The sequence below is a fragment of the Puma concolor genome, chromosome D2, assembly GCF_028749965.1.
Source record: "Puma concolor isolate L17-30 chromosome D2, mPumCon1.1.hap2, whole genome shotgun sequence".
Taxonomy (NCBI): Eukaryota; Metazoa; Chordata; class Mammalia; order Carnivora; family Felidae; genus Puma; species Puma concolor.
The window spans coordinates 8,418,668-8,480,000 of NC_141677.1; the positions used below are offsets into that span (position 1 = coordinate 8,418,668).

The 61,333-nt window shown below is 43.5% G+C and overlaps 2 long non-coding RNA genes across 2 annotated transcripts; one reads left to right on the forward strand and one right to left on the reverse strand.

The window, feature by feature from the left end:
• Positions 1-13,673: 13,673 nt before the first annotated feature.
• LOC147575758 (uncharacterized) lies at positions 13,674-16,251 on the reverse strand. Its single transcript, XR_015241960.1, has 3 exons — positions 16,036-16,251; positions 14,829-14,925; positions 13,674-14,471 (listed from the first exon to the last, which is right to left on the reverse strand). It is a non-coding gene; the product is annotated as an uncharacterized LOC147575758 (long non-coding RNA).
• Positions 16,252-27,440: 11,189 nt separating this feature from the next.
• Positions 27,441-60,385, forward strand: LOC147575759 (uncharacterized). Its single transcript, XR_015241961.1, has 3 exons — positions 27,441-27,546; positions 37,174-37,251; positions 60,234-60,385. It is a non-coding gene; the product is annotated as an uncharacterized LOC147575759 (long non-coding RNA).
• The last annotated feature ends 948 nt before the right edge of the window (positions 60,386-61,333 follow it).

A 61,333-nucleotide genomic window follows, 5' to 3' on the forward strand; every position in this document is an offset into this window, starting at 1 on the left:
GTTTGAGGCATTGAACACTGTTGCTGGTTCTGCTTTTTATGTATAGCTGGCTTCCTCCTATAGAAAGGGAACCGAGACACCAGGAGTCCCTATTATGCACTGATGTATTTCGGGTGCCTGTCATGAATGTTCTCGCATGAGAATCTTAACAATAGTGTAAGATAAAGGGACACCCGGGTGGCTCGGCCGGTTAAACATCTGATTGCAGCTCAGGTCATGATCTCGGTTTGTGAGTTCAAACCCCGCGTGGGGCTGTAGGCTGACAGCTCAGAGCCTGGAGCTGCTTGGGATTCTGTGTCTCCCTCTCTCTCTGTCCCTCCCCTGCTCACACTCTGTGTCTCTCAAAAATAAATAAACATTTAAAAAAACACTGTGAAATAAGCATTATTATCCTATTTTTCTGTTTGGCAGGAATAAAATACACTCAGTTATAGACGACATCCCATCCTTCCGTCTGCCTCCTCTGAAAAGCTCAGTATCTGGTCATTAATATTTCTCCTTCTTTTGCCTTCTAAGAGACATGCTAAGACCACACACTTCCTCCTGGCTTTCTAAGAGGAATATGGGGTACTAGGTCGGAAGTTCTTTTTTTTCACTTGATGATGAAAAAACTGTATTCTGCATCAAGGTATCTGGAAAACGAAGCTGCATTTGGGGACACATTATGGAGAAGAAATGATCCATATGCGGGGGTACAAAACTCAATCACAGAATTATTTCCAGCGATTACCAGATACTCCATTACCAATGCTTAATTGAAAGTAAAATCTGATTTGCCATGCTAAAAGGCTAGGTTTCATTCTTTTTGATGACTGAGTAGTATTCCATTGTGTGTGTGTGTGTGTGTGTGTGTGTGTGTGTGTGTGTGTGTATGTATATATATATATACCACATCTTTATCCATTCATCAGTCAATGGACATGTGGGCTCTCTCTATTCTTTGGCTATTGTAGATAATGCTGCTATAAACATTGGGGTGGGTGTACCCCTTTGAATCTGGATTTTTATATCCTTTAGGTAAATACCTAATAGGCAAGTAGTTCTATTTTTAGCTTTTTGAGGAACCTCCACACTGTTTTCCATGGTGACTGCACCAGTTTGCATTCCCACCAGCAGTGCATGAGGGTTCCCCTTTCTCGCATCCTCACCAACATCGGTTGTTTCTTGTGTTGTTGATTTTAGCCATTCTGACAGGTATGAAGTGATATCTCATCGTGGTTTTGATTTGTATTTCCAAAGTGAAATAAGACAGAATTTAAACCAACAAATATAAACACCTATCTGTATATTTTTAAAACACAAATATTGGAAAAATCAAATACTGAGGAAGAGCTCTAGCCTTAAGCACATCTCACCTGAAGTCCAACCAGAAAGTCAGTGCATGACTTTTGTTTTTCCAATCTGTTGAATGAGAAAAAAAAATTACCAATGCTAGATGAATTCTGTGACCAAAAAAAAAGAGACACTTTTTGGCTACAACTCCAAAATAACCTGGTCTTCAGAAAACATTTAGGAAAACACTTCAAGGCATTTTTAAGCGACTTCCAAGCATTCTAGCAGTCAAAGAATGGGTTAAGTATTTTTGCATTTGAAAGGAGGAGGGAAGAGAATTCTTCCAGAAAGAGAAACATCAAAAAGAAGAGATTTAAATAGGATACAGAGGAATTGAGGGAAGGCAGAAGCAATGCAGGGAAAGGTTTAGAGGGAACATCTGGGGCCCAGAGTTTACAGTGAGAGAAAGAATAGGGATTTCAGAGCAATTTAGCGATTCAGAAAATTTTTAGGGAAAAGAATGTAAAAAAAAAAAAAAAAAAAGGATTACAAAATTTTTTTCAGTTTATTTATTTATTTTAAGAAAGAGAGAGAGGGACTAGGGAAGGGTCAGAGAGAGAGGGAGAGAGAGAATCCCAAGCAGGCTCCGTGCTGTCAGCACAGAGCCCGACGTGGGGCTCGAACTCATGAACTGTGAGATCATAACCTGAGCCGAAACCAAGAGTCAGACACTTAACCCACTGAGCCACCCAGGTGCCCCCCACCGAGAGGGTTTTTAAGAAGTGTTGGTCCAGGTTACAAACCACGTCATCCTTTGCACTGCTTTGAGGGAGTCGTCGATTTACTATAGACAACCTATCATGTTTCTCTGTCTAGAGACCAGACTTTGGATGGGGAAGCTCGGTGGCATTTGGATTTCACTTATATGAAGAAGCCAAGAATCAGAAAGTTTAATAACATGTCCAGGGCTTAGATCTAGGGAGAAACAGAGCTGGGATGGGATACCAGAGTTACCAAATTCAAGTCTGGTTTTTTTTTCCCCCACTGTACAGTTCAAATTATTGCTCCATCACTCAACCCAGAATAAAAAATTGATGGCCAGCAAGTGGAAAGTTGTCCGACTTTTACTGGATCGCTGAAGTGGGAGAAAATCAGGATCTGTCTCACTGCTTCTGGAAAGCAGAGTATGATGTGGACAGGGTTGAGAGACTCTGTAGCAAAACGTCCCACGGCCTCTGGAACCCAAACGCCTCGATTCAAACCTTGGCTCCTCTAACACTGTGACCTAGTGCAAGCCACTTAATTTCCCTGTGCCTCTGTTTCCTCATCTATAAAGTAAAAATGTTGAGTTGATCTATTTTCAAATGCTTAAAACAGTGCTTTATGCTGTCCTACACATTCAGTCCTATTTAAATGTTAGCTATTATTTTCCTGCCTTCACTATGTCAGATTGAAGATGTATCAGTTCTTTTCTCTGTGATATGATGCAAATATCTCAAGGACGGTAGGATGCAGAATCACAAACTTGGTCTTCAAGGAAACTGTAAAATTCTCTGACCCAAACCCAAGTGGAAATTCTGCCAAAGGTAGGGAATAAGCCAAGCTTTGGGATGTCTCAGAGAAAGGACACCCGAAGCTGGCGGAGCAAGGACTCCCAGGAGGTGGCCCCCTTGGGAGGTGTGGTCAACATCCTTTGCAAGTGGGCACGAGGGCCAGAGCTGGGGCTTCCTTGGCCTTCTTTGGCCACGGAAGAGCAGAGAAGAGATAACTAGAAGAGGAAACACACAGACCCAGGATCTTTGCAGGAAGCAGTTCATCAGAGGGGCAAGGAGGAGAGACTGACCTCTGAGGAACCCCGAAGCTCCCCCTGGCCCTGTTTTGGGGAGAAGAAGCATCAGCTACAAAAATCTCCTTTTAATAGTCCCTATCACATATGTGTTCCTTGTAATAATTTCACTGGTTTGTGTTTGGCTTTTTGTTCCCTTCCTTGACGAATAAAGCCCAGACACATATAGACAAAGATTAAAAAGGAGAACAGGAAGGAGAAATCAGAAAATATTAGGACGAAAGTAAGACCTCGCATATCCATGGTATGAAATCCACACACGTGAGCTAAACTTACCTATTGCGAGGAATATTGTCTCCATGTCAGAACAGTTGATTTCTGGGGAGAAAGGGGCATCCAAAGAGACAAAGAGGGTGACCTGGGTGGTCAGCTGGTTCAGCGTTCGACTTCAGTTCGGGTCATGATCTCAGGGTCTGTCAGTTCAAGCCCCGCATAAGGCTCTTGGCTCAGAGTCGGCTTGAGATTCTCTCTCCACAACCCCTCTCTGTCTCTCTCTCTTTCAAAAATAAACATTTAAAAAAAAGAGACAAAGAAGTGCTACATATAATGGTAAAAGTACCCAACCCACCATGTAGATAGATAGTAACATCAGAGCTCACAGAGCAAGTGTGTATAAGCATGTTAAAAATTTCCCTGCGTAAGACAGGTCAAGTTCACAAAATGTGACAAAGAGAAGAACAGAATAATTTGATAAAGAGAGATTATGTGCTCACACACATTCACATACGCTCTATAAATCACATTCTTTCCAATTGCTTATAGAACCGTGACAATAATAGACCATACGTTAAGCTGTAAATGACATCAATGAATTCCAGAAGGTAGAAATAGGACAGAAAGCATGCTATGCTCGTAATAAAATAAAACTAAAACATAATAACAAAGCTAGGGGGGAAAAAGCAGATCACCCCAAAATAGAAAAAGAAATCCTCTACTTTCTGACACAGGATATCTAGAATATAAAGCTAATGAAAATATGACAGCACCTATGGGTTGTAACTATAGCTGTTGTACAGAGAGAGGAAAGAGTGCTGGGGAATTCAGATACTTGGAGGGGAGGGGAATGTTATCTCTTACCCCCACAACAAAAGAAATTCCAGGTGTTCTAAAGAGTTCAATGTATGTCAATAAAATGGGGATGGCTACAAAAGAAAGGCAAATGAGGGATGACAGAAGATCTTACAGCTGACCAACACTCTCACTGAGGACAGACAGAAAAGAGATGAAGCAGTAGAAACCGTTTGCTTGAAGGCACCTGATAACCGTCGAGCAGCCACAACCTATGAAGACAAAATCACATAGAAAGAGGCAACACTAAGAGACGAGCCACCTAGCGGCATCCACGTTTCCCTCTCCGTTTGCTACGGAGAGGGGTCCGGGAGGCAGGCAGAAGCCTCGGGCCACCGACAGGACACCAAGGAAGCCCCAAAGCTTTTGGCTGACGCCTTAGGTTGGCTGGACAAGAATCAGAGACCTTGGGTGCCACGGGATCCTCTGAGAAGGAAAGGCTGGAGAGCTGAGCCCAGGGCTGTACTGCCTTCCTCCTCAAGACATTGGCCAATCTTCAAGACAATCTGGATGTCACCTGTGGGAAGGTTAAGAAGTGAAGGAGAAACCCTCTGAAAAACAGAGAGGTGGTTGGGCTGTGTTGATGTTTTGACAAGACACCTGGAATGTGGGATCCATCAGCGGGAAGTGACGTCAGGGACTTTGTGTTAGGATACTGGAGGCTCACAGTGTGGGAGCAGGGTCCCCAAGTCATGAGGAATGAGCCCCCCTGCCTGCCTGGTGCTTAAAATCAGGGGTTGAGATGTAGCCACAGTGTCCTGATTATTTAGGGTCTTAGTCCTAGTGGCCAGTTGTGGTGGTTAATTTTATTTATCAACTGGGTGAAGTTACGTTGCCCAGTTGTTCGGCCAAACACCAGTCTCGATGGTGCTGTGAAGGTATTTTGTGGATGTGACTAATATTTGTAATCAGTTGACTCAGTGGAGGAGATTGCCCTCGATAATGGTGATGCCGTTTATCCAGTGAGCTGAATACCCAGAGCAAAAGTCTGAGGTTTCCTGGGGAAGGAATTTCGCCTCAAGACTGAGTTTCTATCTGAGTTTCCAGCCTGCTAATCTCATCTATGGATTTCAAACTCAAAACTACAACCTCAACTCTTGTCTGAGTTTTAATCTGCCCCCCTCTGAAGATTTCAGACTTGCCAGGCCACACAAGGGCGTAAGCCAATTCCTCGAAATCTCTCTCTCTCTCTCTCTCCACACACACACACACACACACACACACACACACACACACACAGGGTTCTGTTTCTCTGAAGAATCCTGGCTCATAAACCCAGTCATCAATCCTAACAGGGCCCAAATACGTCTAAATTCTTAGGGTGCACCGACAACAGGACGTCACTGTGTGAAACCCAATATTTCACCTGTCATTTGGGAGCGCGCTGGAGGTAAGTTTGCTGAATGGAAATCGAAAATGCCACAATTTCGGTACGAGGCTCTTCTCAGCTGTGGTTAGATAAATTTAGTAAATTTAAAATTGAGTTCTTTACCCAATCCATTGCTTCCAGCCATTAAAAGACCAGCTGTGGACCCCAGTGCGCAGTCGCTTCAGCAGCTGTAATACCATAATGGTTATTTTCGGACCGGATTGCTTATATTCTAGTCTCATTTATAAACCGTTTTCTAACATCTCAGTTTGTATTAAGGACGACGTTCATTTTTGTTAGTGCTGTAGCCCACAGAACATATCGCAGGGAGAGATTTGATTTATGCTGAAAAGTCTTTAATTACTACGTAAGGCCTGACCACGGAGTGTAGAAATTAAGCTTGAACTTGACAGCCGAATTCCCATGTAAATCACGAATAATATTAAAGCTGCAAATGGGTCGATGTTTCTTTACTGAGTCAATATGTAAAACGTGTTTGGAAGGCATCCATGTTTTGTTTTCGGCACCCCTTCATCTGTCTTTGTCCCGACTATACAAGAATGTAATTCACCGCAAGACCCCTTTGGACCTCTGCTCCTTCTGTCATTCCTCTCCTTTCCTGTCCTTCCTCCCACTGTCCCCCCACCACCAGCCTCTCTCAGCCTCTTTCATCTTCAATATGTGAGATGCATCCTCCTTAATAGCACTTTCAAAACAATTAAAATGGAAGCCATCTGTATTTCAAACAACATACTACATTATGAGCAGAAAGACTATGTCCGAAAGACTGTTTAGGAAATGAAAGTTAGCTAAGATATGTTCTAATTAATATGCTACTTTCACAGTTAGGATGAGAGCTAGGGCTCTGGCTAGAATGCAAGCACCCACGAGAGTTATTGCTTACTATTTAATGTATATTTGAATTTACCCTGTCATTCAAATACAACCTGATCATGAACTTTAATGACTGGATAACAAATGTCTTTACATTGATCAACATTAACATATCATTCTAGAACATTCTATATGCCAGGCAATGCACATTACATTTGTAATATGACAATTATAATCCCTTTATGAATGAGGAGACAGCCCCAATATGAGGTAGGGGGAGCCGGTACCTATGGAAAGACAACAAGGCTTGAGGAAATATTGTGGTCTTTTAATTGGGTAAATATTTCCAAATTCATGCAAGAGAAAGGGAACAGCCTTGAAGGGATGATGCAAATAGGAACTATTTGAACTCATAAGAGAGGCACATAATGTTGCTCCGAGAAGACGGCAGCTCTAAGCCTGGACAGGTAGGACAGGTTCTGAGGTTGAGGGTTGTAGTTTGAGCACTGGGTGTTGGATGGAAACCAATTTGACAACAAATTTCATAAAAAAAAAAAAAAAAAAAAAGCACCAGTAAAGCTGTAGTGGAAAACCAAGGAATAGGAAATGAAGGAGACAGGAGCCCATTCTCCCAGACGACTCTTTCTAAAAGCCTTCCCCTCGCTGGCTGGATCTGACCCTTCAGGTGTCTGGATGTCACTGACCTTCCAATCCAAATGACCCGCCTTCCCTTTGCCCCCACCGATCTTTGTCCTGCAACAACATGTATGTGAGCCATAGTGCTCACCATAGCATGAAATTATTATTTCCATATCTTTGCTGAGCTGGAAGCTTGGGGAGGGCAGTAATCTTGTTAATCTTACTCCTCAGAGCACTACCTAGCACGTCATTGTTGAGCGGATAAATGATTAATGAATGTTGGAATGGGGCGCCTGGGTGGCGCAGTCGGTTAAGCGTCCGACTTCAGCCAGGTCACGATCTCGCGGTCCGTGAGTTCGAGCCCCGCGTCGGGCTCTGGGCTGATGGCTCGGAGCCTGGAGCCTGTTTCCGATTCTGTGTCTCCCTCTCTCTCTGCCCCTCCCCCGTTCATGCTCTGTCTCTCTCTGTCCCAAAAATAAACAAAAACGTTGAAAAAAAAATTAAAAAAAAAAAATGAATGTTGGAATGATGAATCCATGAATGATGGGTTAATTGGTTGACTGAATGAATGAAAAACTGAAAGAACCGATGTGCTTCCCAGAAGAAGCAATAGACCCTAAAGGATGAGCTTGGCAGGTGGGAAGATTTGTATTCAAATTTGGGCTCCACCCCATACCCCTGTGTGTGGCCGAGGGACTTAGCATCTCTGATCCTCCACTGCTTCATTTATAAATTGGGTAACATGTCCTACCTTTGGAGCTCCTGGGTGGCTCAGCTGGTTGAGCATCCAACTCCTGATTTCGACTCGGGTCATGATCGCGTGGTTCGGGGGATCGGGCCCCCCCATCAGGCTCTGCACTGACAGCATGGAGCCTGGTTGGGATCCTCTCTCTGTCCCTCTCTGCCCCTCCCCACCCTCTCATGTCCTACCTTTTTCAGTGGCTGTGAAGATAAAGAAGATATCATATGTGAAGTGAGTACCATAGCACCTGTGTTAGTTACCTAGGGCTGGGTAACAAATTACCCTGGAACATATCAGCTGGAAACAAGAGCATTTATTATCTCACCAGTTCTGTGGGTCAGGAGTCTGGGAGCAGCTACACTGGGTCTGTCACAATCCTGCAACCAAAGTGTCAGCTCAGCTACAGTCATCTCCAGGATTTGCTCCCATGCTCTCATAGGAGCCTCTCTGGGTGCTGTCTCCTAGTATGGCAGCTGGCTTCCCCCAGAATGAGCAATCCAAGAGGCATCTAGAAAGAAAGTTGAAAACAAGTGACAGTCTTCTCATAACACAATCTCAGAAGTGACATCTCATTGCTCTAACCATACTCTGTTTGTTGGAAGTAAGTTATTGGTTCCTGCTTACACTCAAGAAGAAGAGATTACAGAGGAGGCAGGGGTCAATGGGGCCATCTTAGAAGTCTGTCACCACAGAACCCGAGCGTGGTAAGAGTAACATAGCTAACATTTAACATGGTTTCCTATTGTGTATTTGATCTTAGTTCTCACACAGTACTGTGAGGGAGGTAGAATAGTCAGCCTCATTGAGTGGATGAGGAAACTGAGGTAAGGAGAGGTCAAGTAAGTCTAGGAAAGCCCCACAGTTAGCATGTAGCATCCTTAGTCTTCAAACAAGTTCATCTGAACCCATGGCCTTTTTTTAAAAACTTTTTAATGTATATTTATTTTTGAGAGAGACAGAGACAGAGACCGAGCAGGGGAGGAGCAGAGAGAGGGAGACCCAGAATCCGAAGCAGGCTTCCAGCCCCGAGCTGTCAGCACAGAGCCCAACACAGGTCTCGAACTCACGAACTGCGAGATCATGACCCGAGCTGAAGTCGGATGCTCAGCCAACTGCCCCTGAACCTATGGTCTTAACCTCAGTGCTAAACTTCCTCTGACAGACGAGTTCAATAAACGCTAGGTGTTGTCATTAAACGCAAGGACAACAAGTGGTAGACAATACTCAAAGAGCGGAATTGGAGGAAGAACTCAGGAGATGGGTAGCTTGATTCACGAAATGGAGACAGGAGCTGAGTTTCACATCCAGGAAAAAACACAGCAGTTTCCCGTGAGTGGAGCCCAGTGAGGATGGCCATCGAGAGAGCATGCGGGAGGTTAAAAGTCACGGGTCAGGCTCAGAAAAGGAAAAGTCTTGCTCAAGTATCAGAGCCTTACAACGAGGGACAGCAGCTGAGGCAAGGACGCCTGGGCCGGAGCCATAGAGCCTTCAACATTTGCCACAATACAAAACATATGCTGTGATTTTTTTTTTTTTCTAACACGGAGGCTTTCAAGGGTAAAAAATTTTGGCCTGGAACTCCCAGACTAAGTTATTGGTTTTGGCCTGAGAAAAAAAAAAAAAGAGCATTTACTGAAATGACATGCACCCTTTCATCTATCTCCCTATATTTTAAAATATTGGTTTAAACATGATCCACGACTCGAGGGCCGAGCTTGCATCACATCCCTGGAAATGAAGTAATGACTCTCCATGTGACATCTGGCAAACTGTCCCGGCACTCCAGGCCTTGGGAACACGTGTTATGCTTCCAGCAAAAACAAGTTGTTAAAGGATGAAGGAGCAGTCTCTCTCTTCTAAACTAAACATGTGGTCAGAACATGTGGTCAGAGGACAGGAAACGGCAGAGAAAGGTAATTTGATTTGGACTCATGCTTGCTCGTTACGTCCAAATAGAGAGTCACAAAGGAAGCCACAGCTGGGGTTCAGATAGTCAGCCGATAGTACTGACAGAGCCATAACAGTGTGTCGTTGAATTCTCCAAGGAAAGAAAGAGAGAGAGAGAAAGACAGAGAGAGAGAGAGAAAGAGAGGAGTTCTTGATCGCTCTCTAACTCTGGGCCAGAATATGGAGTGCCGAAGTACGAATAACACGTAATAAGCTCTTTTATTCACAATGTGTGACTCACTTTAAGAAATGCAGTGTGAGGTTTTTAAACTGGAGAATGAACTATTTGGATCATGACTTTGTCGCATTCATAAGTGTTGTTTAATTTAGGAAAGGATTCTGTTAAGCCATCAGAGTTTTTATTCCTCAGAAGTTGGCTAAGAATCATGGCATTGTAAGGTTCAGGAGGCCAGAGTTGATCTGGGAAGGGCTGACTGGGGACAGGACCAGGGAAAGAGCTCACCTTGCCTCTAGGAAGTGAAGTTTGACTTGATCACACTTGATCACGGTCAGAAATAAGGTTGGGACAAGGACCAGGCTGGCTGCAAAATGGAATTTGCTTATAATGGTTGTGGTTTGGAAGAGAGTAGGACAAACATATCCTCTTTCAGGAGTCCTTACGTTATATTTACCGCATTTCCCTCACCCTAGAGAAATCTGAATGAAGCTCTTTCTACCTGAAGAGAATCTGAGGCAAAGTTCTTGTAAGGGGGTGGGATCTCTGAGGTGTTGAAAACCATGGAATTCTATTATTTTCTTTGAGTACTAGGACATCACAAGTTCACACTTCACCAGCTCAGTCCGCATACAACATCCAAATACACACTCCTCGAGGGGAGAGTCCAGTCTACGCCATATTTGCACTTCCTGCTCTGCCCAAGGTGCTGGGTGAGCTGCCGTGAACGTTGGATGGGAACCCCTAGCATATCAACCGCAAGGGCTTAGATCCACAGCCTGATACCTCCCCGCTCCACTTCTCACCACCCGAGTATATCATCCCCAAAAACAGCAGTCAAAAGCACGCAAGGAAGGCTTCTTTGGAGTCCTAACTGATTCATGGAAGCATATATCCATTAATTAACTGATGGACTTGCTTATGGAGCACCTTCATGTTGGGCACTGTCTTAGGTTCTAAGGATCAAAAGATAAACAAGACACAATACCTTTCCCAAAATGGCTTGTTTTTTTGGTACACTAAAAGCATGATTCAATTTAGAAAACTTCTGTTTATAATGCGCTTACCGGAAACACACATGTTGACTACAGCTGTGCACATCTAGAGTCAAAGGAGCAAACCGACAAGAAAGCATTCAAAGTGTATCACGTATCCATATAGGATGGATTTGCCATCTTGGCAAATGAAGTATAACACACATACATGAACAGCCATGGCACAGCCAAAACTACAAATACAGACACTGCTTAACAAAGTCTCTGACACTGAAGACTGGGGTTCTGGATCTATTTTCTGACTTGCCGTTGAGCAAGTCATCTGTAAAATGGACGAATAAAAATTGCCCCACATTATTGTAGTCTCCACACTTAGCCTATAGTAAAATGATAAATCCTTCTTTTTGTTGCAGTTGTGGGTTGTGTTGTTGTTGTTGTTGTTGTTGTTGTTTTGAGAGAGAGAGAGAAGGAGAATGAGCAGGAGAGGGCCTGAGAGGGGTGGGGGGACAGAGGACCCAAAGTGGGCTCTGTGCTGACAGCAGAGAGCCCGATGTGGGGCTCGAACCCACAAACTGCAAGATCACGACCTGAGCCAAAGTCGACATTTAACCAAGTGAACCGCCCAGGTGCCCCCAATACTTCTCAAATAGATTAACTGAGTAAATACGGATCTCATCTGTGTTATTAAATGTGTTCTCATTCTCTCAGAATACAAAGAGCCCTAAGAGATCATCCTTCGTAAGGATGCATGTGAAATCACTCATGTACTCAACAAATAGGTGACAGGCACGAGACCGTACCCTGTCCTGGGCACTACAGAGCCAGTGGTGAACAGACTGACTCCCTCTGGAGTGAGGCCAGTTATAAGTTTATTCCAGGAATCTAGGTAAGATTTTTTTAAAAAGATTTTATTTTCAAGTAATCGCCACACCTAACGTGGGGCTCGAACTCACAACCCAGAACTCGAACTCACACTACTCCACCGACTGAGCCAACCAGATGCCCCTCTAGGTAATATTTTTAAGAGACTTCAAATAATATATGGTCGAGCCTTGGGCCTGTTTCATCATCTTACCTCACGAGTGGGGAATGATCCTATTTTCATCTATAATAATCTTGCTTCTCCCTTCCTTCCAATCCTCTTGGTATCTTCTACATTATTTTTTGGTCAAGCCATCGGCATTAGAGTAATCCTTTTCAGGAATGATATTTCAATATATTTTACAAACAGTACAGCTTTAGCAACAAGCTGATATGGGCCACAGGACTAAAGCCCAGTCCTGGACATAATCTCTTGAGACCTGGACTGTGAGGAGAGGCTGGGAAGGGTCATGGGTGGGGGCTGCAAATAGCAGAGTGATGGAAGGGGTTGAGGCTCAGGACAGTGTCTATGCACCAAAGCTGTCAGCTGGGATTTCAACAAGGCCACAGATGCTAAATAAAGCACTTGCATACCCAGTGTCTGGCTACCCACAGAGCTCCAAGCAATGCTAAGCTTTAGGAACGTTTCCTCTGCTTCCACAATACTCTGCGAAATTAAACCGGTTATCTGTATAACCCATATTTCAAAGTGGCCATGTGTAGACTTGTACATAAGCTCTTGATTTTTGTTAAAATGGCAACTTCTGGTTTGCGTCATACCTAAAACTGGGTAGAAATTAAAGACCTTTGCTGTTTCCCATTCTCCATTGGAAAGAGTGGTTTCAGCCTCTGACGTCCGCTTTCATAGTGGTTACACCCAAGGACCTAGTCATGAGGATTGCCCAAAATGGCAAGAAGCTGCCATTTCAGTCACTGTTGTATCTTGTTTACATAGACTGTTATTTGTTTAATAGAATAGCCTGGATTGCTTCTGGTTGTTTGGGGTTAGAACAGAGACTTAAGGAGAGCAAATCAGCTTGTTTATCTTTAGTTCAAAACAAGAGAAGAGGCTAACCTTACTATAAAGCACTGGGGGATCCTGGATTGCCTCAAGGGTTCAGGTGAAGGACGCTGCGGAAGGTGGCTGTTCCTGAGACTGAGTGAAAAGACAGGGTCAAAGGCAGGAAGGCCTCTTGGTGAGGATATATAGCCCAGTGGGCGTGCCTGCTCTTTCGATAGTTTGAGGCAAAGTCCCCTGAGCACTCAACTGAGAAAGACCAGGAGGACAAGAAATCATTCCAAAGAAAAATAATGTAGAAAACAATCCTGTTTCATTTGGACCTCTGGTTTTTGCTCTGGATTAAGGGCCAATTATAGTATTAATTCATTAAACACAATGAAAAGGGATTCTTTTAATTTTTAATTGTAAAAATTTTTAATTAAGTTTATTTATGTATTTATTTATTTAGAGAGAGAGTGTGTGAGAGCTAGAGCAAGAGAAGGGAGGGGGAGGGGCAGAGAGAGAGGGAGAGAGGAAGGATCCCAAGCAGGCTCTGCTCCAACAGCACATACCCCAACGTGGGGCTCAGACTCATGAACCGTGAGATCATGACCTGAGCCGAAATCACAAGTCAGATGCTTAACCGACTGAGCCACCCCGGTGGCTTAGAATGTAACAGACCATCTTAGAATGTAACAGACCATCAGTGGCCTCAGCACTGTCTCCCCACTTTCTAGCATCATACCTATCACGAAGGAAGCACCCAGAGGAAAAAGGAATTCTTGAACGAATTATGACAAATTCATAAATACAGCCTAAAAATAGAGAGTCTAAATGTCGACTTCCTACACTATGACATTCCCATGGAGTGGCTTCAATTTCCTGGGCAGTTTCACAACAAAAGTTAATTGGCTTTGTCAAGTGTGCTCTCTCACCCCATGGCCACTTTCACAACACACCATTTATTAGCAGATGAGAGTTATATAGCGATAAGTAAGCAAAACACTCAGATTCATTCATTTCTCTTCCGGCAAGCATGCATCATGTCAAACGCGGTGTTGGGGGCCCAGCGTACAACTGAACAAGAAAGAATCGGCTCGTGGCCTGGAAGAGCATACCTTCTGTTGCTCAGATTGTGGAAAGGGCCAGACTGCAAGGCGGAGTGATTCTCTCTAGCTTACTATTGTCTCTGATTACTACGTGCCGTGGATAGTCGCTGCCTCCGGCTGAAAACTACAGAGGTTAAGGTCTCCTGCGTGCACGTGGCAGTTAGCACATCTGAAACCTCTAGGAAGCCCGTCTTCTCTTCTTCCTAGAACCAGCATCACTTCCTTATATCGGGAGGCGCTTTTATAGACATCTTCCATTTTTGGCCCATAGCAAAAGAGTTGAGAACTTATCATTTGCTCCGGTTTTTCACAGAACAACAGTGAAAAGACCTGAAGCTCTGGCAACCGGCCTATTCAGTAGAGTGCATGCTAGAACTTATTTTTTCCAAAACCAGACATAAATCCGTGTTGTCTGTACAACATGCATAGGCCCAGTTTTCTCTGGAAAACAATAGCTAACATGCGAAGGTCAGCTCATCGGTGTGGTTCAGGGCCAGGAACATGGCCAAGTAGCTGCCCGCGCAGGGCTGGCAATGATCTGTGGTGTGTCTGGACCCACTGTGCTGTCCGCCGTTGTAACCACTGTAGGGCCTCGCCCTTGTCCATGGGGCTGCCTGTGTAACAAGCAAACAAAAGTCATTATTGACAGGGTTGTTCACAAAATTATTGAACCAAGAGAGGAAGGACATCCAAGATCAAGAAGCTGGGGCATTGAGACCAAAAAGGGAAACTAAGATGGGGTGAGGGAAAGGCTGAAAGTGGACAATCCAATATCAGGGCCAAGAGCCAATCCGCTGCATAAAGGGATACAGAGATGCCCAATGCTCAGGTGCAGAGCCAGAAGGATGAACATCTGAGAACGGGCTTGGGAACACCCAGCACGGGTTCAGATTCTTACGCCCTGACACAAAATGGCAGATTTTGGCAGTATGTAGAAAGCGTGGAAACAGGTAGAAAACCCCTTCACTTACTTGCGTGGATAACATGACTTGCTATGGGAAGAATTCTGCATTCAGTTCGCTTTCCCAATTGATGAACCTCCGAGCTCCTGTCTTCTCCCCTTCCTCCCTAGGGCACACTAGACACCCTGTAATCATTAAGAGAAGGCTCTTCGTCAGCTTGTGTCCCTTTTTGTCAGTTCCCGACTGTAATTTGAAATACAGGCATACCTCAGAAATACTGCAGGGTTGGTTCCAGACCGCTTCAGCAAGGCGAGTATCTCAGTAAAGCGAGTCACATGAATCTTTTGGCTTCCCAGTGCACATAAAAGTTGTGGTTACACTATACTTTAGTCTGTTAAGTGTAGAATATCAGTATGTCTAAAAAACAATCTATGTATCTTAATTTAAAAATACTTTATTAGGGCACATGCGTGGCTCTTGATTTTGTGGGTTCAAGCCCCACGTCCGGCTCCACACTGACAGTGCAGAGCCTGCTTGGGATTCTCTCTCTCTCTCCCTCTCTCTGTGCTCCTCCCCTTTTCGTGCTCTCCGTCTCTCAAAATAAATAAATAAATAACCCTTAAAAATAAACAAATAAATAAAATAAAAATATTGATGCAGAGACATGAAATGAGCAAATGCTGTTGCAAATATGGAACCAATAGGCTTGCTTCCCACAGGTTTGCCACAAACCTTCAATTTGAAAAAAAAAAAAAGGCAATATCTGCAAAGAACAATTAAGTGAAACACAGTAAAACAAGGTATGCCTATAGTGGCAAAAGGGACAGAACAATCAACAATTGTGACTATCAGGGCACCTGGGTGTCTCAGTAGGTTAAGCATCCGACTTCTGCTCAGGTCATGGTCTCGAAGTTTGTGAGTTCAAGCCCCGCGTCAGGCTCTGTGCCGACAGCTCAGAGCCTGGAGCCTGCTTCAGATTCTGTGTCTCCCTCTCTCTCTGCCCCTCCCTCAGTCACACTCTCTCTCTGTCTCAAAAATGAATAAACTTTAAAAAAATTAAAAAAATAATTGTGACTATCAATGGGATGGGGATCAATAGTGCGCTCAATCATCCAGATGCTTAAACAAACCTAGACTTTACTTTCCCCACCAAGAAAACATTGAGAATCGCACAAGCATTTGAGCACATTGAGTTGCAATTCTTGTTCAGTCATGTGACTGTACAAGTTACTGAGTCTATGTCCTATCCTTGGGTATTTGGCTGTTTCCAACTTACTGTGATTGTAAAAGAATGCTGATATGAATGCTCATGAATTCTTGGAAGCATCTTTCGGGGCTCCCTGATAAGAGAAATGGATTTCTGCCACACTGCTTTCTATCACCCCATTGAGATGCAACGTTTCAGATCGCTCCTTTTGATAAATGATCACCAACTCCTGCTTCCATAAAATCACATCCCAGCCAGAGTTCATGGCCCCATCGGGCCTCTGTTTGTCTGAGAAGAGAGAAGAGATTCACAGCAGACACTCCTTTAGATTTATATTTTCACATAAGTCTTTTTGTGGCCAAAGATGCTGCCTATCCACTCACAACAGCAAGTTCATAGTGAGACACAGTGAGAAAAAAAGCTTGTATAAAACTTCGTGCCTAGGACCTAGCGAGGTGTGAACGTTGCCACTTCAGCTTCAGTGATTGTGCACCTGATATGAACACCATGGCTAAATATCACGACTTTGCGATCATTTGAAGCATTTGGAACCCACATTTTTAAAATCTGGGTACAACTGTCAGTGTTTCCTAATGCCTTGTCTATCCATAGTTAAAATGTGGGCTAAGCATTATCCAGAAATTAAGGAGACACTAGACACGCCTTTTCGCTCTTCCAATGGCATGATACGAGGCTTGAACTGCTTGCGTACCGGACCTCGAACTTCAGATTTTCCCATTTGGGGTCAGAATCGGGGACCAATTAGTAGGCAGAGGCCTGTCACTGCCCACTTCAGCTGTCTCCCGCATCACACCATGAAGGCTCTGTTGTCTCTATTAAGGAAAATCTGGGAATCTAACATGCAGAACAGTAGCGATAATTTCCATTTGTCAAGCCCTTCAGCTGCATTTCGGACAAGCCATCTCCTTCAACCTTGCCAAAATCCCCGGGCACCTGTGAGGTGAATAGTATCATTTCCTTCATTTTCCCAGTCAGGAGGGCAGTCTCATACAAGACTCTAACTCAAAATGCCACCGAGGCCTAACGCCAAGATTAAAACAGAGCCGCAGCCACAGATGGATGATATCGGCTACCATGGATGCCCAAGACAACGAACAAAGTAAAGGTGGAGAGAATTAAAAACACTGCTTTGGCTGCTGGTGGGAATGCAAATTGGTGCAGCCACTCTGGAAAACAGTGTGGAGGTTCCTCAAAAAATTAAAAATAGACCTACCCTATGACCCAGCAATAGTACTGCTAGGAATTTCCCCAAGGGATACAGGAGTGCTGATGCATAGGGGCACTTGCACCCCAATGTTTATAGCAGCACTCTCAACAATAGCCAAATTATGGAAAGAGCCGAAATGTCCATCAACTGATGAATGGATAAAGAAATTGTGGTTTATATACACAATGGAGTACTACGTGGCAATGAGAAAGAATGAAATATGGCCCTTTGTAGCAACATGGATGGAACTGGAGAGTGTGATGCTAAGTGAAATAAGCCATACAGAGAGAGACAGATACCATATGTTTTCACTCTTATGTGGATCCTGAAAAACTTAACAGAAGACCATGGGGGATGGGAAGAAAAAAAAAAAAAGAGGTTAGAGAGGGAGGGAGCCAAAGCATAAAAGACTCTTAAAAACTGAGAACAAACTGAGGGTTGATGGGGGGTGGGAAGGAGGGGAGGGTGGGTCATGGGTATTGAGGAAGGCACCTTTTGGGATGACCACTGGGTGTTGTATGGAAACCAATTTGACAATAAAGTTCATATATTGAAAATAAATAAATAAAAAATAAAAATAAAAACAGTGCTTTGGGAGATATTTAAGTTACAGGAGGAGAAAGACAAGACCGTGAAGCTACGAGCATGGGTTATGGGAGAATCTGAAGGCAATGACAAAGGAGACGTGATTCTCAAATAAATGCCATCAAATTCCAGAGTAGTAATAGAATGCCTAGCATACAGCTATTGCTCATATAAAAGGATTAAAGTAAGTGGTGTTGAATATCCAGCTCAGATCAGGTATAAGTAATGGTGTGTGTGTGTGTGTATGTGTGTGCACTTCAATAAGAGGCTATAAGAGAAGGAGGCGGCTGGATGATGCTGAGGTTTGACACCTGCAGGTGCTTAGGTGGGGAAAGAGCGTGGCAGGGTGGCCACTCTGACATGAGGGTCCGGTGGGGGAAATGACACGGCATGGGGATGGCCTGTGACCCAGAGAAGTCAACCAGGAGAGGGGTAACAGCTGCGGAGAAGAGACAGTTCGAGTGATGTGGTGTGAGTCAGGGAGCTGGAGGGAGAGGAGGCTGTGATCAGAGCGGCAGACTAGTTCCTGCCATTGCAACATGTCCCCGTTGGCACGAGGGTCAGCAACGGCCACAGGTTCGTGGAACAAACTGGGAACAGAGGCCACTACCGTTGAGAGTATCAAGGAATCGCTGCGGAGTGGGTGAGGGGCCGCTTGAGAAATCCCACGGCCGACGCGTCACGTCCCCACCGCAGACAGGCCTCTGCCCCACGGCACCTGCTGGCACCAGGAGGCACGACGGACTTGACCCAGAGAGAGGCCGCCTCACCCAGGAGCCGCCGGCGTGACGCGCTGTGCGGAGCGCGGAGTGCGGGCGGCTCCGGGAACCCTTCCAAAGTCGTTGGGGGAAAGCTGGTGATGCAAACAGGGATGCGGGCGGGGACAGCCAGGGCACGGCCGTGAGTCATGCGAGCCCTTGACAGCAGCCGTCCCCCAGCCGCAGCTGGCGGAAGCCCTAAAAAGGCCGGGGGAGCCCATCGCAGAGACACCTACTTGGGACGGCATGCCTCCTCTCTCCCGCAGTGTTTCTGTAAACACGGGCCCAGACATCTCCTTTGGCCTCCAGAGGAACATTCTAGGGCTCCGTTGCTTTCCGTTGCGAGATGCTGATGTCAGAGGCTCTTGTTTTCTCCAGTCGTTGACATTCAAATCAGTGCCAGCTCCTCACTAAGCGTTTCCAGCTTCCTCAAACGTAGGAGATCAAATCTCTCCCGGTCTCCACCCAGCTACCCAGCCTCGCAGATGCTGTGGGTTGTGCTGGTGTTAACTCAGGATCTGATAACCCCGGTCTCTTAAACACACAGACTGAGGCCGCAGGGCACACACACTCTACAGCCGGAGGAGCTCCAGGGAGGGGAGGGACCGGCTTCCCCAGTTCTGGGCGATGCCCAGCGTGCGCATCTCAGACCCGGATCTCAACTGGAATCCTGGCTCTCCCGCTGGTCGTCTTATGACCTGGGGAAATGAAACTTTCTGCGCCTCCATTTCTTCATGCGGCGAACGGAAACGATAATACCTACTTTCCAGAGCGGATGGCAAGATGAATCATGAGAATGTGCGGAGGATGCCTGAGGAGTGACAGCAGTTGACCGGGTACTAGGTCCACCTGTCACCCTCCCACGACTCTCTTCTTTTTTTTTTTTTTGCTTCTATAAGTACCATGGCCTGGGGTTTCTGCGACAGTGCAAAACATAACCTGTCACCTTATATTCTACTATTAAATTCCTAATTTAGTTAGGAATTAATTTAATTAATTAGTTAAAACGCATAATTTTTCTCCTACGAGTTGATTTTTATGGTCTTTCAACTGGTGACCTTTTTCTAGGTGGATTTCCACTTCCTTGCATCATTCTGGACCTCACCTCCCGTGGTTAGATGGGGTTTGCCATGGGCAGATAACCTCTTTGGATTCCTAGCCTCTGGAACCCCTCGTAAGAATGGCAGGTGTCATGTCATGGTCAAATGCATACTGTGCACCCAGTGGCCTTTGAATCTGTCACTTGTTAGGAATTACCCTTCACACCTATAAAATCAACTCAGTACAAATACAGAGAGAGATAGGACTGGTTCCTTAAAGTGCGTGCATGAACTTTAGAAATCCTTTAGAAATCCAAGCACTGTATTTATAGTCTATGTGACAAAGATACCGACTTCTTATCCTCTGGGTACTCATTAATCGTGCTTAACATCTACTAGAACAGTAGTCCTCAAAATTTTGCTGCACAGTGGCATCACTTGGGAATCTTTAAAAAATGCAAATTTTTCTTTGCCATTCCCAGACGTTGTTGCCTTAATGGATACAGGGCTTGACTTGGGCGTTTCCAGATGAAGACGATTCTAAAGGCACAGAAAAGTTTGGCAACTGCTGTTTGAAACTAGTACCTACCCAAGAGCCATCATAGATAAGATGCTTACGTCTGTGTATGTGTGTTTATGGTAATGTTACTCCAGTTGAGTCCACGGATTCATTCGGTAAACATTTGTAGACGTGTGAATCATCTTACTGCTCTCACCTCCTTACGCCGTGCAGACACTTGCATTTTCTACACATTGAGAGCTTGTGGCAACCTTGCGTCGAAGGAGTCTATCAGCATGTTTCCAACAGTATTTGCTCACTCCGTGTCTCTGTGACTCATTTTGGTGATTTGCACACTATTTCAAGCTTTTTCATTACATTATATTTGTTATGATGATCTGTGATCAGTGATCTTCGGTGTTCCTGTTGTAATTGTTTGGGGGCACCAGGAAACACACCCACATAAGAGGGTGAACTTAATCGATAACTGTTGTGTGTGTCCTGATGTTTTCATTACTGAAGTTTTCCCATCTCTCTCCCTCTCCTCGGGCTTCCCTATTCCCTGAGACAAACAATATTGAAATCAGGCCAGTTCATACCCCTACAATGGCCTCCGAGTGTTCAAGGAAAAGGAAGGGTCGCGTGTCTGTCACTTTAAGTCAAAAGCTAGAAAAGATTCATCCTAGTGGGGAAGGCATGATGAAAGCCAAGACAGGGCCAAAATCTAGACCTCTTGCACCAAACAGTGAGCCACATTGTGAATGCAAAGAGAAGTTCTGGAAGGAAATTAAAAGTGCTACTCCATGAACACACTGATGATAAGAAAGCGGAACAGCTTTATTGCCGATGGAGGGAAAGTGTCAGTAGTCTGCATAGAAGATCAAACCAGCCACAGCATTGCCTTCAGTCAAAGCCTAACCCAGAGCAAGGCCCTAACTCTCTTCAATTCCATGAAGGTGGAAAGAGGTGAGGAAGCTAACAGAGGTTGGTTAGTGAGGTTTAAAGGAAGAAGCCGTCTCCATAACATCAAAGTGCCAGATGGAGGGGCCCCTGGGTGGCTCAGTGGGTTGAGTGTCTGACTTTGGTTCGGGTCATGATCTCACGGTTCATGAGTCCGAGCCCCACGTTGGGCTCTGTGCTGACAGCTCGGACCCTGGAGCCTGCTTCGGATTCTGTGTCTCTGTGTCTTTCTGCCCCTCCCCTGCTCATGCTCTGTCTCTGTCTCTCTGAAAAACAGATGAACAATAAAAAAATTAATAGAAAATAACATGGGCATCCTCCCTCAGACAACTTTAATGGCTAAAGCATGTGCTGAAGCAGAAGCTGTCTGTGAGTGGTCAAGGGGGGGAAGGGTCAACACAGGACTGTGGGGTTGAAGAAGAAGACTTTGTGTGGGGAATGAAACCAAAATGGGGTCTGGAAGTCATGGCAGAGGTTGAAGGGCGAGGCGAGGAGCAGGCATTCTGTAAAGTGAGGAGTAAACATGGACATGTGGACAGGAAACTGATGGGGGCAACATGGGGGCATCTGAATAAGGAATGTGTTGTCTAGGGAACTGGCGATAGTCACAGAGCTTTAAAGAATTCACATGACAACCAACTCTGGATGAGCTGGACTGGCTCCACTCTACTCCTCGTTTCTAGAAGGAGTGGGGCTTATAGTAGGTTATTAATAAAGACTTGTTGAGTATGTGACTAAATGACAAAATGGGAAGAGATTAAAAAAAAAAAAAACCCAACTCAAGTGTCCATCATCTGATGAACGGATAAAGAAGATGTGGTATATGGACAATGGAATTTACTCCGCCATCAAAAAGAACGACATCTTGTCATTTGCAGCGATGTGGATGGATCTAGAGAGTATAAGGTTAAGTGAAATGAATCAAACAGAGAAAGACAAACACCAGAAGACTTCACATATTCATGGAATTTAAGAGACAGAACAAATCAACGAACAAACAAAAAAGAACAAACAAACAAAAAAATCCAGACTCTTAAATACAAGAAACAAGTGGTTGCCAGAAGGCAGGTGGGTGGGGGGTTGGCTGCGATAGATAAACACCATCAGGAGTATGCTTACCATGTTGAGCACTGAGAAATGTACAGAGTTGTAAAATCACTATATTGTGTACCTGAAACCAACGTAACCACTTTTTTAAAAATACATGAGATTAAAAAGAGAAAAAATTTCTGAAAGAGAAACCATGGCCAGGTGAAAATGATTCCATTTATAAAAGTCTAACACTCCGGGGCGCCTGGGTGGCGCAGTCGGTTAAGCGTCCGACTTCAGCCAGGTCACGATCTCGCGGTCCGTGAGTTCGAGCCCCGCGTCGGGCTCTGGGCTGATGGCTCAGAGCCTGGAGCCTGTTTCCGATTCTGTGTCTCCCTCTCTCTCTGCCCCTCCCCCGTTCATGCTCTGTCTCTCTCTGTCCCAAAAATAAATAAAAACGTTGAAAAAAAAATTAAAAAAAAAAAAAAAAAAAAAGTCTAACACTCCATTTGGTGCCTTGATTTGGGTTCATGTATTTGTACAGTTAGTTTGATATTTAGTTTCCTGGTTACAGGACCTTTAAGTCTCCAGTTCTAGGAAAAAATAGACTAGAAAAAGTGGAACAAAACACTTTCTTAGTACCAATTTCCTCTGTACTGAGAATTTTCTTTGTTGTTTAATCAAGAAAACATGAACTTTCACCTTAATTATCAAGAACGGAACATGGGGCTTCTGGGTGGTGCAGTCGGTTAAGCGTCCAACTCTTGATCTCGGCTCAGGTCGTGACCTCACAGTTTGTGAGTTTGAACCCCACATCAGGCTCTGTGTTGATGGCGTGGAGCCTGCTTGGGATTCTGTTTCTCCTTCTCTCTGCCCCTCACCTGCTTGTGTTCTGTCTGTCTCTCTCTCTCTGTCTCCAAATAAATAAATACACTTAAAAATTAAAAAAAAAGAACGGAACAAATGATTTTCCAACCAAATACAGATCATTTGGATACATTTCTCCCAAGGAATTGGGGCTGTTTATAGAAGCATTTGCCCACATCTGGAGACACCTTTCATCACTCACACAAAGCTGGAGACCAATCTCTAACTTCCTGTCTGGAAAGAAGAACACACAGGAAATAATACCAACAATATCCAACGGATTCTTTATATGGATCTTTCTGACTCACGTTTGTGTGTGAAACCTACGGAGGTGAATTTTCTGAGAGATCCAAGGGAAAGAGCCAGGTTGGCAGAAAACTTCCTCTCAGCCTGAAAGTATTCTACCCTCACCCTCTTGTGTAATTCAGGTATTTGAGATCCAACAGGCTTGGTGATGCCTCAGACATGAGACACGCTTGGAAGGAAAACTGCCAACCATAAATCTGGGGAATCCTACAGACGTAAGCTCCCAATCTACCCATCTCTGAAAGCAATTACTAATTTAAAACAGAAATACTCTGGGGCTTCTGTGCCTGCAAAGACTTTGGAGGGGTTTTCTTACTCAGCCTGGTAGCTTGGATGTGGGGACAGTATCTTCTCTGCCCCCTAGACTGGACTGTCACCGTTCTAACCTAGCCACACAAAGGGTGGGGGCTTCGCCTGGGTGGCTCAGTCAGTGAAACGTCCGACTTCAGCTCAGGTCATGATCTCACGGTCTGGCAAGTTCGAGCCCCGTGTGGGGCTCTGTGCTGACAGCTCGGAGCCTGGAGCCTGATTCAGATTCTGTGTCTCCCTCTCTCCCTGCGCCTCCCCTGCTCATGCTCTGTCTCTCTCTGTCTCTGTCTCTGTCTCTCTCTTTCTCTCTCTCTCTCCCCAAAATAAATAAACATTAAAAAAATTTAAAACAAAACAAGAGGCGGGGGCTTGAGGGGAGCATAGGCATCTGTTGTGGAAGAATCAGTTTCCAAGTGATCTAAAAAGAAAGACAGGTTGAATTTCTTCTGACACGTTTCTGGTACCCTCAAAGCCAAGGCTCTGCCCCGGGTCACTGACCTCCTGTCTGGGAAGAAGCAACATTTACTGGGGGGTCCTTCCACCCCGGCTCCTCTTGTGGGGCTGCCACGGCCTGCCCCTCCAGCGCCTAGAGCATTTCATAATCATCTTTTGGTGAGGGACAAAAGAGTTTCCTCCACATATACAACCTGCTTCAAAAGCTAGTCCCTTTAACAACCAGAAGAGATGGGTAAGTGTTTCTGCCTCACGGAGTGCTTTTTATTTGTCCTTCTAAAAAAAAAAAAAAAAAAAAAATATATATATATATATATATATATATATATATATTTATTTTGAGAGAGAGAGAGAATGTGCATGCAAGCAGGGAAGGGGCAGAGAGAGAGAGGGGGAGAGAGAGAGAGAGAGAGAGAGAGAGAGAGAATCCCAAGCAGGCTCCACACTGTCAGCACAGAGCCCGACATGGGGCTTGATCCCATGAACTGTGAGACCATGACCTGAGCCAAAATCAAGAGTCTGATGCTTAACCTACCGAGCCACCCAGGCACCTGTTGTCCTTTTTGTTTTTAAAACCTGTGTCCTATGTCCCCACAAAACATACGGGCTGTACTGTATGCTCCTGTTCCTCTGTCTCTCCGGCCACATTTAATTTAAATTACATTTGGAAGCAAATTAAAAGACACTAGCTCCCGCTTGTTCGAGAAAGTCCATGACCAGAAGTGGGGTGATCATCTCGTATGTCTACCACCTGTTGGTGGGGTCCTCTAACTCGAGGAGCTGAGTCATACCTACACGAGCTTCAGATCTTGGATTGGATCGACATCTCCGGACCTCACTTCCCTCTTTGGTCTTGTCCTCTGATATTGCTTCCTTTCGCTTCTCTTTTCCCCCTTGAATTATTTTTATTCACAGTGAAATCCATGGGAACACGGAGGATGAAATGCTCACTTGATCCTTTCAAGGCCCATCGGGTCTCATCTTCCAAACTGCACACCACAATCCCTTGTGGTACATTTCTTGGTGCAAGTCTTGAGAATTGTATAAAAGGCTTTCCCTCTCCTGTGGATGTGTGGCTGGCCACCGGACACGCAAATCCCGGTGGCTGTATACATCACTGACAACCTCTGAAGTGCTACCAGCTTTTTTCCGGAAAGTCACAGCCATTGACGCCTTCAGGACGATTTGTAATTCCTCCGACCCGACTCTACAAGGCATGGAGTAATTGACCGCCTTTGTTCTTCCATCTTTGAGGCCAGGTGCTCTGGAGAAGACGCCGTCCTAACATTGCTCACCATGATGACACCTGCAGACGGTTGCAGCTCTTCATCCACGAGCCCGTGTACCTTATACTCGGCCTGTGCCTGGGAAAAGCAGCAAGTGCGGGGAGTAAGGTCTCAGCAATGATAGTCGACTGTTGAGGGAGAAGAGGTTTCTTGCCTCTCTTCGGACAACTCCGAAGTGTGTTTCTCAAAGGGTACTTTCTCAAAGTACAGTTTCTCAAAGGGTCCCCAGTGGGAAGGAACCCCAGGTACCCTTAGCAGTCACCTGCTTTTAAGTCTCCCTATATTGGCTTTTCTCCCTCCCCTGTCTCACTTTCCATTCCGTTGGCATGCTTTCTGGAATCACCTCCAAAGGATATTTACACCCAAGTCCTTATCTCTGAGCCTGCCCTAAGGACTGTTCAAGCAAACTGAGACATATCCCTGGCAAGTCTGGGACCTGTCTTAAACACAACCCCAAATCATTCCCTTTGGGATCAGGAGGTACAATGCCCCAAGTGTCTATGATTTCTGACGACATGTAGTTTTGATGAGGAATTCCAAAGCATCATTGATCATTCTCTCCTTATCATTCACCAGCTGCCAGTATTTTCTACTTTGGCAGGCAAAGCATAAAGGCCATGGATCAACACAAGTGTATCTGCCCCCAATCAAGAAAGATCCCAGGTCCTGAATAATAGGTTTGTACGTGAAGGTCATGATGAATGTCAACGTCTACCCCCTCTCTCTTATGAATTGCTAAGACATTCTTATTACCCTCATGTGAAGCTGCATACACCTCAGTCTCTATCGAGAACCTCAACTCTTGAATGGTGCTTCCCCCCAAGGGCTGTACTGCCTAATGCAGAGGAGTTTCTATAACTTCTGTCCAACACCGTTGTAGTATTAGGGGAGTCCAGCTATGGGCAAAAGTCCCACGTGGGATCCTTCAGGCCAAACCATGGGTGACTACAAGGTTTTGGAGAGCAGGACTCCCCACCCCAAACCAGACTAGTGCGCTGCAGTTTTCTGAAGGGAATTGCACTGAAGGATTCAGGCTGTGCCCCTCACCCTCAGGACATCCACGCTTATGCTCACACCTGCATCCCAGCCTAGGACCTCCTCACGGGGGCCTCAGTTGAGGCACTGCTTAAGTGTTACCAAAACCTCCTTGGCCTGGGATCCTGACTAAGGTGCTTTTTTCCACTCTGACTCGGTATTTTCTTGCTCATAGCCCTTCCTCCTTTTCCCACTTCTGATTCCTCAGTCTGTAAAGAGACAGGAGCCCTTAGTTTGGGGTATGTCAGCACTGAAATGACTTTTCCCACCTACACTGGGTGTCCTGTCATCTGATCCCCACCCAAGGCTGTTCCACGGGGAAAAAACGTGGAACACAGGGGAGGGAGCTGGTGCTTGTCTTTGGGGGCTCTTGCTGGTGCTGTTACAGAAAGAGATGGGAGGCTTGACTGTCACTTTCAGTTTGGCTCATTGTCCTAATTGGCCCCCTGGAAGCTCCACACCATTCTGAAGACCATCATGGCCGCACAGGTACTAACGTCCAACAGTTTCCTTGTCAACATGGACGTGTACTGCTGGCTGAGTTCCAGGTGATGAGCTGCTGCCATCAGAGGTGTGGCAAGCAAGTGCACCTCCATTTAAATATCAGTTGTGATTCCAAAATATAACCGAGGTTACCATGTGAGACCCCCCCCCCAGCTTTGACTCCAACCCGCAATGTCTTAACCCATGTTCACCCGGCACCCTCCTAATGACATCTATACATTTTTGCATCTAATTTACTCATCGCCCTTTGTTTCTGTGTTGACATGAGGCCTGGGCACTTCTGATCTGGACATAAATTGTCATTTTGCCATTTTCTATCAGAAATCCAATCTCACCAAGCATATTATGATTTTCTGATTTCACGAATGTTCATGGGGGCCGCATTTCTTTTGGGAAGACCCTCCCGCTACGCAGAGCCTGGGGTGTGTTTCCAGTATCCCACTCCAGAGGTTTCTCTCCTAGGGAGCAGTGGTTGCTGGCCCATCTGTTCTCTCCAGCTTCCACAGGAACTCTAGTGGATATAAATGACCTTCAAATACCCTGATGATGATTCTCACTTCCTCCCACATCCAGCTCCCCCTCATACCACAGACCTCCTGTGTCCCTTCCTCTAAACTCTTAGAACTCTTTCTCCCAAATCCAAGTAAGGATGTGCTTCTCTTCACTCTGCATGTCTCTGGACCTGAGGGGAAGGAACTGAAGAGGCAAAACCCTTTAGCGGGTAAGTTGGAGGAGGGTATGGTGATATCTTGGAATGTTTGTCAGTTAATAATTTTTGTGCTCTCATAACAAAATGGTAACCCGATGCTGAGCAAATAAATGGTCAACTGACAGAATAGCATTGGTGTTAGGACTACCATGTGGGTTCGTATAAGTTGTGTAATTTTCTGGGTGTTCCATATGGAAAATTTACTTCACCTCCCTAAGCTCTGATCTTCTGTAGAATGGGATAATAATACCCACTTATGCTTACTTTATGGAAAAAGTGAATAAAATATTTAGTATTTATGCCTGGCACACAATGAGCACTTAATAATATATAACTGTCCTTATCTCTGGAATAAGCTTAGTTTTTAGCTGGAAACTCTAATTTCATGTTCTTGGCTTGCATCCACATGACTCATATAAACACAGTCTCCCCCAAGGTCAGTAATGGTTGAAGTCAGGCTGCCCTCCTATTCTTCTCCATTCCATGAAATGCAAGGGCACATCAGGAATTTGGCACGATGGCTTCCCTGCCAGCTGGCTTGGGAGCTCATGGCCATCTCCCTGGCAGGCCTGAAACCATGCACTCAGTCTTTGGGTCCAAAGACTTTTCTTTATATGGAACTTCCTTCTGTTCTCCAAAGAGACACTTTTCTCCCCAGAGCTGCTGGTCTCTTCCTTATATGAATTATTGGGACACTGGGGTCAGTTATCTTTGCCTGATGTTCTCGTCTCGATCATAAGAGGAAACAGTGGCCACTGTGTGATGAGAAAGCTCTCTGAGCTCTGTTCTCCCCAGCCTCTCCCCACCCCACCCCACACCAATGCCTCAAATGATGCCACTGGAATTACTCCTTAGAATTAACTTCCACCCGTCTCTACCTGACCTCAGAGGGTCAACTCAAGAAGTTTGACCTTATTTCTTCTACGCAGTGTGATGGGAAACTCAGAATAGGTCAGGTTATGGCTGGAGCACAGGGGTCACCGCATTTATTCTCATAGAGCCGGCATGCTGCCCGGGGCATGGTGAAGGCTCAGGAAGAGTGCTGTGAAATAAAAATAAATGAAACGAGAATATCTGCTGAGAGAATGCTAGAGCAGGAGAAAATGTTTGGAAGGTAGAGACCAGGAATTCACCGTCTATACCTCTTTGCTAAAACTGCTCTTTTAGGTTCAAACTCATTTGCCAGATGCCTCCATTCACTTTCTGGTAACATGTTTTCAAGAGCAAACTGCCCTGTTTCCTAGGCACCCCTCCTCTGTTCTCTCCAGGAACTGGGTCTGCAAACATTCGTGTGAGTAGAAAGTAAATTCTAAGTGTCTTGGGAGCAAGAGGAAAAGAGCTCAGTCAGCAGGGCATTAGAAAGGCAAAGGCAGGTGGCTTGGTCTGTTAAGCATCTGAGTTCGGCTCAGGTCGTGCTCTCACAGTTTGTGAGTTCAAGTTCCATGTCAGGTTCTGTGCTGGCAGCTCAGCTTCCAATTCTGTGTGTGTTTCTCCCCCCCCCCCTCTCTCTGCCCCTCCCCTGCTTGCTCTCTCTCTCTCTCTCAAAAATAGGCATTAAAAATATTTAAGAAAGGCAAAAGGCAAGGAGTCAGAAGTGTGGATGGCAGAGCAACTGTGTACCTCTGGGGGCACTTGCGCTTTTGCAAAGAGTGGGGAGGACCAATGTCCAGATTCTGGCAAGCTTCCACCAACTTTTAATTTTAAAAAAATTCAAAAATGGGATAAACTCCCATATGCACTTTACCTAGATTCAACAAGCATTAACATTTTGCCACATTTCCTCTCTCTCTCTCAATCTCTCCCTCTCTATACACACGCATGTACACACACACTTCTCTGTTGTTCAACAGCTTGGAAGTTTTGGATACCAACTTTGGATACATTTACCATTAAAATGTTTACATATGCCTCCTTAAGAAGAAGGACATTGTCCTATATAACCACAGCATCATTATCTCACCCAGGAAAATTAATATTAATTTAATATCACCTAATATTCTATTTAAATTTTTTTTTAATATATATTAAGGAGAGAGCATGACTGGGGAAGAGAGGCAGAGGGAGAGAGAGAGAGAGAGAGAGAGAGAGAGAGAGAGAGAGAGAGAATCCCAAGCAGGCTCTACGCTCAGCACAGAGCCCAATGCAGGGCTCGATCCCACAACCCTGGGATCGTGAGATGAGTTGAAATCAAGAGTCAGATGCTGAAGTAAATAAGCCACCCAGGGGCCCCTAATATTCTAATTTTAAACCCAGAATTGCCTCTTCCCAAATGTATAACTTTATTGCTTTGAATTTTAAGTTTAAGATCCAGTCAGAGTTCATGCTTCTTATTTATTATGTCTCTTTAATCTAATAATTTGCCCCAGCTATTTTTTTCATGATATGGATTTTTGTTGTTTTTAAGAACCCATACCAACTTACATACAGAATGTCCCACATCCTGTGTTTCTCTGGCTGTTCCTCATGATTATATTTGAGTTAAACTTTTCTGGCAGAAATATTAGGTATTTCAGAAGGCACTTTATGGCAGATGGTCTCACCTTTGGGAATGCTAAGTTTGAACACTCAGCTAAGGTCGGGTCCCCAGAGCTCTCCCTTGTAAAGATACATGTTTACCTTTGTAATTAATAAACAATCTTTTGGGTCATTCTTGAAGACCGTGGAAACGTCTGTTCCCCGTCAACCTACAGAAATCCCATTTTATAGATCCTAGACCTTCCCAACAACAGTTAGCTTGTAACAAAATTCCATTTCATCTTTTAGCTTAATAATTCCTGGGAAGTCTACATTTTTTGTGCAACTCCTACTCGACAAAAACGAATCTGCATTTTGTTTCGATTCTGAAACTAGGAGATGAATGTTTAATTAAACTAAGAAGTAACTCCAACCCTTGCAAAGAATTAACTGTGCTATAGATCAGCGTGGTGTGCAGTCAGCTCTCAATTACCAGAACTTAGTTCCAAGCTGTTAACTCTTCTAAGGACCACCACATGTGGTGAATGCTCTGCTTCACCTAATCCGTACAGCCTGGGCTGCTTCTGTGGAAATTTTTTGTTGTCTCCAGAATGTAGAACACAATCCAAATTCCTACCTTAACTGTAAATTTTTTTCTTGCTTATTTCACAGTTTAAGATGACTTATTGTTGGCTGAGGTCATAACTTTACAACAGAACAGAAAGGCAAGTAGCAGCAAAATCGTGGCACAAACGCCAGCCAAGAGCTTGGAGGCTCTTGACGGAAGAAGTCAGATGAATTCAGAAGCTTAAAGTAAGAATGGAATTTCCCACGGAAACAGCAACAACTGTAGTATTTCGGGTACCGCTAAGCAACTTTAACGAAAGACCCAATAAGATTGCCAGAAGGTGGACTTTATCTCTCTCACACAGAAAAGTCTGGCTCTGCCCCAACTTGTCATTCGAAGACCAGGTTCCTTTCATCCCCTAGACAGACATTACCATCATGTTCATGGTCAAGGTGCAGTTGTAATGGGTTTCTGTCAGTGGAAAGTGGAAAACGGTGTAGGGGAGGTAAGGTGTAGCCCCTCAATTCTGTCCCCATTCCCTTGGCAGGAATTTAATGACATGGCCACACTCCTTTGCAAAGGCTGGGAAATTTACTGTTACCCGGCAGGGATAGGTTCACCTTCAATCCTACTGCTGGGGAAGGGGTGAGAATGATTATGGGGAGCAGATATATGCCCCATCATACTAATAAAACCGTGTCGTTGCTGTTCTTCCTTGGGTATGGAAAGTCGAAGAGGAGGCTGTGGGAAACTACCCTCATGGGCACTTCATACCTCCCCGGCCAGGGAGAGGGATTCCATTCAATGGGCTTCATGTTTCTATGGCTGACCAGACCTTCTGCACAACTCTGGAAGTTAGCCAAAGCAGGAAGGTGAGGATAGAGGTTGACGGGGGGGGAGAGGGGGCAGGACTGTGATGATGATGGCGTAGGAATGTATTTATAAATCTATCTCGATAATTTACAACATTTAGACTCTAGGATCTGTACATGTAGCTATTTGAGAGGGACATAGAACTGACCTCAGTGGATTGAAAAATAACTACAGGAGACCACAGAAGTGTAACCCTTACATCCCGGTGGGGGGACCTGCTTGTTAAAATAAATGAGAAGACATTTACATCATGACCCCAAATAGTTACTCTCCCGGCCATTCCTGGCTTGGCTTGTAGCAAATCCACATCTTTACAGTTGGCCCATCCCCTCAAATACTCTGGGTGTCTTAAAAGCTGCCTATATATGTTGAGGTATCATCTGAAGTTAATATGTGCTACGCTCTGGATAAGGTCAGAGGTATCCCTTGGTGCCCGAGGCTGGAGACCTTGGAAGCCAAGGCAGCCAATGAAGCGTAGGCTGTGGTAGGGTCAGCCACTTGGAGTGGCCGTTGTTGTATCCCACAGCTATTGATGTAGCCAGAAAGCTGCCTTCACCACTGCCAGCAGCTCCCAGCTCAGGTGCCAAGATAAAGAGAGGCGTACACAAGTCTGATCAAGCTTCATGCTGATTCTGGCTTCGTTATAGGTCTTTGCTGATTCCTTTAGGCAGCCATGCCCTTTAGATGGCTCTCACTTCCCTTCCGCTCCACACCTCCACTTTAGTACTCATTCATGTGGAATCCCACAGCAAAGCAGTCTTGAGCCCGGAGCGCTCCAGAACTTGGCAGGAGAGCTCTTTCAGTTCACATTTACATACACCATTTTCTCCAACACATACTCGTGCTTCTGAGGTGGGTCCAGTCTTGGCTGGATGCAGTGCATAGAATCTAAAGCCCCTTCAGTCCTTAGACCTTGACCAGCCCAGGCTCCTGAAGGCTTCCTGTCCCAAATGCACACGGACGTGTAGCAAGAGGGAGGCTGTGCATCTTCTCTCAGCAGCTTAAGCTCAGAGAACACACCAAGGACCAGTTGCTATAAAAATGTACACAGAACCATGATCTGCGGACTTTCCAATTCTTCTTCCTTACTGCGGAAGTTGACATTTGTTAGATTTTAACCTCCACTTAGAAACACATAACACAGAATCATTTAGCATAATTGCTTGTCTCACGGCCATAGGAACTCGCATCCAGAGACAGGAAATGACTTGTTGATGTTGACATGACTTGTAAATATCAGAACAGGTGCCTTCCTGGGCCCAGCCTGGTGTCCTTTCTGCCATATCATTCTCCCTTCTCACAAAGACTTAATTGGAAATTTTGTTTTGACATTTCGCTAAGTGGGGAGCAGGGGGGACTGTTTGTGTCTAAAACAAATCATTCCATTTATGAATGTTCATGAGTCAGTCTCATCAGAGTTGGAGAAAATAAAGAAAACATGAGACAGAACACTGTAACAAGTGTTTTAGGTAAATGACTCAATGCAGCAAGGACACAATGTGGTTTATAAATTAATTTAAATACCTACATAAATAAGCACTCCGACCCCAATGTTTTGAAATGCTGTCCTCATGCTTGAGGAAGTGAGTCAAGATACTTGCAAGGCCACTTTCATTTTGAGAGGACCTAATAAATGTGATCCATGACTTCAATACCATCCAAACTATCTATCGTAGAGTGAAGGAAAGCTATAGACATTCTCAAAGACTGAGTTTATCACTCACATACACTTGCTAAAAGAGCAATGAATGAATATGTTTGGAAAGAAGAAAGATTTGAACTCAGAGAGTGCATATTATATTATGTTCTGTTTATAGTTAAACGTTTCAGAGTTAAAAATAAGAATGGGGCACCTGGGTGGCTCCGTCGGTTAAGCGTCCGACTCTTAATTTCGGCTCAGGTCATGATCTCATGGTTTGTGAGCTCAGGCCCTGCATTGGGCTCTGCGCTGACAGCATGGAGCCTACCTGGGATCCTCTCTCTCCCTCTCCCTCTGCCCCTCCCCGCTCGCATGCGCGCACTCTCTCTCTCTCAAAATAAATAAATAAACTTAAAAAAAAATAAGGTTAAAAATAAGAAATCAAAGAGTAAAGTAATTAATAAGAAATTAAAAAGTAAAATCTTATTGGAACTGGAAACAAAGCTAAACTAAAGGTGGTCAAAAGTTGTCAACTTCCAGCTGTAAAATAAATAAGTTTCGGGGATGGAATATTCAGTGTGGCAGCTCTACCCAATCATACTGTATTGTATATTTTAAAGTCACCAGGACAGTAGATTTTACAAGTTCTCATCACAAGAGAAAAAAATTGTATCTATGTGTTGTGATGGATATTAACTGGATCTACCGTGTGACCATTTCACAATGTATGCAAACATCAAATCATTATGTCACAGAGCTGTGGGACACCTGAAACTAATGCAATGTTACTTTCAATTAGATCTCAATTTTTAAAAACCTAAATTGAACTCTACTTGAACTGTTCATGTATACATGCACTCTGAGGCAACAAGAGCGTTGATTCTAATATAAGGTCTGTAATGGTTCAGTGGTAGTTGGAGTCAGGAAGGAGAGTAAATTAAGTTTGTAGGAGTGGGAGGTGATGGAAAGCCTGATCTTAATAACCATTTTATTCCCTTCTCTGGGACCCATTTTCCTATTCTTTGATTGTTATAAAAGATTTTGTTTTTAAGTAATCTTTGCACCCAACATGGGGCTCGAACTCACAACCCTGAGATCAAGAGTCGCACACACCATCAGCTGAGCCAGATGGGCACCCCTCCTATTCTTTAAAATAGAGCTGAAAACATGTATTCACAGAGCTGTGGACAAGATGGTTATCAAGCGATTAATACAGTCGCACTTTTATTCAATTTTGCTGACAAGGACCAATGGGGAAGAGGGCCAAGTGGAAGGACCCACCCACATCTTACTTTAATCTTAAACTTTAGCACCTAAACCTCTAACTTGCCCTTCTTCACTCCCAAAGTCCACTTTAGTCCAAGGACCATTTTGCAGGCATTCGTCAATAGGAGATACAAAGATGAATAGCACACCTTTTTCTGTCATTGGGGAGTTTCAAATCCTTCCCTAAAAGATTTCCCTGTAGTCATGGAGCATTTTGCATGTATCTTTAGGATATAAATTTTTCTGTATATTTTATGAAAATGATTATCCCTCTATCCCTGGGAGAACAGGACCCTCATACCCCCCAGACTGCAAGCTTTCATGGAGTAATGCTTATGTCTTATTCAACTTTGTACCCTCAACCTTGTATAACACCTGCCACAAAATCATGCCCGTTTTTGTTGATGCTTCTTTGTCTGTTTTTCTGAATTGAAAATAATTAGAAAACCGCTATCAATAACAAAGTCATTGAATTTAAGTCATTGTGGTTTTCCCGAAAGAAAAGTTGTGTTTTATTTCTAACACGTGCATACACACACACACACACACACACACACACACACACACACAAGTTGGTTAATGTAGGCTAGTTACCCTCATGAAAGTATCCTGTGCTGTGGTTTGCACTTGTTACGTTGATGAGGGGGGTTGTTTGTCAGAACAGGATAGTGCCCTCCTATTTCCCTTCTGTTTTCCACACCGAACTGCTTGGAACAATTAGCAGCCTCACTACTCCTCTTTCTTTCCTGTACAAAAGAGTCACACTTTGTTTCTTTTGGTTCCTTTTTCCTGCCGTACACTCATCTCTAGTATAGTAGGGCTTCTGCTGGTGCCGGACAAAGTCTGTCAAGTTGTTTTTTTTTTTTTAATTTTTTTTTTTTAATTTTTTTTTTTTTAACGTTTATTTATTTTTGGGACAGAGAGAGACAGAGCATGAACGGGGGAGGGGCAGAGAGAGAGGGAGACACAGAATCGGAAACAGGCTCCAGGCTCTGAGCCATCAGCCCAGAGCGTGACGCGGGGCTCGAACTCACGGACCGCGAGATCGTGACCTGGCTGAAGTCGGACGCTTAACCCACTGCGCCACCCAGGCGCCCCAGTCTGTCAAGTTTTTAAATCCCCCAAGCTGTAAAACTTTGAAACTTTTAAGGAAAAATATTTCTAAATACAAGTGAATACATACCATACACGTGAGAACTGATCTTGAAATTCGAAAGGGAAACTGGTATGAGTCATGTGCCTTTGTCCTAAGAGAGAATTCTCCTTTGTGTATTGCAGTTACAGAAAGGGAAAGAAATCTTTTGATGTCGGTGCCAACATATTCTGATTTAAATTTGTTTTCATTGAAAATATTATTTCTCAAGCAGGAAGCCAGTTGAGGATACCAAAGGGACGCAACCTTCGATGGAAGAGAGCACTTTTGTTCAAAAAAATGTAATTTCAACAGCATAGAACTTTTAATTCCTAAAGGGGATAACTTTTATGAAAACTTGTAGGAAATGAAAATGAAAATTCAAATGAAGTAATTTATGCATGTGCCTGGTGCAGAGGCTGGAATGTGATAGACATTCATTAACTTTCACTCTTAACCCTCTGTCCTGCCTAAAATTGACTAAGATCATGGCAGATAATTATTGCACTTGAACACAGTGCTCTTTGCCTAAACTAGCTCATTAAATCCTCACCAAAACTCCACGAAACGAGTATAAGGTTATTTCTATTTTAGAGATGAAAAACTTGAAGCCCATAGAGATTTGTCATTTGCCCATGGTGACACAGCCAGTAAGGGGCACAGCAGAATCTCTCTAGCTCCAGAATGTGTGTTCTTAATCTAGACAACTGTGTCTTCCCTTCCCCAAGCTAACATTCTAGCTTTTAGTAGCCAGGTAAAAGCTAGCTTCATGGAAGCTTGGGTCTGTCCACCAAGCCTGTGTATTCACCAAAACATTGGCATGAACATTAGAAAACCAGTAAGGCACATTGGAAGGCATTTAGCTACTCATCAGACACTCCGCCTTCGGTTAGACTGCCAAGCATTAAGGAGACATTGTCTAAATCTCCAGTTGGACTATAAAACTTTGGTTAATGGATCCCCAACTGACTGTGACAGAAGTCCTACATGAGAAAATAAAATAGGCTTTTCAAGAGATGAAGAACCCTCGGTCACAATACATTATTTTCTTCACAAAATGAAAGAATGAGAATTAATGGAAGCAGTCTTCAAGTTCAACACTGCTTGTCATTTGGACGCAGCGTGATAGCTGCAATGGCCCGTCTAGATGATATTTATCCGGCAAATGTTTAGTCATCACTACCCTAGACTGATGCTCTCTGTTTGGACAGACGCAGGGTACAAAAGTAAATTAAATGGATCTGTGTGCTACACCAGGAGTTTGCGATCTTGAGTTGATAATAAAATGGGTTCACCAATTGCAGGAATCCAGGACATATGTTCGATTCACTGACAGGTTGCAAATTATCACAAAAGTAGTACAAGGGGCAAGGAGAGTTCAAAAAAGTGGGAGAGATCATCTGTAATTGGGGTGATTAAGGAAGAACCGAGGTGCATTTGAGCTAAGTGTTGAAGAAACGGATGATATTTGGAGAGGAACTGTCAGAATAACAATCCAGGTGCTAAGGGATAATGCACACAAAAGCATTCTGGGAAATAAGTACCACGACTTAACTGGACCCTAATGTAACCATATTAAGGCTTCATTATTTTTTCCACTAGATATATTTCACCAAGTTTTTAGAGATCTGACAAGTAGATCTGTGCTGACTGTGTCTGAATACTTATGAAAGGTATTCATCTAATTAACTCTTCCTCCTGTGCCAGGACCCTGAAGATAGGAGAGAGGAAAGCCCATCTCCCGACCTCGAGGAAACTGGTTCATGTCGTGGGGAAGACAGATAAGTAAACATATTGCTAACCACATATAACCACATATATAGTAGCATAACAGCATAACTTGAAATTTTCTGGACTTGGGAATAAAAAGTCATGTCAAGACTAAAAGGAAATAATTTTAATGACCCCCAAAAGAATAAAGAACAATGGGTGTGAAGGGTAAAGGAACTCAAATGTCTGGAGTCAGAGGAAAAGGAAAGTGAGTCAGAAACAAGTATTAGGAAGAATTTAGGCTGAATTTTGACTCGAGGAGAGTAGTACTCAGGATAAGAGAGAATTCTTGGGATCCAAACAAAGGCTATATCCAAAGAAAAGATGAGTGTCCAGAAAGCTGGAAACAGCCACGCCAAATGCAATAATTAGCAAGACTGTGTATTCCAGGAGCTGGCACACAAGTATTGCCTTATAATGTGAATTGGGGGATGGAAAATTAAACCTAAATATATGGACTTGATATGACTGTGATCATATATCCGGATCAATGTTTCAGATGAATTGAATGCATGCATGAGATGATTTGCATCTTAGGAAAAATTTTTCTGGCCACAGAAAAGAAATTACACAGATTGAAAACAGAGAGACAAGCTGAGAAACTTAGGATAATCCAGGCAGGAATTGAATCAAACAGTAGAAGCTGAGGATATGATTGAATACTTGAAGTCATCTAGGCAGAGAATGTAGATGGATTCAAAAAAAAAAAAAAACAAAAAACAAACAAAAAACAAAAAACAAATCTAGCAGAAAGCTCTGAGAGCTTTCCAAAAACCTTTCCAAAAACCTTTTTTGTCAAAGAAAACTTTTTAATCATAGAAAAGTTCAGAGATTTCCAAAGCGGAGAGACTAATAAAATGAACCTTTATGTACCCATCACCAAGATCCAAAATTTATTAAATTTCTGATGCTTTATTTTTATCTAGTCTTCCATCTAATTTTTTTTTTGCTGGAATATTTAAAATCAAGCCCACTGAAAACTATAAAATATTGATGAAAGTGAAGAAGATAAAAATAAATGAAAAAATATTCCATGTTCATAGATTAGAAGAATTGATATTATTAAAATGCGATCTACCTAAAGCAATCTGCAGATTCAATGCCATTCTCATCAAAATTCCAATGGCATTTCTCACAGAAATGGAATAATCCTAAAATTTGTATGGAACCACAAAAGACCCCAAATAGCCAAAGGGATCTTAAGAAAGAAAACGAAGGCAGAAGCATCATGCTTCCTGATTTCAAATTATATTATGAAGCTGTAACCATCAAGACAGTATGGTATTGGCATAAAAACAGACACATAGATCAAAGGAACAGAATAGAGAGTCAATTAATTTATAACGAAGGAGCCAAGAATATACAATGGGGGAAGAAGAGTCTCTTCAGTAAAAGGTGTTGGGAAAACTGGACAGCCACGGGTATAAAGTAGACCCCTAACTTATGCCATATACAAAAATTAACTCAAAATGGATTAGAGACCTGCATAGAACTGAAACCATAAAACTCCTAAAATGAAGATAGGCAGTTACCTCCTTGACATCAGTCTTAGTGATGATTTTTTTTTTTTTTTTTTTTTTTGGATTTGATACCAAAAGCAAAGGCAACAAAAGCAAAAATAAATTCATGGGACTGCCTCCAACTAAAACGCTTCTGCACAGCAGAGAAAACCATCAACAAAATGAGAAGGCAACCTGCCAAATAAGGGAAAATATTTGCAAATGATACATCTGATAAGGGGTTAATATCCAAAATATATAAAGAACTCAAAACAGTAGCAAAAGAAAAAAAAATAAGCGATCTGATTTAAAAAATGGGCAGAAGATATGAGCAAACATTTTTCCAAAGAAGATGTACAGGTGGCCAACAGAGACATGAAAGGTGCTCAACACCACTAATTATCAGGAAATTAGAAATCAAAACCACAAGGAGCTATCACCTAACACCTGTTAGAATAACTGTTATCAAAACGACAAGAAATAACAAGAATTGGTGAGGATGTGGAGAAAAGGGAGGCCTAGTACAGCCACTGTGGAAACAGTATGGTGATTCCTCAAAAAACTAAAAATAGATTACTATATCAGTCAGCAATACTGCTTTTTGACATTTATCCAAAGAAAACAAAAGCACTAACTCTAAAAGATACATACACACCCACATTTATTGCAGCATTACTTATAATAACAAAGCCATAGAAACAGCCTACGTGTCCACTGGTGGATGAACATACAAGGAAAATGCAGTATATGTGTATATATGTGTATGTACACACATACACACACGCACACACACACACACACACACACACACTGAAATATGATTCAGCCATAAAAAGGAAAGAAATCTTGCCATTTGTGACAATGTGGATGACATTGAGAGTATTGTGTTAAGTGAAAAATCAGACAAAGAAGGACAAATACCATATGATTTTACTTACATGTGGAATCAGAAAAGGAAGCAAGCGAACAAAAAAAAAAAATGAATTCACAAATACAAGAACCGATTGGCGGTTTCCAGAGGTGATGAGCGGAGGTAGGTGAAACGGGTGAAGGTGGTCAAAAGATTCAGACATCCAGTCAGAAACCTGGAAGTCCCGAGGATGTCCTGTATAGTGTGGTGACTCTAATTAGTAATACAGCTTTCTATATTTGAAAGTTGCTAAGTGCGTAAATCTTAAAAAGCTCCCATCATAAGAAAAACATGTGCAACTATCCGTGGTCATGGATGCTAACTAGACTCCCTGTGGTGATCATTTTGCAATATATACTAACACCCAATCATGTTGTACACCTGAACTAATGTACACAACTAATGTGTGTCAAATATGTCTCAATTTTAAAAGGAGAGAATTTAAAAAACAACATAAAGAGGGAGTATCCACACTAAGCTAGCTGTTTGGTGGGCAGCTTTCTTCCCAGTGGTAAAGACGTAGGGACCCAGATACCTCCCATTTTGTGTCCCCGCCATCTTATATTCATGGTCTCCAACATTGGGTCTGGGAGGTTTTGATGGGCTTAACAAGGGATACATAACTACTTTTCACATTCCATTAGCTAAAACTCAGTCACATGGATACATCCCACTGTTAGGGACGCTAAAAACTGTAATTAGAATGTGTATCTAGGAAGGAGAGAAAGAGATTTGGGAAGGACTGAGCCCAGGACTGCCAGGGCACCTGAACCTCTGATCCCTCTTGGCCGAACAGGCCCAGATACAGTTGCCTGCTTTCTACCCTCAATTGGCCTCAGCTAAGATTCAGGATGACCCAGCGTGAAAAGTAATAATAAATGAAATAAGCTTATTTCACTCCCTGCATATAGTGAGCGGTTCTGATATCGACACAGGAGGCACGCTCGTTCAGTGGGACCAAATCCTAGAACGTCACTGGAACTTTTGACAAAGAGAAGCTCTCTTTGCACTAGGGCTGCGGAACTGTAAAGACAGGAACAAGGGCAACTAGTTTTCAGTGAGAGGCCATTTTGTCAGCATGAGGAGAGAGCCCGCTTGAGAATGAAGCCACCTAATAAGGAAGCAGAGACGAGCAGCAGAGATACTTTTCAGTGCTATCCTTCGAGTGTCTATATTCAGGTGTATCTGATCAGTCCTACCCTTGATTTTTTAGACTAATATACCCAATAAATCTTTTGAAAATTATTTTTCTTAAACCTTGTTTGTTTGTTTGTTTGTTTTTATTGAGACAGAGAGAGTGAGTGGGTACACAGCGAGGGGGGGCAGAGGGAGAGCGAGAGAGAGAATTCCAAGCAGGCTCATGCCTGTGAGATCGTGACCTGAGCCAAAATCAAGAGTCAGATGCTCAACCCACGGAGCCACCCAATTTGAACTGAGTTTCTTGATTCCAGTTTGAACTGAGTTTCTGTCACCTTATGAGCAAGAGGCTTAATAAAATTCCTTGTAAATCTCTGGAACCCCCAAATTGCCCCTTCCTTCCACCCTCAAAACCAATGACGCGGACATATTCGCTCTGCTGTCCCTGAGAGCTCTGCTGTCCCCAGTTAATGAATAAATGAGATGCCTTTGACTCATGCCATCTTCCTATGGTCGGATGGCTCATTTTCTCACTTTCTTTCCACCCCCTCCCCTTTTAAAACACAGGACTTGTTTTGAATCAACTGCTACATCTGGTGTCTTCTAAAGAGGTCAGAATCGTTTTAACTAAAATCTGGCTCCCTTTGTGTACGCTTTGGGAAAGTGCGTGATCTAACCAAGCCCAAGTTTCCTTCCATTGTAAGAAGCAAATTGATGGCAAGTTACTTTCCCTTTAAGAGACAGTAGGATCCCAAATGGTGATGGCTGAAGTTGGGCAAAGAGGCTCTGCAAGTCACAGGCAGGAAGTGGTTACTGTAATAGTTCTGCGGTAGTCAGCAGGGAGAGTGTTGTTATTGATTCCTCTTCATCTATTTCAGTCTGCTGGAAAGTAATGCTAATATAAGGATTCACCTATTAGGTTCATGCCTCCTATCTACAAATGTTGGATTTCCAAGAAAACACTGGTGAGATGTAAGTAGAGAACACAAAACAATCATACTTGACTTGCATGGAAGACAGGGAGAGAGAGAGACAGACAGAGAGAGAGAAGGAAACAGAAACAGAGACAGAGAGAGAAACTCCAGCTGGGCAGTATATTCAAAAAAACATCATTCCGAATAAGGAAAGTGCTACTTATAGAAGTAAAATTAGTCGGTGATGTTTTGCAACACTAAACGAGCCTGGGATTACCAGTCAACTTTAGGGAGCTAGCCAAGCTGGTGCAATCAACTCAGACAGAACAGAGAACAAATATTTTTGGTAACACAGCCTGTACAGAATTGGTGCATGACTTTGGATTTCCACGATACCAAGCCAACACCACGGCCATGTTGGGTATAGGTCTACCGTCAGCCAGAAACCCACCACCCGGGACTCAGAATCATACACAAAAATCAAATCTCTTTAGACACCATATACAGTACTTAGTTTTGTGACCTGATAAATTTGGGAACCACAATACTTCGCTTTCTAACACTTGAAATTGTAACAATTTAATAGGATCTGAGTTCCTCAACGAGGAACTGAGTACCAAAGTTTGACAGCTCAGCATGGTCAGAATGATTAAGGCAACCGGTGTTTTTTGTTTTGTTTTGTTTTAGTTTGATTATTTATCTAGCTCTGTAGCAAAGGAGTTGCAAGAGAAAAATAAGATGTGTGTCTTATCCCCTCACGTACATTGTGCTATCAAATATCAAATGACTATGAGGCTGGAAAAATTGGTCGAATTCGGTTATGCGGATGTGTGGAGAGAAGGAAATTGACTATTCTGGAATGGTGTGTGTGCATGGGTGTGTATGTGTGTGTGTGTTCCCGTGTTGTGTTCTGGAGGTTTTAGAGGGATAGTAATGGCGTCAGTTTGACTGGAAGAAACAAATAGTGCTGAGGCTCTTACAGAGAAGTAGAGTCAGATGGCAGAGGCTGTGGGAGACCAGGCAGAGGGGTTGGGACTTGGGAGGTAAGGCCGCAATAACCATCGTAATTCACCGGGGAGGACAAAGGTGTGGTGTAGCACTTTCCTGTAACAAATTACCACAAACCCGGTGGCCTAAAAATATAAATAATAGTTATTATCTTATTGTTCTAGAAATTAGTAATCCACAATGAGTCACACTAAGCTAAAATCAAAGTTTAGGCAGGGCTGTGTTCTTTCTGAAGGCTCTAGGGAGGAATCTGTTTCTTGCCTTTTCCAGCTTCCTGGGACTTCCCACCTTCCTCGGCCTGTCTTCTGCCCTTGAAGCCGGGAAACACATCACTCTGAACCTTTTTGCCCATTTTTTTTATGTTTGTTTATTTTGAGAGAGAGAGAGAGAGAGAGAGAGAGAGAGACTGTGTGCAAGTTGGGGAGGAGCAGAACAAGAGAGAAAAAGAATCCCAAGCAGGCTCCACCCTGTCAGCGCACGGCCCAGCATGGACCTCCATCTCACGAACCCTGAGATCATGACCTGAGCCCAAATCAGAAGTCGGAAGTTCAACCGACTGAGGCAGCCAGGCGCCCCTCTGTTCTATCATTTAAAACCCTTTGTGATTACCCTGGGCTCACCTGGATAGTGCAGAATGCCCTCTCTGTGCCCTCCTTAACTTTATCACATCTGTAGGATCCCTTTTTCCGTGAAAGGTAATATATTTATAAGTGCTGGGCATAGAATGTAAGCACTTTGGCGGGGACAGTCCTGCCTACCCCCCTGTGGTACTATGACTTAACGCTAGCCCTGAATCAGTAACTCACTGTAGGCTTTTAAAAGTTGAGGGGCGTCGGTTAAGCGTCCGACTTCAACCAGGTCACGATCTCGCGGTCCGTGAGTTCGAGCCCCGCGTCGGGCTCTGGGCTGATGGCTCAGAGCCTGGAGCCTGTTTCCGATTCTGTGTCTCCCTCTCTCTCTGCCCCTCGCCCGTTCATGCTCTGTCTCTCTCTGTCCCAAAAATAAATAAAAAACGTTGAAAAAAAAAATTAAAAAAAATAAATAAATAAAAGTTGATGCCTGCGTAAAAATGGTATGCAGGAACCTATAAAAGTCTTCACTCCTGATAATAACTGCTCTTGGTATATCTTTGTGTTTTTTAAGTGTATTTATTTATTTAGAGACAGAAAGAGAGAGTGCAAGAATCCCAAGTAGGCTGTGAGCTTTGAGCCTGACATGGGGCTTAAACCCACAAACTGTGAGATCAGGAACTGAGCTGAAATCAAGAGTCCGTCGCCCAACCAGCTGTGCCACCCGGGTGCCCCCCTCTTTGTGTTTCTGATGCGCATATCAGTTGAAGGCACTAGCATAGAAAGAAGACTGTGACTCCAGGGCGTATGTCCTTGCCTCTATCCCTCACCACAGGCAATTCAGATTGGTCTCTGCCTGGGAATTCCCATAGACATAAATATCTATTTCTCTCTCTCTGTCTCTGTCTCTGTTTCTGTTCCTCTCTCCCTCTCTCTCTCTCTCTCTCTCTCTCTCTCTCTCTCTGTCTTCCATGAAAGTCAAGTATTATTATTTTGTGTTCTCTACTTACATTTCACCAGTGTTTTCTTGGAAATCCAACATTTGCAGATGGGAGGCGTGAACCTAATGGATGAATCGTTATGTTGGCATTATTTTTCAGCAGAGAGACAATAAATGAAGTGGAATCAATAGAAATAAAAAAAGGACAAGACCCCCAGCGAGTGGAAAACTGAACTATACGGAGACTCTAGGAAGTTGTACAGACGTATCTAAAATGAATGACCACAGGAAGGAATTGGATCATGTTAAAAAATCCACTGAGTGCTTAATTTCACTTCTCCTTTTACATTCCTTTTTTTTTTTTTAAGTTTTCTTCTGAAGTTATCAATGTACGTTGTGATTTGGGTCAAGCGGACGGAAGAATGTCCATTGACTTATCTTATTGCAGTGAGAAGTAATGACATTTCTAAATGATTTCATAATAGTAACAGAGAGCTGACTCAATACTTCTTTTAACAAATATATAATGGAAGCCAATTAGTGCCAGGCACGAGGGACAGAAACAACATTTAGTTCATAGTGTCAAGGATTCCATGGTCTAGTAAGAAGCCCATGCATTTTCAGAGGCAGTGAGACAATGAGTTTGGAAGAAATCGGTGTTGTACAAATGCGGAACGTACCCTAAAGGATCCTATCCCCAGATGGATTAATCCCTATGTTCTTCTAACATTTCCTCCCCCCACCCCCCGTATCTCCACTGTGGCATTTAACACTCTGCATCATAATTGTTTATTTGTGATATCTCGTTGACTATTAAATCTGCGGCATGGGGCAAAAAATTATCAAATGAATGAATGAATGAATGGCGCCTCTTCCAACCATTGTGAACTCTATGGACAAGGCTTCTGTCTTACTCATCTCTGTATCTCCAGCTCTAAGCTAACACCTGCAGGTTCTCAGCAAATGTTACTAAAAATGATTTATTCAAACTCCTCCTCATGCTTCAAGGAACCCCCAGTCCACCTTCCCCCTTTTGAAGTCTTTCCTCCTCACTAGCAAGACAAATGTAGAACATACCACAACACCAGTCACCCCCCACCTCCCGGCACAAGCAGTCCTCACGCATAATGGTGTGCCGGAGGCATCTTACACCAGACCCTGAGGGCCGATTATAAAATGTTCAGGACTTTTGTGAGCCGGCTGTTAAACCTGAGTAAAGTAAATTGCACAGACTTCAAATTAAATAAACTATATTGAAACTAAAGGTAATAAATACTTAAAAGTCATCACTTCCTAATTATTTTGCCATATTTTACTATTACCCATTGCCCTTGCGATCCTTTCGGCCAGTTTCACCAATCTGGTGTGAAGATAATACAATCGCGTGTGACCCTGTGTCTTTTCCCAGCTTCACATTCAGTGATGGCATGTTGTTAGCTTGAAAGGAGCCACGAAGGATTTACAACATGGAAATTGGCAAGTGCTACCTACCAGGGTATAATTTATTGTTTTGTTACTGATTGTCTAGATCAGAGGTCAGGAAGGTTTTTCTGTAAAGAGGGGATTATAAATATCTGAGACTTCAAGCCATCCCTATCACAACTACTCAGTTCTAGCTGTAGCTTAAAAGCAGCCAAACACAACATGGAAGGAAATCTACCGGTATGCTTGGGTTTCAGTAAAACATTTTGTTGTTATAAAATCAAAGTGGACTAGAGCAGTAGAATAGATTTGGTTGTAATTTCACAACCCTTGGTCTAGGCTTAAGGAAGACAGTGGAGAGATGTTTACATGCAGATGAAACTTAAAAGTGTGTCGTAACTTGGGGCACCTGGCTGGCTCAGGCGGCTGAGCATCCAACTCTTGATTTCTGCTCAGATCATGAATCTCACTGTTGTGAGATCGAGCCCCTCATCGAACCCTGTGCTGACAGCATGGAGCCTGCTCGGGATTCTCTCCTTCTCTCTCCCCCATCTCTCTCTCTCTCTCTGTCTCTTAATCTCTCTCTGAAAATGAAAACGTATCTTGTAGCTGCTGCGAGAAGTACCAAATTTGAAAATTATCCTTCTAGTACTCTAAAACCATTATCCAATTCAGCAATAGCACTCGTGTAACTGATGAATGAGTGAGGTCCCGGCGTATGTTTGTTGTTTTACTTTCAACTTATTCATTAACGTTTAGGAAAAGATCAGTAAGCATTCCTAGCAGAACTACACTTCTCAGTCAGTGAGGGCACAGATTGACCGGAGACACACAGGCTGGCCAAAATCAGTGATGGCACTCTTGGATAATCAGTTATATGGCATTCACAATAAAGAGTACTGCACATTTTATTTTATTTTATTTTATTGTAAATTGTATGCTGTACATCCTTTATAGAAATCAAATTCATAATAAAAGTGTTATCTGTCCTTTTCTGGTCCTTGGGCCTCAGCTGTAATTTAATCTCCACTACTTAGTAAGATTTAGTTATACCTGAGGCCTCTGGTCAAATGACACCCCGTGTTCCCCAATCTCAAATCAATACTGAAAAGATGGGTTTTCTGAAACCGACTTCTTCACGCCTAACGTAGGTACTCTGAGGGGAACTGATCCACGTTCTGTGGATACTTAAAAATTGTCTCCGTCACTGCTTACGTCTTTAAATAAAAGTCCTGTCTAGACAAACTTTGTTACTATTTGGTCTGCCACACTTAATCTGGTTATCTATTATGGGGAAGCACATCTGGCTTGATTCACTCCCACTCCTAGACTGGGCAACAAACCAAAAGACAACATCTGCTATATAGCAGCCTCACAAGAAGTGGCATTTTGATCACGCACCCTAGTCCCCTGCTTTAGGAGGTCATTATGCTTGTCAGCAAAGGCATTTCGAGTTTGTTTAGAGCATCAAAGATCGAAAGACTCGATCTATAGAGAAGCCGAATCACTATGTTGTACCCCCGAAACCAATGTGACAGTGTGTGTCAACCATACTCAAATAAAAAAGACAGTGGCTCGGAACTCTCAGATGGTGGTTTGGAGCTACAAGTGTGGTTCCGATGAAAACACAGTGGCTGGAAAGATGTCCCCACCAGCAGACAGAGAAAGGTAATGAGAAAGAAGAAAATTCTCCTGACTGCCGCTGGGCTCTAGCACTCAGGCACATCTTCAAACCAGCATGTGTGATCAGATTATATTTATATAATTATATATGAATTATATATATAAAATATAATTTATTGTCAAATTGGTTTCCATACAACACCCAGTGCTCATCCCAACAGGTGCCCTCCTCAATGCCCCCCCACTTTCCCCTCCTTCCCACCCCCTATCAACCCTCAGTTTTATTCTCAGTTTTAAAATTTTTTTTTCAACGTTTATTTATTTTTGGGACAGAGAGAGACAGAGCATGAACGGGGAAGGGGCAGAGAGAGAGGGAGACACAGAATCGGAAACAGGCTCCAGGCTCTGAGCCATCAGCCCAGAGCCTGACGCGGGGCTCGAACTCACGGACCGCGAGATCGTGACCTGGCTGAAGTCAGACGCTTAACCAACTGCGCCACCCAGGCGCCCCTATTCTCAGTTTTTAAGAGTCTCTTATGGTTTGCTTCCTTCCCTCTCTGTAACTTTTTTCCCCTTCCCCTCCCCCATGGTTTTCTGTTAAGTTTCTCAGGATCCACATATGAATGAAAACATATGGTATCTGTCTTTCTCTGACTGACTTGTTTCACTTAGCATAATACCCTCCCGTTCCATCCATGTTAACCATTAAAACCCTAGAGGAGAAAGCAGGAAAAAACCTCTCTGACCTCAGCCACAGCAATTTCTTACTTGACACATCTCCAAAGGCAAGGGAATTAAAAACAAAAATGAACTATTGGGACCTCATCAAGGTAAAAAACTTCCGCACTGCAAAGGAAACAATCAACAAAACTAAAAGGCAACCGACGGAATGGGAAAAGACGTTGGCAAATAACATATCGGATAAAGGGCTAGTATCCAAAATCTATAAAGAACTCACCAAATGCCACACCCGAAAAACAAATAATCCAGTGAAGAAATGGGCAGAAGACATGAATAGACACTTCTCTAAAGAAGACATCCAGATGGGCCAACAGACACATGAAAAGATGATCAACGTCACTCCTCATCAGGGAAATACAAATCAAAACCACACTGAGATATCACCTTATGTTAGTCAGAATGGCTAAAATGATCAGATTGGTCTTGACCACCTCCCAGCAGGCTTCCCGAGCAAACGTCAGGGATGCTCCCGAGGAAGCTTGGGCAACATCTCCTTAGCATCCTGGTGCCAGAAACAAGGCTCTAGTCTGGCAGATCCCATCTTATATTCCCATTGTTTCCTATCTACTGTTCCATGAGCAACGTGGAGGTGAGGGCAGTGTCCCATGTACCTGTGTATTCAAGTTCCTAAAATAATGACTGAAGCAGAGTCGGCGTTCCATAAAGGTGTACCACCTGGATGTGTGAAATTGTAGGAGAAAGCTCCAGGGAGGGCTGAGTGTCTGGGTACCACTTTTATGTCTTGTTATAATTCAAAAGTCTTACCCAACAATCCCCTGAGAGCAATGAGGCAAAATGATTAAAATGGTTCTTCTTTTTTTTAATTTTTTTAAAATGTTTATTTCTGAGAGAGAGACACAGAGCGGGAGCAAGGGAGGGGCAGAGAGAGAGGGAGACACAGAATCCGAAACAGGCTCCAGGCTCTGAGCTGTCAGCACAGAGCCCGATGCGGGGCTCGAACCCACGAACCGCGAGATCATGACCTGAGCCGAAATCGGACGCTTAACTGACTGAGCCACCCAGGCTCCCCAGATGGTTTCTCGCATGAAAAAAAAAACTGAGACACGAAGAGGTTAAGTGTTTGCCCCAAAGTCACAAAGAAACTGAATGTAAACTTGAGGAGGCTAATCATGATGTAGAGTTGGGGTATTTAGGAAGGCAAATATGGCATCATTTTAGTATCTGACGGGCCACAGAGGTTGCAGGCGTAAAAAGGTTGGCTTTAAAAAAAATGAATTCCGGGCACCTGGGTGGCTCAGTCAGTCAAGCGTCTGACTCTTGATTATGGCTCAGGTCATGATCTCACTGTTCATGAGTTTGAGGCCCGTGTTGGGCTCTGCGCTGACAGTACAGAGCCTGCTTGGGATTCTCTCTCTCCCTCTCTCTGCCCCTTTCCCATGCATGCTCTCTGTCTCTCTCTCTCAAAAAAAATAAGTAAATAAACATTAAAAAATAATTCTTCAATTTTGAAAAAAAAATGCTAAAAAGTGGTTTTGTTTTGGTTGCGTTGGGTAGTTATATGCCTAAAATTCCGATAATTAGCATTATCCCATACAGACTATGAGCCGTGAGATCATGACCTGAGCCAAAGTCGGACGTTAAACCTATTGAGCCACTCAGGCACCCCAACCTGAGGGATTTTTAATAACACAGATGCCCAGGCCACAGACCAGCCCATTTCTATCAGTCTTTGGAAGTGCCCCCCCAGGCATCAGTATTCTGAAAGCTCATAGAGTGATAGGAATGTGCAAAGTTGCAAACTACTTTATTAGGGGTCTTACCATCAACTTCAGGAGTCACAGCCAGCATTTTACAAAAGGAATGGAATGCAAACAAAAATACAAGAGGGTATTCTGCATAACAAAGGTAGGATTTGTTTCAGGAAAACTTCTGTTTCCGTTTTGGGTGTGTGTGTGTGTGCTTGCTCTGTGTTACCATGTAAAATACACTTACTCTGTGTTGTGGCCCAAAACATTTGATGAGTATTGAGTTGGGTGTATGAGACGCTGTGGTCAAGAGTCCTGGCAGACAGAAGCAGCAGGAGAAACATGTAGATGGGGCAATGTTCTCATGCCCTTCTCCATTTGGATCGGTCATACTTTAGGAATTTAGAATTTCAGAAACAGAAGAAGCTAACTTTTTTTTTTTTAACGTATATTCATTTTAGAGACAGAGACAGAGCATGAACTGGGGAGGAGCAGAGAGAGAGGGAGACACAGAATCTGAAACAGGCTCCAGGCTCTGAGCTGTCAGCACAGAGCCCGCCCGACACGGGGCTCGAACTCACGGACCGTGAGATCGTGACCTGAGCCGAAGTCAGACGCCCAACTGACCAAGCCACCCAGGCGCCCCAAGAAGCTAACTTTTTAAGTAAATTACCCTTATTTCCTGGATTGACAAACTGTCCCAAGACAAAGATCCTTTGTCTGAGCATGGTGGTTCAGGGAAAATTCAAGTCTGATCTAAGTCTGAGACATGGTGGTGCAGGGAAAATCCATGCTTCAATGGACGACTAAGCATTGTCTATCGATCACCTTTCCAGACTATCTTACTGGAATTCTGTAGAAGCTATTTTCCAACCCTGAAAATTATAGGCAACTGACGGAAATGAATGCTCTGTGGGCATGCAAATTCTGTCCTGTCCAGGAGAAGTTTAGGTGACTTCTCTCCCTGACTTGGAAGAGGCTAGTGGTGTCGCCCCACGTACATTCATTTCCACTTTCCTCTATTTCACATTAATCTGTACTTTTGTGATTTCTGCTTTGAACCAGTAATAATGTCAGTGTGGTTCCCTCACATGAGTTAAATAAAATATTTAACACGTGCACACTTTTCCATTTTTATAAGAGTCATAGCTTCTGGGAGGAGGGCACTTGGGATGAGCACTGGGTTGTATGGAAACCAATTTGACAATAAATTATATTTAAAAAAATTAACTTTTGGGGTGCCTGGGTGGCTCAGTCGGTTAAGCATCCGACTTTGGCTCACGGTTCCTGGATTTGAGTCCCGCGTTGGGCTCTGGGCTGACAGCTCAGGGCCTGGAACCTACTTCGGATTCAGTCTCCCTTGCTCTCTGCCCCTCCCCGACTCGTGCTCTGTCTCTCTCTCTCTCTCTTTCTCCCAAAAATAAACAAAAAAATTTCAATAAAAAAATTAAATTAAATTAAATTAAATTAAATTAAGTTAACTTTTAACAGTGAGAAATCTCTCCTAAGAACAACATGGCGGGTCTTTTTCGTTTGCATTCTCTGTTTTGGGCTAAATGGCCACCACGTCCTGACCCCACACCACCCCTGCAACCTGCCTCAGATGAGTCGCAAACAGGGTCTGAACTCACCACAGATGTTGGGCTAAGATCTGACCCAGGAAAATCATGCCACTGGCTAAGGTTAAGTAATACCACATCAAGTCTGTGGTTTCATGTCAAACAGAATATATGCTGATGAGATCTTGGAATCAAATCATATAGAAAAGTAACAAACTGCTGAACTTCCTACTTTCCCAACAGACTCAATCTTCCATTACTTCCCCAGTCATGTGATTCATTTATTTCAACAAACTTTTATAGGGCACTTCCTTTTCTGACATCATGATAGAAAAGATACACTGAAAAATCTCCCACTCTAAAATACCTAGATCACAGAACAAATCCAACATCCTTTTAAATATACAGCTCAACTTAAAATAGGACAGACGGTGCTAGAACAATTGGATATTCATGTACAAAAAAGCAAACTGATGCTGGGCATAGATCTTCCACCCTTCACAAAAATTAACTCAAAATGAACCATAGACATAAATGCAAAATGCAAAACTGTAAAACCCCTGGAAAGATAACACAAGAGAAAATCCAGATGACCTTGAGTGTGGGGATGACTCTTTACATATGACGCCAAAGGCGTGATCCATGAAAGAAATCATTGATAGCTGGACTTCATTCAAATGAAAAACTGCTCTGTAAAACTTTCAGTTCAGTCAATCCTGACCTCGCCTCCCCCTTCTCATGGACACTGCCAAAGCCCTGCACAGCTGGTACTCTCATGAGGCTGTAAGCAATTGTCTCATCAAATTGTCAGCTTTGCCTCATCAACAGGATATGTTGGCAATGTTGGAGGAGTCAGATTTTGACATTTCAGAAAGACGGTATTAGAAAGGCCAATGTCCCTCGTGAAGACAGAGGTAAAAATCCTAAACAAGCTCTCATCTAACTGAATATAGTAATGTATAGCAAGTAACATGTAATGACCAAGTTTGGTTTTCCCAAGAATATAAAATCAAATTAATATTAAAATAGCAATTAGTGTAATTCATCACGTTAAAAGATTAAAAGAGAAAAATCATCTGATCAGAACATGTGACACACCATTTGATAAAAATCAATAGCCATTCAGGAATGTTACTCGGCGATCAGAAAGAATGAAATCTTGCCATTTGCAACAACATGGATGGAACTGGAGGGTATTATGCTAAGCGAAATTAGTCAGAGAAAGACAAATCTCATATGATTTCACTCATATGTGGAATTTAAGATACAAAACAGATGAACATAAGGGAAGGGAAGCAAAAATAAGATAAAAACAGAGAGGGAGACAACCCGTAAGAGACTCTTAAATACAGAGAACAAACGGAGGGTTGCTGGTAGTTTGGACTAAATGACGGGCATTAAGGAGGGCACTTGCTGGCATGAGCACTGGGTGTTGCATGTAAGTGATGAATCCCTAAATTCTATTCCTAAAATCATCATTACACTATATGTTAACTAACTTGGATTTAAATTTAAAAAAGAAAAGATAGAAACCCACATCTGTAAAGGGATCAGCATGCTGGTCCCATTCCTTTTGCATTCCCATTCTGCTATTCTGAAGTAAAAATGTGGGAGTGTGTGTGAGTACATCTTGTAACATGGCATTTTTTTTTAATAGCACAATGTCCTATTAATTAAAATTTTGGTGTGTATTTAAGTGTAAAAGAAAAGAGTTCTGGAAAAAATCAATATCCATTCAAAGAAAGGCAGGTCTCAGGGGCACTTGAGTGGCTCAGTCAGTCGGGGGGCCAACTCTTGATTTCGGCTCGCGTCATGATCTCGCGGTTTGTGGGATCGAGCCCCACATCGGGCTCTGTGCTGACAGCAAGAAGCCTGCTTGGGATTCTCTTTCTCCCTCTCTCTCTGCCCCTTCCCCACTCAGTCTCTCTCTCTCTCTGTCTCTCTCTCTCTCTCAAGATAAATAAATAGACATTTAAAAAAAGAAAGAAAGGCGGGTCTCAGAGCAAATTTCACCACGATTACAGACACTTATTAACCAAACATTTATTTACAAGCAGATTCAAAACAACTTACATAACATGTTCTACCACTTGTACATAACCAAATAGGCTTGGATCATAACCAAATAGGCTGAGATCAGTACCTCACTAAGGGTATGTAAACATATTGACTAGTAAAATGCTGATCACACAAGATAAGGGTGCCCTTTTGACATTGTATCAGAAGTGCTAGCCAATGAAATAAGAATATAAGAAGGCATAGACTAGAAAGGATGAAATAAGATCTCTTTAAATACATGATAAAATAATCTTAGAAAACCCAAAAGGATCTTCAAAATTATTTGACCTATAAGAGTTGAGCTGAATATAAAATCAAAATAATAAATTATTTGCGTTTCTATACAACACAGGGATTTTAAGAAAAAAATCCATTTGCAATAACTCCCCAAAGTATTTAGGGGCTAGGAGATAATAACTCTAATAAATGTGTGTAAGGTACTTACTGAGAAAAGTTAAAATTTTTATTCAAAATCATGAAACAGGGGCGCCTGGGTGGCGCAGTCGGTTAAGCGTCCGACTTCAGCCAGGTCACGATCTCGCGGTCCGTGAGTTCGAGCCCCGCGTCAGGCTCTGGGCTGATGGCTCAGAGCCTGGAGCCTGTTTCTGATTCTGTGTCTCCCTCTCTCTCTGCCCCTCCCCGGTTCATGCTCTGTCTCTCTCTGTCCCAAAAATAAATAAAAACGTTGAAAAAAAAAATTAAAAAAAAAAATCATGAAACAAAATTAAATAAGTGAAGAAAGAAAACAGGCTCAGTGGATTAAAAGATTTGATGTCATAAAGGTGTTCATTCTCCCCAAATTCATCTAAGGATGCAGTGATTCCAATCAGAATATCAATGGTCTTCATCTCTCTCTTTTTTTTTTTGGTAGAAATTGACAAAGTAATGTGAAAAATAAAGGTGCTAAGAGTGGTCATCAACAGACTCTTAAAATCAAAACCAAGGAGGTGTGATGGTTCTTACTGGATACCCCTAATTATTATAAAGTTGTAATAGTTAACACAGTATATTATTAGCACAAGAAAAAAAATAAAAGTATCAATGAGACAGAATAGATATAGCCTAGAAATAAATGCAAATGTACATGTACGTTTGATACATGATACCTGTGGCAATTGACAAGCGGATTCTAAAATGTATATGGCAATTCAAGAAGCCTGGAAGAGACAAACCAGTTGAGAAAAAGGACGAGGTCAGAAGATTCATGCTCCCTGATTAAAAACTTTCCTATAAAGCTACAGCCATAAAGACAGTATGGTCTTGGTGTCAGACAAACAGATCAGTGGAACAAAATAGAAAGTCCAGAAATAGACCCATGCATGTATACAGTCGATTGGCTGTAGGCAAATGGGAGAATGGAGACATGAAGGAAGGACAGTCTTTCCCACTGTGGTGCTGGAAACATTGAGTATCTGCGTGAAAAACGATGAACTTCAACCCTTACCTCCCCCCATGCACGGTAGTTAACTCAAGCTTCTATAAACATAAAGCTTCCAAATAAAAATAATAGAACATCTTTGCAAATCTGGGATAGGTTTTCTTTGGTAGGTTTTCCAATCAATGTGAACCATAAAAGAAAATATTGACCAAACAGACTTCGTCGAAATGCAAACCCTCTGCTTCATGGAGACTGTTGACAAAATAAAAAAGCAAGTTACAGATAAGTAGAAAATATTTATTATAAAAAGTGTGTTATTATAAAAAGAATCTTTACAACTCAATGATAAGAAGGCCAATGATAAATATACAAAAAAATTGTAAATAAATAGACATTTCACAAAAGAACATCTAGGAAAGTCATAGGACACAAAAAGATTCTCAACATAATTAGTCTTGAAAAAATTTTATTCTGAAAGTGCAATGAGATAGTACCACATGCCCATAGAATAGCTAGGATTAAAAAGACGGGTAGTTCCAAGTTTTAGCGAGGATTTGGATGTCTCATACATTGTGGATATGCAAAATGGTACAAGCATTTTGGAAAACAGTTAAGACATGTTATAAAAGTAAACACACACTTACTTTTATCAGCTAGCTCCATATTATTGATGTCATATGTATATGTTTTAAAAAGTATATGAAATATTAATATCCCTACTGATTGAAAGTATAGTGATGAAATTAATTTTAAAAACACACTTACCATATAACCCAGCAATTCAACTCCTAGGCAATTACCCAAGAGAAATAAAAACATATCATCACAGGGGTGCCTGGATGGCTCAGTCGGTTAGGCGTCTGACTTAGACTCAGGTCACGATCTCACAGTTTGTGGGTTCGAGCCCCGCGTCGGGCTCTGTGCTGACAGCTCAGAGCCTGGAGCCTGCTTTGGATTCTGTGTCTCCCTCTCTCTGCTCCTCCCCTACTCATGCGCACTCTCTCTCTCTCTCTCTCTCTCTCTCTCAAAAATAAATAAGGCTTAAAAAATTTTTTAAAAACGTATCATCACATAAGAACTATACATGAATGTTCATAGTAGCTTTATTCATAATAGTCCCAAACTGGAAATAACCCAAATGTTTACCAATTCTTTAATGAATAAAAATAGCTCTGATATTTCCATACCGTGGAATTCTTCTCGGCAATAAATATGAACAAGCTACTGATATAAACAACAGAGATGGGTCTCAACAATACACTATGTGAAAGAAGGTAGACAGAAAACAATATATAATGGGAGTTCCAGTCCAATGTGGTGAGGTTGCCTCAAAAAATTAAAAATAAAAAAACTATGTGGTTCAATAATTCCACTACTATTGGGTATTTACCCAAATAAAATGAAAACACTAATTTGAAAAGACATATGGCACCCCATGTTTATTGCAGCATGATTTACAACAGCCAAGAGATAGAAGCCACCTAAGTGTCCATCACAGATGAATGGATAACCAAGATGTGTGTACATGCGCGCACGCACACACACACACACACACACACACACACACACACACACACAGTGGAATATTACACAGCCAGAAAAATGGATGAGATTTGTGCCATGGAGAAAACACAGATGGTCCTAGAGGGTACTGTGCTAAGTGAAATGAGTCAGACTGAGAAAGACATACACCTTATGATTCCACTCATATGTGGAAACTAAAAACAAAAACAAATGAATAAACAAACAATAAGCAGAATCAGACCTACAAATACAGAGAACAAACTGATGGTTGCCAGGGCGGGGACGGGACAAGTCGACGAAGGGTAGTGAGAGATGCAAACCCCTAGTGTTGGAAGGAATAAGTCATGGCAATAAAAGGCATAAGGAATATAGTCCATATAGTTTTTTTCTGTGGTTCCTTTTATTCTTCAGCTATGCCTCGTCTAAATGATGTTGCTAAGTCTTGATACTTACATTGCTTCTCTCTCTCTGTCTCTCTCTCTCTCTCTGTCTCTCTCTCTCTTGAATTCTCCATTAGCACACTTCATCAAGTAACTCCAGAGTGCTGGCTTGCTTTGTTAGTTAGGGAGAAAGGAAAACAAAGGCGTTTGGAATGCTTCCTCCATGTCAAATGCTGTTCTGTGTACCTTCACATCTGTGTCTCCATCAATCCTCACAAAAGCCCTGTAATGGTACCATTATTATCAATAATAAGAGCCAACATTTCTTCACCTCTACGTGGACTTCATCTCTTTTGATTTTTACACCAATCATATGAGGTAGGCGTACCGCTCTCCCATTTTCCAGATAAGAAACACTGAGGCTCTGAGGAGTTAAGAACGCAACTAGGAAATCGTGGCATGAAGATGTGAACTCATTCATCTTTCTAATGGCCACACCATTAACTGTGATGCAGTACTGTCTCCCTGCAGACCGGAGAGCATTATCTCGGTTTCAGTGATAAGGTCACAGGTTCAAAATGTGCTCAGATCACACATTTAATCTACAGCAGGACCAGCGGTTAAACCCAACTGTACGTAACCCCCAAATCTGGACGCTTCCTCTCGCACCCCACCTCACTGAAGCAAGGAGCAAGTTTTCAGGTTGAACTATAACGGCAGCTACTTTTCCATTCTGAGCCTGCAGGTGGGGACTAACTGGGACGTGTTGTACCACAGAGGCAGGGACCACCGTGAGGCAAGTGAGAATTAATTGGACCCACGTCTTTAAGCAGCAGAGAGCACTTCGGCCTCATAACCTCGAGAATGAAATGAATTGGGACAAGCCAACAATTAATCATGACCGGGAAAGTATGTCTTGCCCAGACACCGAGGAGTTTCCGTGGGAGAATCTTGGTGTTAGAGATGGGCTGATAGGCATATGCTTTGTGCTGCAGACGTGCCTTGGCTCACCTTCCGTGGGTTTCTTCTTGCAAGAGAGCGGAAGAGATGGTTGGTTCCCCACCCCCATTGCTTTTGGGGTGTCTCTTTCTCTTTCATGTTTTAACCTGTGGCCCAGCCAACAACATGATAGGACGCATGGCATGGTAGAAAGAACTTGGGCTTTTCACCATCCCAGCCAGGAATTCGGTACTACCCTCAAGATTCTTCCAGACCCTTGTTACTCACTGTGTAGTTCTATGGCAAACCTCACTGGCATCACCCAGGGGCATGTTGCAAATGCAGAATCTCTGGGTGCCTGGGTGGCTCAGTTGGTTAAGCATCCGACTTGGGCTCAGGTCATGATCTCGTGGCTCATATGTTCGAGCCCAGTGTCGGGCTCTGTGCTCACAGCTCAGAGCCTGGAGCCTGCTTCGGATTCTGTGTCTCCCTCTCTCTCTGCCCTTCCCCTGCTAGCACTCTGTCTCTCTCTATCTCAAAAATAAACATTAAAAAATATATAAAGAAAGAAAGAAATGCAAAATCTCAATACCCAGCCCAGACCGACTGTACTGAAACCTGCATTCTCACAAGATCCCTGGCTGATTTCCTGGCACGCTCAAGTTTGGGAATCCTTGCTCTAAAAGCAGGATATCGAACAGGCCGCACCCCAGTTTGCTCCTTTGTAAGTGGAAACGACAAGCAGGCTATCTTAAAGGGTGATGATCCACGCGCAGGACCTAACAAGATCCTCATGGTAGGTATTTAACAGAAAAAAAAAAAAATCAGTTGCTTTGCGGTGACCTCATTCCATCCGAGGGCTTTAATCTTCCTATCATCTGTTCAGTGAGGACTTCTCAATTATATCTCTAGCCTGGAACTTTTCTCCTAAACAATGAACCCACACATGCAGCCTCCTCCCTGCCACCCACAGCAATCTGTATGGCTGGATCCCTGACTCCCTTCGTCTTTTACTCAGAAAGCCACACTCCCCGCAAGGCCTGCCTGCATGTCCTAAGATCACAAGTCCTCCACCGAATGATTCATATCTTGTCTTCCAACCTTTTCTTCTTAGCATTCATACATACTATATTTTTATTTATATTTCTTACTTATTTCTGTCCCCTGCCCTTTAAAATAAGCTCCATGAGGCAAAGGCTTCTGTTTCCTTATTCCCCCTACACCCCCTGTGCAGAGAAGAGGACATGGCATGTAGCTGTCGCTCAATCATCACTGGATGCACGTATGATCCTATTTTACAGCGGAAGGAACCTATGATCGGGATGGAAAGCTAAGGAATTGCAAAGCTGTGAATTGAAGGCTGTTAGGTCTGATGCCAAATGTTTTCCTATTAATCAGTATCATATTCTATCGTATTCTGCCTCTATTTTCCATAGTCGCCTTAACTCTTCAGCTTCCGTTTGACGTGTCTGGGGACACTCCGCGCTGTCCTCCCGAGCAGCCCTGCCTTCTCCAACAAGACGTGTTCAAACATGCTCCCCTAGTAGGGCACTGTCAGCTTGACATCTGGCCTGAGGCATGGCGGTTCCCAAATGGTCCTGTTTCAGGGACCCTGAATCAGAGCGGAAAGGGAAATGTGTAAGGTTCCCGCTTCATCCTCTCAGGTCACCCCCTCCTCCCTCTGCTTCCACAAGCGGCTCTGGAAGATTCTTCCCACCGAATGAGCCGCGGAGCCAGGGCTGGTCACACTCTGTGGCTCCCATACAAACAAGGCCTGGTTTAGAATTTTCAGGAAACACACGTGCTTCTTTTCTCCGACCAGACAGTTAGGAGGAAGCGTCCTTGCCTCCTCCTGTCACCGCGGCCACAGGACAGGGACCCGTGGACAGGGACCACAGCTCTGCAAATGCGGAGGCACTGCTCCTGGCTCTCCCCACTGAGTGCCACTTTCTTCCTCTCTGGAAGGGGAGGGCAGCACTGCTCCGGAAGGTGGGTGCCAGCGCGAAGGTAAGATGCACACGAGGGCACGCTCACGAGCTGGAAGAAGGTTCTGACGGCGGTAAAACCAGACCTTATGTGTAGGGCTGCTGGCCGCTCCTTCATCCCCGTGGTAAAGCAGGTGGATCAGCCTCCTCGAGGAGACACAGCAGAGCCTCCTGGAGTCCTGCTCTGCGCCTTGTCACCGTGTGAGCCTTTTGCACCCAGCACCCCTGGCCCTCATGCTTGGAGCTAGGTGGAATTAGCTCTAACTCAGAGATGGTGGAGAACTGACTGCGGCTCCTCCGATCAGAAAGTAGCAGAATGAGGTCCCCAATTCAAGCCTAACTCCCAAGATCCCATTATCTGCACCCCCAGCATCCCACAGGTGCCCCCTTCCCCATGCCCACACAGTCTCCCTTGCAGATTTTTGTACATTTTTTATTTTAGTTCTGAGAAAGAGAGCACAAGCAGGGGAGGGGCAGAGAGAGAGGGAGACACAGTATCTGAAGCAGGCTCCAGGCTCTGAGCCATCAGCACAGAGCCCGACGTGGGGCTCCAACTCATGAACCGCGAGACCATGACCTGAACCCAAGTCGACGCTTAACGGGCTGAGGCACCCAGGCACCCCCACCCCTTGTGGATTTTTATGACACGCTAACCCTGAACTTCACATGACTGTGCCTAAGTAGTCTTTGAACGCTGTGCTGCAGTGTGTCCCTGTAAGGACCGAGAACAAAATAGAGAAGACCTGAGATGAGAGACCATGGTGGGAGGAAGATCAATCACCATACTTGACTTTGCCTCTTCTGAATTTTCACCTCCACCTCTGCCCTAGGCCGTCCTGCTTTCCCTGACCCTCAGGCGACACAGCACATGATGGGTGAGGGCACAAACTGGGCGTCACACGTGGGTGTGATCCAGCCTCTGGTGGGTCCAATTGCGGGAAATTTATTTCACTGAATCTCAGTGCGTTGCTATAGAGAATGGGAGTGGTAATATCTCCGTGGGAGTGAGATGATGTATACAAAAAGCTTGGCACTGTTTCCCTCGCCCGGGATGCCTACCCCACACGTCCATTTGGCAGAATGATTCATTGAAATTCGCTCTACGCTTTGATGTTGATGCCACAGGAGATTTGGGAGGAAGACCTTCCCCCCCTTGGCAGCCCCAAAGCTTGTATCCTTTGACGATCTCTGAGCATTTCTTCTTCTCACTTACTCGTAGGCTCTTCTTCTGAGAAGAGAAGTAAGCGATCATCCATGTACACCATCCAAATCCAGATGTTTAGATCCAGACGCTTGCCTCGTGGAGAACTTGCTCACATTTTCCAACAGCTTTCACGAAGTTTGTGGCTGATTCTGTCTCTAGCCAATAAATCAAAAGTCGTTGAGGGACACCTGGGTGGCTCAGGCGGTTGAGCGTCTGACTTCAGCTCAGGTCATGATCTCACGGTTCATGAGTTCGAGCCCCGCGTCGGGCCCTGAGCCTGGAGCCTGCTTCGGATTCTGTGTTTCCCTCTCTCTCTGCCCCTCCCCACCTCTCAAGAATAAATAAATATTAAAAAATTTTAAAAAACAAAAGTAGTTGAAACAAGGGTCTCATTAGTTACTGATTATTAACTATAAACCAATGTTGCTGAATGAAGGGTGGCTGAACCATTCAGGTGGAGTGAGAATTGTCCAACTTTGCTCACTGTCACGTCCCCATCACCTACAAAATACTGACACATAGCAGGAATCCAATGAGGATACATGAATGAATAGATAAATGCATTTTTTGACAGTATGCCTGTGTGGGTAAAAAGATTTGG